Source organism: Juglans regia, chromosome 2 (assembly GCF_001411555.2).
Source record: "Juglans regia cultivar Chandler chromosome 2, Walnut 2.0, whole genome shotgun sequence".
Lineage (NCBI taxonomy): Eukaryota > Viridiplantae > Streptophyta > Magnoliopsida > Fagales > Juglandaceae > Juglans > Juglans regia.
Genome location: NC_049902.1, coordinates 25,335,318 through 25,407,406, shown reverse-complemented (window position 1 = coordinate 25,407,406; position 72,089 = coordinate 25,335,318). Strand labels below are relative to the sequence as shown.

Below are 72,089 nucleotides of genomic sequence, written 5' to 3'. Positions count from 1 at the left end.
ATTGATAATAGGAATGCTTCGAGGGATTCCCAACCTCCTTACAGATTCAAAACCTTGAAAATTTCAGAGATTCTCCTATGTACCTTTTCCTCCCCTTAAGGTCGACGCACACCCTCTATAACAAACTACGCAGAAATGATAAACTGACCTCCAGAACACTGAAAGTAAATGATTGACCTAGAGCGCATCGCTTGGTATATTCAATCCCAAATGCTACATATTACAACATTTACCCAAAACAATAGATAGCAACTTAATAAAACAGTGCGTAGTACCATTTAGTAATAAACGACAGACTCCACTACATGCCTAAACGGTACGTTTTATTGACACTTCCTCAACTGCCCTTCACTAAATCATACGGTGCCATTTCTTCTTAAACCTTTCTTTACTTCACTTCACTTCACTTCGCACGATCGCTATCTCCAGTTCAGTTCGCCTTTGTTCTTCATCTTTCCCTTAGGTTTTACTTCCTCTGTTGGATCCCTAACATAGGGTTTGATTGGAGAGTTTGAGACAGAGAGAGAGGAGAGAGCGTGGTGCAAACCCAAATTTATATGGGGTATCTAGATCCAAATTGTATGTTGATTGCATTGAAGTACTACCTTAAGAAGATGAATTTGTACAAATATGGAATGAAAAGCTTAATATCTTCCTTGGACTAAGGCAATATTAGTTATTTTCCATCAAATCATATATTTATGATCATTTTTACCTTGTTAGTAAATATTAGGTTTCAAGTAGGGGTGTGCAAAATTCTGAAAATTTCGACTCCGTTCGACTTCCGCTCCGACGCCGACTCCGACGGAGTCGGAGTTGTCGAAATTCGGAGTAACTCTGTATAACTATTCGGAGTCTGAGTTGGAGTCCCTTGTAGCTCCGATTCCGACTCCAAAATTTTTTTTTATAAAACCCAGCTGTAAAATGACGTCGTTTTACAGCTAGGTTTTTTTAAAAAAAAATTGAACGACACCATTCCACTTAAAATGGAACGGCGTCGTTTCATATTAAAAAGGCCCTCCAAAACGCTGACTCGCCCAGGTCCCCCCTTCTTCTTCCTTCTTCCTCCTCCTTCTGAATCTTCTGCTTCCTTCTTTCTTTTTCCTTGTCCCTTATCTCTCGCGTCTCACTGAACCAGTGAAGCCGTCTTGCGCCTCACGTCTCGTGTCTTTCTTGCCAGTGTGCCGCCGTTCGTCGTTGCTCCTCCGTGTCGCCGTTCCTCGTTGCTCCTCTCTTCAGCTTCCACCTACGGTGAGAGTAAGGTTATGAGCCCTAAATTTAATTCAAGCACGTCTCTTATGAATTGGAGCCAGCATTTGTGATTCTTGTGTATTGGTTGTATTGAATATAGTCCTAACAAATCACGGCGCTCAAAACCCTTAATTTTACATTGTATTGAACACTTGCGCTCGAGCGAGGTGTCGAGCGCAAGTCGAGCGCACGTTGTATTGAACATTGGCTCGAGCGATATGTCGAGCGGAAGTCGAGCGAACCTCTCTGGAAGAGTTCTGCTCGAGCGCTACGTCGAGCATACATCGAGCGAACCTCTCTGTATGAGTTCTGCTCGAGCACTACATCAAGCGCACGTCGAGCGAACCTCTCTGGATGGGTTCTACTCAAGGGCCACTTCGAGCGCACGTCGAGCGAACCTCTCTGGATGGGTTCTGCTCGAGCGCCACTTCGATCGCACGTCGAGCGAGCCTCTCTGGATGGGTTCTGCTCGAGTGCCACTTCGAGCGCACGTCAAGCGAACCTCTTTGGATGCCTGGATGGGTTCCGCTGAGTTGAGCGCACGTCAACCGAAGCTCGATGTAATAATACATCGATACAATAATACATGTCCTATACAATAATACAATAGCATAGTTTATTTTTAAACTAATTTTTTGCTTCTAATTTAATTTTTTTAACTTCATTGATTGTGATATGGATCCTAGACATAGTGGAGATGATCGTCCACAAGGGGATGTGGCGGATGCCAATGCTACAACTCCTACATCGGTGGGTACTTCCACCCCTAGAGCCACATCTAGGGCAGGTACATCTAGAGCAGCTACATCTTGTGCGAGTAGTCGACTCCCACTCCCAGTTGATATAGAGGATGAGGATATGTTCAATGAAGAGAAGGAGATTCCCATTGAGCAAGATCAACCACCACGGCCTTCTAAAAAGAGGTCGTGGACATGGAAGCATTTTACCAAAATTCCTGGTGATATTGCGAACCCGGTAGCAAGATGTCATTACTGTGGATCACTTTGTGGATGCCATTCGAAGAAGCAAGGTACCAGTGTGTTAATAGCACATCTAAATGGTTGCCAACGATATAAGATAGCGAAGGGATTGCAAGCCACTGATCAGACCAACCTCAGTTACCAAATTTTTATAGCCACGGATAGTAAGAAATTGGTCATCCCTCAATACAGTGAGAAGATGTTGAGGGACATGCTTGCAGAGATGATAATTACTGATGAGATGCCATTTACCACAGTCGAGAAAAGAGGCTTTCGAAAGTTTATAAATTTTGTTGAGCCACGATTTCTCATTCTATCACGGTATACAGTGATGCGAGATTGTATGAAGAGGCATGCGAAAGACGAGGAGATGAGGAAGATGTTTATTACCACTGGCCAGAGAGTATCGTTTACGACTGACACATGGACTTCCATACAGAACGTCTGCTACATGTGTATCACAGCACACTACATTGACAGTGAGTGGATTTTACATAAAAAAAATTATTGGTTTTAAAGAAATTGTGGATCATAAAGGTGCATCCATTGGGGCGAAGATGGATGATTGTTTAAAGGACTAGGGAATTCGAAAAGTGCTGTGTATTACTGTTGACAATGCCAGTGCGAATGAAACAGCAATTGATTGGTTTAAGCGGAACACGACGGTGAGAGATGATGTCATTCGGGCCCACGAGTTTATTCATGTTCGATGCTGTGCTCATATCATTAACCTCATAGTTGTTGATGGATTAAAAGAGGTTGATGATTCCATAACCCGAGTCTGCAACATTTTACGATATGTGAGGGGTTCCCCTCAAAGGCTTGCCAAGTTTAAGGCAATAGCAGAAGATCTGAAGATTGAATGTTCTAGTATGCTGTGCTTGGACGTTCCGACTCAATGGAATTCTACATAGATAATGTTGGATGTGGCACAGAAGTACCAAAAAACATTCGAGCGAATGGAGGTCGAGGATGGGGGTCTGAGGTATGCTTTGTTGGAGCCAGCAGGACAGGGGCTCGGTGCGCCGGACGCACATGATTGGACCAGTGTGAGTTATTTTGTTAAATTTTTAAGAACTTTTTATGAGATAACCATGCGGCTATCTGGATCCAAATATACGACTGCGAACTCATTTTTCAGCGAGCTTTCGAAGCTTCACTTCCAGTTGGAAAGTAGTTGTATTGACTCTGCTGGATTGTTATCTGCTATAGCTACGAGGATGAAGATCAAATATGATAAATATTGGGGGAATATTGAGAAGATAAATAGATTGCTATTTGTGGCTGTGATCCTTGACCCTCGAGTTAAGTCGGCTGTTCTAGAATTTTGGGTAAATTCCGTCCTCGGGGCAGTGAAGACTGCAGAGTTTATTAGATTGCTAAGAAGTGATATTGATGACTTATATAATCACTACAGTACTAGTACTCAGCCTTCATCCGCAGCTGGTAGCTCCTCACATTCGAGGCCGACAGGATCGACAGTTTTCTCAGGTGATACTGACCCATCTGTAGGGGTTAAAAGCCATCATATTATACGGCAGTATCATCAACTCATGTCAACAAGGAATATTATGCATTGTACATCTGAGGTTGAACGATATTTTATAGAAGTTGTCGAAGCACCTAGTAATGTATTTCAGTTATTAACTTGGTGGAAAGTTAATTGCACCAAGTATCCAGTCCTTTCTCGTATAGCCCGAGATGTGCTAGCCATTCCTGTCACTACGGTTGCCTCAGAGTCAGCATTTAGCACTAGAGGTCGCGTGTTGGATGCTTATCGGAGTTCATTGTCACCGTCAACCGTGGAGGCCCTCGTTTGCACATAGAATTGGATAAGTGAAACGCCCATTGGACTAGATACCGTTGGCGTTGATGCCGAGAGCTATAGGCTTGAATCAGGTAAGTTTATATACTTTTAAATGATGACTTAATTATTTTTAATGTTTCTAACTTCTACTTTTTATGATTTTATAGATCTAATTGTGAACCCTAACATAATTATCGATGATTGAGAGTCTGGAAGGGACGCCACTTAAGAGTTGGGATAGAGTTGAGAGAATCCCCTTTCTTGGTAAGAATCAAATTATTCTTTTACCGTGTTCAATTTTTTATTATCAATTTTTTTTCATCTATTGATTGCAATTTTATATCTTCATTTCAGGCATGACCAATGGAACAAAAAGCATTTGAGTGAAATTTGTATTTAATTTTTATGTAGTTATATTTCAAGACTGAGTCATATTGTTATTACGTTATAAATGAGTCTGTTATAACTAATGGCTACATCATACATGTTATTTACTTTTTAAACTATTTATATAGTTATATTTATGTAGTTATATCCGGAGCAAAGATGTGGGATAAGTACTCTTTATTCTATAATTTCTATTAGTACTTATCCATCCTCTCTCAAACGTTTATAATTTATTATCCAACTGAAATTAATCGAATTATACAAATTCGTACCATCATTCTTCTCTATAAAATTTTAAATTTGTGTAATTTTTGACTCATGAGTCATGAGCACTTTTAATGCTAAATTTCAGGCGGACATAAAACAAATTAAAGATATAATCAAAATTCAGTAACAAAATCAGAATGAATATTTAAATTATTGAAAACTCTTGAATAAACCAAATATTTGTAGATGGTTCACTTTAAAAAAATATATATATTGCTCACTATCTGAAACGAAATTGAACAACAAAATTTAAATAATAAAAAAAAATAACAGAAAATAACAACTAGAAATTTATTTCTGAACGGAGTTCAGAAATTTAATTCGGAGTCGGAGCTCCGACATCCATTCGGAACTCCCTCTGACAACTGTTTGGAGTTTCGATCGGATGTCAGAGCTCCGACCTCCGTTCGGAGTTCTAATCGGAGGTCGGAGCTCCGAACTCCAATCGGAATCGAACTCCGACTCAGTTCGGAGTCGGAGTCGGAGGGGCAATTCGGCTCCGACTTTTGTCGGAGTCGGAGCCTACCCTAGTTTCAAGTTTTGGAAGTGATTCTGATTTCAATTTTGGCCAATTTTTTTGTAAGATTCTTGTTTATTTATTTATTTATTTCTCATAGAATAATTTAGATTTTCTATTTTTGGAAAAACTTCATAATTTCAAATTTTGCAACTATTTAAGTTCAGATTGTGGACTTCATAAAATAATTTCGAATTTTAATATTAATCAATAATTTTCAAAGTTTTCACTATATTTTTGGGCAAATCTCTTGTCTTCTCTGTGTTGATCATCTGTTTAAACTAACTTCTATAATTAATCTAAATTATGTCCGGCGTCAGAGAGGGAGACCAAGTCACCAAGGGGTGAGGGAGGTGGGAGAGCCCAAGAGTGAGGGGGCAGCGTGAATCAGAAGACTGAAGTGTGTGTTAGGATTTTTTTAGCTTTTAGGTATAAGGTTATAAATGTAATTTTCGCTTCTTGAACAGGTCATTACAGGTCAAAGCAGGTTGACCTATTAGCAGCCTGTTAAGCAATCATATTTTAATGAGTCAACCCGTTTTAATTCGGACCCATTAACATCAACCTCAAGCCCGTTAATTTCATGTCGTGTCTTGTTGGGTTAACGGATCGTGTCACATATTTTTATTATCTTCATCTCATCATTATATTCATAACTCATTATTATTATTTTGCTATCATGCTTTTACTATCATCATATCATCACCATTGTTATTATTTAGCAACGTAATCATTGAAACCATATGCATTAGCTTCATCATTGTTCTTGTCATTATCATTATGTTTTTCCTTTTACTCTTAGGATACCCTTAGAAATTGTAGCCTTAAAAATCTCTATGAATTAAACTTGCAAGTGACATTTTTAGATTGTTTCTATTTATTATTGATATTATATTAATTTTTTTAATTATTATTAGCGATATGAGTTGTTTTTGTATAATATTATTGTTCTTAGATGTTTTTCTCATTATTTATAAAGATATTTGGACGACATGTTATAAGATGAAGTTATATCGAAGTTGTTATGATATGACAGGTTTATTTTACTCATTATTCTACTATAGAGTCACTACAACAGAATGTATCTTTTGTGATAGAGAAAATTGTCACAAAAAAATGGCAAATCGTCACTAAACATATTTGGTGACGGTTTGAAACCATCACCACAACTGTCACCTAAAGTGCGTCACAGAAAATATTTGGTGACGGTTTACTGTTCAACCATCACAAAAAATACTTTTAGTGACAGTTGGAAGTGTTCCGTTAGGTACAACGTTCGAACGTTCCTTTTTTTGTGACGGTTGAGAACTGTCACAGAAAATCACGTTCGGACGTAAAATCAAACGTTCAGACAATAACCCGACCGATTGGCGTTCGAATGAGAGAATTTGATGTTCATTGAATATCGTTCGAACGTATCATATTTACGTTTGGACGTTAACCCGACCGATTGGCGTTCGAATAAGAGAATTTGACGTTCCTTGATTATCATTCGAAAGTATCATATTTACGTTCGAATGTTAATGCGTCCAAATGTTAATTACAATAAACGTTATAATATTTGTTCGAACGTAAACGCAAATGTTCAAACGTAAAGCGTTTAAAGTTCAGACGTTATTTTAAATGTAAACGAAGGAGCGTTCGAATGCAAGTTCTTTGTTCGAACGTTAATCGCTTTATCGTTCGAACGATTTGTTCGTTTTAGCGTGAGGACGTTCGAACGTAGAGTTTGATGTTCGAACAATCCAATTGTATTTACGTTCGAACGTTTGTTAGAATGTGAACCAACGTTCGAACGATTTTTATTTACTTTTGAACGTACAGATTAGAAATACTAATTTTATAAAATTTAAAAACATAATACAAATTGTATCATATTACATACCATCAATTAACAAGTAACAATGTCTTATAAAAGCACAAAATCAGATTTTAAAACTAGCCAGAAATACTGATAAAATTTATTTCTTCTTTTTCCCTCGCCCATCGCGATTCTGTTGCAGCGACATAACACGTTCCATTTACACCATCATCTCCCATTGCATTTGCTCTTGCACTTCACTGCGTATTCTTTCCTCCTGGTCTATCTGTTGGTTCTGCAAACGCGTCTCTAAATGAGACTGTCGTTCTAAGAGAGACTCTAACTCTTGCTGTCTCGACCTCATATACTCATTCTCACGCCGTGCAGCTTCTAAATCTGCAGTAAGATTCTTAATTTGTGAAGCCGATGAGGTTAAGGAGGATGAACATCTATGCTTGATAGATCGTCCCAAACCTCTTGCCATACTAAACTGCGGCCCGAGCACTTGCGTGAATATGTCTATGTCACTAGGAGAGGATTTCTTAGAAGCCGACTGCATCTCCATTATTTTTCTCTGCAATTTAAAAGGTAATAATCGTAAATAATTAGTAACGTATTGAAAGAAATAGAAATAAGAAATAAACTATTCAAATGTTATATAAATAATTTATTTAACAAAATTAACACTGCTTACATAATTATCTACAGCGACATGATCCATCCACTCACTATGTTCATTAGTGTGAGCAGCAACATAGACATGAATGAGGGAAAAGTTTTCAGGATCATCACGTTTCTAACAAAGCGACATTAGCAATTTTAAAAAGATAATGTTAGTACTTATTAGAAAGAATATTAGGAAAATAAATTAATTCTATAAATTTTTAATTACCATTTTTTCAGCAAGATGGTAGAATGACCTTGAACCGACACGATGGTGGACAGTCAGAGCAGATATATTCTACGCATTTGTAGAACTCAAGTGCTACAAAATATATTAAAAATTTTAATTGTAATATGTATACATATAATATATAGAACGAATATGAATGTAAATAATTAAAAAAATATAAATGTAAAATACCTGATAATCTGAAGATGGGAAAAGATCACAACACTTTCTCCAATCATCTAACTTCATCTGCTGAAAAGGAGACTGCGCAGCCTCTTCCAACATCTCAAACTTCTTGAAGTGGTCATGACATCGTCCTTTATGACGTCGGAATAGTGTAGCCATCAACTCATTCACGATTCTCAAATCCTCGCTACGGCCAAAGTCGAGGTCGAATTCATCTAACAAGGGAATCAGGTCAAAAATATAATATACTAATCTAAGTGAAAAAAATGTACTAAAAAGTAAACTCACCAGCACACGACTTCGAATGTGTTTCTTAATCTCATTCGGAACATCTCGCCATGAGCGCACAAAAAATGGAACATAAGCTTGAACTACTGTGCCAATATAAGAGGAAAGCGCTGCTACACTATCATCCACTCCTCCAGTGGAATTATCAGGAATTGTGATCTTCAGTTTTCTGTGCCTTCTATTTTTTTCAAGAGAGATTCCACGTGTATAGCCACGACCGCGACGTGCAGATGCATCAACTACATAATAATATATATACTATAATTATAATTATATAATTATTGAGACAAAACTATTAACTATATATATAATTATCAACGACAATATTTCTTTACTGGTAGGTGTCGACTAGCTATTGTTCTCTTCTGTGTTAGCTTGATCTTCAGGAACGGATTCCTCGAGTGGGGAGTCCTCAATGGATTCTGGACTTGGACTTGACGGAGGCACATTTCTTCGTTGTCGTTTTGGCGGCATTCTTGAAAATAATTAATTATATCGAAGAAAATTAATTAGAAGAAATTATGAAAATTCAAGATATTTTATAATTACGTATATAAATAAAATATTTAGTACTTTTATTCTTCATCTTCAGATGAATTTTTCATGCTTGTTTCAGAATCTCCATCAATAACATCTTCATCATCATCATCATCATGCATCTCTTCTTCATCGTCCTTATCCACCTCCTGCCCGGATTCTGATTCGTCTTCATCTTCTGACTCGTCTTCTTCTTCTTCCTCCTCACTTACTTGAATTGAATGATTATTTAATACAGACGGGTCAAGATGGACGGGTGGGACATCATCTCTACACAAGGGGAGCAACTCAAGTGCACCGAGGTCAACAAACAAGTTAATACCCTCTCCATCTTCCTAGTATACCTCAACAATCGGAGTGTTATCTTCATCTCCACTATTCTCGTAATCTGCACTCGTTCCTGCTTCATATATATTTCGAGGAACAAATTTTTGTACGACTCGCCAAGTTATCTCTCCACTATCTTCATCAGCACTTTTCATTGGATCAATCAAAATAGACTTGGGTAGCTTGACAAGCCAATACGAATGGATCATCTTTGTACCATTTAGATGCAGTATTGACACTCGTAAAGTAATTATCCCTATGTATCGTAACCCAACCACCGCCTAGATCCCACCAATCACATTAAAAGACATATGTTACAGACCCACTCAGATATTTCAATCCAATAATATCACGTATGACACCATAATAGTCAATATCATATGTTCCATGACTCCCCTCGACCAACACACCACAGTTTTGAATCTTTCTATTACGTTCACGGTCCAAAGTATGGAATCTATAACCTCGAACCGTGCATACAGTGTATCAAAGTGCTCTATTTGAGGAACCACGAGCCAATGTATACAATTCAGAAGAAATTGATCCAGGATCACGAGCACGTTGTTCCAAAATCTAACAATTGAAAATAGTATATATTTATTATTTCATTATCCAAAGTTAAAAATTTCACAATATAACATATATATAATTTTAGTTCATACACGTTCTTCAAACCATCCGGGAAATTCTTTCTCTTGTCTTGCCTCTATATTTTCTACGCCTTCCGTCTTAAGTTTGTCCATGTGGTCACTGTTATAACATGTTGCAAAAGAAGTATATTTTGAGCACAACAATTATAATTAATTTTAAGAAAACTATAATTATTCAAAGCAATGAAATGACATACCTGAGATAATCATCAGTCTCTCAGCAATTATTTAGCACATACCACCGAACTTTACCCAACTCTCCATCAATTAAATCGTAACCTGTTTGTGCACCCAAGGGTCGTACATTCTGGGAAAACACTGATAGCTCACGAGGAGGCGGAGCAGCAAGATCAGCATTTCGCTCTTAACGATTAAATCATGTCTCAACACCACAAAGATATAGAGAGAAAAAAGTTAACCATTCATCGTGTATATAGGCCTCTGCTATTGAACCCTCAGCTTTGGCTTTATTCCCAACAGTGCACTTCAGTCGACCCAAATATCTTTCAACTGGATACATCCAACGAAACTGCACCGGTCCACCCAGAAGTACCTCTCGCGGTAAATGTATTGCTAAATGGACCATGATATCAAAAAATTATGGTGGAAAGATCTGCTCAAATTTACATAGTATAGTAGCAATGTCTTCTTCCAATTTCGACAACACATCTTGATTTACTATCCGAGCGCACAAATCCTTGAAAAGCATACAGAGTTCAGATATGGCGACACGTACATTAGATGTCAGCTTCCCACGAATTCCCACAGGTAATAACTTCTGCAAAAATACGTGACAATCATGACTTTTCAATCCATTGATTTTCCAATCATCAGGACTCACGCATCTACCAATATTTGAAGCATAACCATCTGGCAACTTCACACCTTGCAACCATTTGCAGAAATCCATCCTCTCCTCCCTCGTCATCGTAAAACATGCATGCGGCATGACCACCCTATTGCCTTCCATCCGTAAATGCAGATTATGTTTAATTCTCATTCTCTCAAGATCTTTCCTCATCTTGATCGTGTCTTTCATATTTTTGTTAATACTCATCAATGTACCCAATATATTATCACAAATATTCTTCTCTATGTGCATTGCATCCAAAGTATGTTGCAACTTGCATGACGACCAATACGGCAAGTCAAAAAAAATACTACGCTTTGTCCAATTCAATTATGTTGCGCCTTGTTTTCTCTTGTTCTTTCCCCAACCTTTACCAAAATTATTCACTCTAACCTTTGCAATTGTTCCAGTATCTCTTCTCTAGACAACTCTTTTGGTGCAATCATATCCTCTACCCTCCCATCAAACTTGGCACATTCTCTTCTCCATGCATGATTTGCTGGTAAATAACGTCGATGACCCATGAAACACAACTTCTGAAAATATTTTAGCCTCTCACTAGCAGTTTCTTTATTACACGTTGGACACGCTAACTTTTCTTTCGTACTCTAGCCGGAAGATTCCCATATGCCAAAAAATCATTTATGGTCCACATTACCACAGGATGCATTTGAAAAGATGTCGACTTAGATGCATCATAAGTTCTAACTCCTGTTTCCCATAACTCTTTCAGCTCTTCAATCAACGGCTGCATGAATACGTCAATATCATTCCCAGGTGATCTAGGGCCAGGGATGAGTAAAGTTAACAAAAATTTTGGCGCCTTCATGCACCTCCATGGTGGAAGATTGTACGAAATCAATACTACGGGCCAAGTGCTATAACTTGTACTCATATTCCCAAAAGGGTTGAATCCATTGGTTGTGAGTCACAAGCGCACGTTCCGAGCTTCTATCCTGAACTCTGGATACTAATTATTGAAAGACTGCCACGCAAGTGAATCAGCTGGATGCCTCATATATGCGTCATTCTTAACTCTTTTCTCCTCGTGCTACCTCATATCATGAGCTATTTTCTTATACATATATAGTCTTTGCAACCTAGGTTTCAAGGGAAAATACCGCAACACCTTAACCGACACATTTTTCTTACCTTTCCATCTGGACTCTCCGCATATAGGACATGCTTGTTTCTCCTCATTCTCCTTCCAAAACAATACACAATCATTCTTGCATGCATGTATGGACTTGTACTCAAATCCTAATCTCTTTCTCAACTGTTTCGCTTCATAAAAGTTCTTGGGCAATGCAGACCCTTCGGGAAGCGCCTCGTCAAATAAGTCCAATACCATGTTTATTGCTTTCGTCGACATCCCACACAATGACTTAATGTGAAGCAACCGCACAATAAATGACATTTTGGAATATTTTGTACAACCTGGGTAAAGCTCGCACTTTGCATCTTCCCATAGTGAAGGAAAATTTTCACAATCAGTCTCTCCACCACTTGAGGCATTGTCGTTAACCTCATCCATAAACATCACAGCTCCAATGTCACCCAACATCTCCTCCATCTCATCCTGCTCATAATCATCATCCATGTGCCACAAATAATTGTGATGATCGACCAATACATCTGCTGACCCTTCGTACGGCTCACCATGCAGTACCCATCGCGTATATCCCAGATCCATACCGTTCACAAATATATGATTTTCTACTTCATCCAATCCTATCGCATACAAATTTTTACACTCTCGACATGGACACTTAATGTAACCACGACTATCAGCAAAGGCCCGTGCAAAATCAATGAAGGTTCTTACTCCACGTTCATAGGGTATGTAATCCTTTCCAAGTCTATCGCCTAGACGCATTCAATTGTTGTCTATTTCTAAAAACATCTATATATTAATAACACGTACATTGAAAATTCACATGTATGTCATGCTCCAATTCTCATTGCCTTTTTGATAAAGTAGTTGGTCCTATCCCACTCGAGATTATATTCTCCATATTGCACAAATCTCGTCACTCTACTACTTTCCACGTTAGTAGAAATTTCGGTAGCACCTCCCCATAGTTCTCCAAGTATACATGTTCAAATATTGGGATTGTGACCCTACGAACAGTATACCCTACGAACAGTAGAGGAAGACACCGAAACTTCATATTAAACGAGAAAAGTAGCAAGTAACAAAAATGTGCAATACAGATAATATAATCTCAAACTGTCCACACTGGACGATTCAGGAATCAGTGTACACATAAACGTACACTGATTCCCAAACGGATCTGAGGGTATTTATGCAATGTCACAAGCATCTATCAAAAAATCAAACAAACAATATCTCCATGTTGTTTAAATTAACAATGTCACCTTCAAGTAGTGTTATATTGTTAAACTAAAGAGAGATAGAAGATTATGTAACCCTAAGTTTCGTGTCTTGTACACAACAAGGGAGAATGATTTTGAAGAAATGTTTAAATTTTAGTCTAATTACTTAACCGTCACAAACTGTCTGACCTTGACAACTCTCAAGGCTGAAGAGACTATGATAGTCAAGCAATTAAATTGAAATTCCAACATTTCTTCAAGATCATATTCCCTCATTGTGTACAAGATCATCATTCTTAAAGTATAATTTTAATTGTTATACTTAATTTCAAAGGTTATACTATAATTTTAATTATTATAATTCGTAAATAGTTATTTGAATTGTTATACTTAATTTCAAATATTATTATCACGTTTTAATTATTACTATTCGTAGAGTTGAATTTTAATTATCATACTTATGCTCAAAGGTTATAATATAATTTTAAATATTATAATTCTTAAAGAGTTACTTTTATTTGTTATTACTTAATTTCAAATATTATTATCAATATTTAATTATTACTATTCTTAAAGTTGAATTTTAATTATCATACTTAAATTTCAAAAGCTATAATATAATTTTAATTATTATAATTCTTAAAGAGTTACTTTTATTTGTTATTACTTAATTTCAAATATTATTATCAAAATATTTCAAATCCATATCTATACATATTCACAATAACTCACAAACTATTTACAAACTATACAAATAATAATCACAATATTTCAATTGTAAGCATAAAATAACATGCCACATGTATTAACATATTCTATAACTTGAGTAAGTAATAAACATGTATTAACAAAACTTAAGGACAATATATTTGTAACAATGTAAACATATTCAAACGTCATTCATAAATAATAATTTAAATATTTCAAGTCCATATCACAATATATTCACAATAACTCAATATATTCACAAAATAATATGCCACATGTATTAACATATTCCTAAACTTGAGTAAGCAATAAACATGTATTAACAAAGCCTAATGACAATATATTTCTAATAATGTTTCTTCAAAACTTCATTCACAAATAATAAACACAATATTTCAAATCTATATCACAATATATTTACAATAACTCACAAATTATTTACAAACTATACAAACAATAATCACAATATTTCAAGAGTAAGCATAAAATCACAACAACATATTGATAAAGTTTAGAAATATACTTAGCACTCACAATATCCTCTTACAAATCAAAATCTTCCAACTTTCCAAAACAACCAATTCTTCAAAAAAATACAACACTAATTTATTAGAAATATTCTATAACAAAAACACAATATAAATATCAAAAAATTCAAAAAAATCAAGAAATCAAAATTTTTTCTTACCAAAGCTCAACTCTCTCTCACTCTAACCCTCTCACTCTCTTTCTCCTGCAGGAGCCTCGAGCTGAAATAACTTTCAACTCTCTCTCTCTCTGTTGAGCGCACGGGAGAAGAAGAAATGATGCGCTTCCTCCCGTGCGCGTACTGATTAAGTTCGAAAATTATTAGTTTAAACATTCGAACGTTTAAGTTGTACGTCCAAACGTTATATTTTAAGTTAACGTTCGAACGTAATGAAAAACAAAAATTATTCTCGCCCAGAACGTTCGGAAGTTTTCAATACACGTTCGAACGTACCCTTCTTATGATATAACATAAAATCTAGCGGGAAAGTTCCCGCACTTTCCTCATATATGTTCGAACGTATCATAATGTTTCGTTCGAACGTTCATAGATTTACAGATTAACGTTCGAACATTTAACTTAAACGTCTGAACGTACATTTCATCAAAGTGTTAACATATTGGAGCGGGAAATTTCCCGCACTAATTTTCTGCTCGTTCAGACGTTAACAGATTTGGCGTTCGAACATTCATAATTTTCTAGTGATTTTCATCAAATAACGTTCGAACGTATAGTATAAACGTCCGAACGTCTAAATAATCACACAGATACCTTAATCGAGCGGGAAAATTCCCGCCTCTTAGTTTAACGTTCGAACGTTAACTTGAAACGTTCAAACGTACGATTCCTAATATACTAACTTATAATATAATATATATACTACATTTTATATATTTCTAACTATATACTACATTGTATAGTATGATAGTATAATGCTTTAAATGAGAACGTAATAATATATAATATATAAACTATACCATATATATAAATCAATAATATATATTAAATTGTTACTTATTAAATTCTTTATTATATACTAACTTATAATGTAACTATATACCACATTTTATATATCTATAACTATATACTATATTGTATAGTATGATAGCATAATACTTTAAATGAGAACATAATAATATAGTATATAAACTATACCATATATATAAATCAATAATATATATTAAATTGTTACTTATTAAATTATTTATTATATACTAACTTATAATATAATATATATACCACATTTTATATATCTATAACTATATACTACATTGTATACTATGATAGCATGATACTTTAAATGGAACATAATAATATAGTATATAAACTATACCATATATATAAATCAATAATATATATTAAAGTGTTACTTATTAAATTCGTTATTATATACTAACTTATAATATAATATATATATATATACCATATTTTATATATCCATAACTATATAATACATTGTATAGTATGATAGCATAATACTTTAAATGAGAACATAATAATATAGCATATAAACTATAGAATATATATAAATCAATAATATATATTAAATTGTTACTTATTAAATTCTTTATTATATACTAACTTATAATATAACTATATACCACATTTTATATATCTATAACTATATACTAAATTGTATAGTATGATAGTATAATACTTTAAATGAGAATATAATAATATAGTATATAAACTATACCATATATATAAATCAATAATATATATTAAATTGTTACTTATTAAATTCTTTATTATATACTAACTTATAATATAATATATATACCACATTTTATATATCTATAACTATATAATACATTGTATAGTATGATAGCATAATACTTTAAATGAGAACATAATAATATAGTATATAAACTATACTATATATATAAATCAATAATATATATTAAATTGTTAGTTATTAAATTCTTTATTATATACTAACTTATAATATAATATATACCACATTTTATATATCTATAACTATATACTACATTGTATAGTATGATAGCATAATATTTTAAATGAGAACATAATAATATAGTATATAAACTATACCATATATATAAATCAATAATATATATTAAATTGTTAGTTATTAAATTCTTTATTATATACTAACTTATAATATAATATATATATATATATATATATTACATTGTATATATATATAGACAATCAGAATGTGTATTTTGGACACCTATCTTCATGTCTGAAGATACGTACGGCCCACTTCATAGCCACAAACGCAACAAATGAAGGTACGCAACTACAACGTGATCACCATGCTAGCTAGCTAGTCGGTCCTGTATTTTTTATTTTTCTTAAGACATAATTTATATTATACTTATAATTTGAATAATAATCATATTCTAGCTAAATTAGTATGAATATATTATATATACTTACTCCATGTTATATATTAAACTTCATATTATCTGTATATTAAATATGTTTAATCTTTACTTAAAATTAAGATTATAAACATATGATTTTCTTGTTAAACATATTCAATAAAAATTCAAAAACAATAATCACAATATTTTAAATCCATATCACAGACAATATTCTCACAACAATATTTATACCCATATTAATTAATCATCAATGAACAACATAAACTCACAAACTATTCACAAATAATAATCACAATTATTTCAAGAGTAAGCATAAAATCACAACAACATGTATAAACGTATTGCTAAACTTTAGAAATATAACAAGCACTCACAAATTCAAAAAAACCAATTAATCTAATAGTCAATAATATTATATAACATTCTAATATATAACATAAACATTTATAATATAATATGTTATAGATAATATTTTGGAAATTAAATTGACAAACGTTCGAACATAATAATAATTACGTTCGAACGTTATGTGTATATAAGGCCAAAACCGAACGTCGAAACGACATTTCCAATCCATCGTCTACTCCGTTACATGCCAACACTCCTCCGTCACCGCCGCCGTCAACTCCGTCCCAACCGTCACTAAAAGGTAGGCATTCATCTTTTATTCAAATAACATGTATTTTATTGAGATTTAGATTGAGTTTTGTTTAAAACCGGATAAGTGGTGGCCGGATTTTCAATTCCATTTTCCGGCCACCAGGGCCAGCCATTGGCCGAATAGTCACTGTAGAAATTTTTCTTGAAGTGTATACTTCATTTCTACGGTGACATTTCCGTATTTAGAACATTGTAGACAAATTTTTGAGATTTCAATAATGGCTGAGTTGACTCAGCCATTCTGCATCGTAACGTTCGAACGTTTCACCAAGACGTTCGAATGTACGACGTTTAAATTACAAATCCGTTACGGCTTCTACGTTCGAACGTTCATTGTCTTAGAACGTTGATTGTCTTACATTCGAACGTCATTTTCATTAATTTTACGTCTAAACGTTTAATGTATACGTCCGGACATACTACTTTTTAAATATTATTAAACGACATACGTTCGAAAGTGAGTATTTTACTTTCGCACGTAAATCACATACAGTCGAACATTTAATTATAACGTCCGAACGTAGTGATTTTCTACTTTATTCATGCTTCGACGTTCAGACGTTCATATTTACGTCACACGTAAAACAAATACGTTTGAATTTATAACTTAACGTTCGAACATATATGTTTTACATTAGAACGTAAATTTATTTACATTATTTTACGTGTGAATGTATAAATAAACATCCGAACGTTTTATCTTTAACGTTCGAACGTTTATTTTGATATGTTCGAAAGTTAATGCAAAGCAGCTTAAAATTAACACAAAAAAATGCATTAGTGTAAATAATTTTTTTTCCTTTTCTATTTTCAGGATATGGCTCTTCCACTGCATACTAGGAAACGAGAGAGGGAAGGAGCCACGTCGGACACTGCTCGTATCGGAGCTTGTACTGTTATGGTAAAGCGAGAGGTCTTGATTAATGAGTTTGACGAACTCTGTTGGCAACAGACGAACCTGAGAGATGTTTTCGTCAGTAGAGACTGGGATATATCTGCACATTGAGGGGGAAAGTATACCCCTCAATGGTTCAGGAATTCTATATGGGGATGTGTGACATGCCTCAGGATGCATCCTCTCACACCGTGACTGTACATGGTGTTTCCATTGAGGTATCACCAGATGTCATCGGCGAGCACCTCGGGATTCATTGAGGAGTTGAGACATTTGCACACTCAACACCCCGTGAGGATGTAGGCACTTCTATATCATCTACTGGCCGCCCATTTGAGCCAGCATCAGCCAGAGATGCAGGCTAGTCAGAGGTTGAGGATACTGGCGTCGAGGCTCGGGATGATGACCGAGACGAGGATTTCTACATCCTCACCGGGAGGGACCGCATGCAGATCAAGCGAAAGAACGCCTTCAACCAGAACCATCTGCTGCATTTTTTCCGCATGTTGCACCTTATTGTTGCAATAAATGTCGATCCCGTGGCACATAAAACCACATTTAGTCGACTTCGGGCACAATTTTTTATACGAGTGGCACGTGGAGATCCTATAGATTTGCCACTGCACATCTTTGAGAGGATCCATTACGAGACGAGCATCGTCTCCACGGATAATCTCCCATACGGTGTCCTAATCAGCCGACTATTACTTGCACGGGGAGTGCCGACCCAGCCAAATGAGCGGGTCAAAGATCAGATGAGCCCCCTCGACATGACCATGCATCGACGTAGCATTGGACAGGCGAGGGGACGTCAGCCACCCCCTGTAAAGGATCTAGCTCCTCCGACGCAGTCTGAGCCAGGTCATGTCGGGAGTAGTAGTCAGCATACGCCGAGTACATCTACAGGAGATGTGCGGCCTGCTTGGGTTGATGCGGTCATCTCACAGCTGACTGCGCATATCGATCATAAGATCGATCGATCGCTCAAGGCTATATCGGCGTCTGTTGCCGAACTCACCCATCGTATAACTATCCTCAACGACAAGGTTGATACCTTGACTGAGGAGGTACGAAGTTCGACTTTTGCGGAGAACGTTATTATCTGACTGTTGTTTATTACATTCTATCAAATTTTGTATTTTATTTTTAATATTTGTAAAGAAAAATATTATTAAATATTTCCATCGTTTTTTAATTTCAATTTTTAATCTTCTTTGATGTTATATTTTCCAACTTTAATACTAAATCACTGCATTTCAAATATATATAAACATAAATATATATTTATATATTACAAATTGTGTATATATAAATATATATAATTCAATTTTTTAGACTTGTTCACAAATTCTGCACAATAAAAACCACATAATTTCTAAATTAAAATCATATTTAATTTAAATTTACAATGAACGTTCGAACGTATATTTCCCATACGTTGGAACGTAAAAGAAATCTCATCTATCTTTAGTGACGGTTTCAAGAAACTGTCACAGAAAATGTCTTTTAGTGACGGTTTAGAGACTGTCACAATTTTTCAACCGTCACTAAAAAGCAATTGTATTATAGTGAGTATAGATAGACTGTGCTCTCTTACGTTTAGGTTTATTTGTAAACCTTCCCCATTGCATCTTAAAAATATATGAATTTATTTTACTTTTTTATTATTGCACAAAAAGTAGTGAGGGAAAAGGGCACAAGTGCTTTTACTATCACCTTGCAAGGAATACACTCTACGTCACATAGTAAACCAAGGTGTCAGATCACCCATACCACTCTTCATAGCTTGTCTACCCGTCTCCTCCTCTTATCACCTTCTCATATTGTCTGCTCCAACTCATTCTGCTCTTATTCTTCCTCCTCATTTTCCTCCTCTAATTTTTCCTCTATTGTCTCCTCTTTCGCCTCTACTTTCTCTCCCCTTCTTTCTATTTTTCCTCCTCCATTTTATTATCATTGTTATAATCATCATAATTTCATCATCATTTTCATCCTATCTTCAATGTCACAAACATTACAATCTCATCATGATCTTCCTCATATTTATCATTTGTCACTATCCATCATCATCATCTTATCATTATAGTCATCATCATCATTATCTTGTCATCATCTTTTTGTTTTTTTTTTTTGTTAAATCGCATCATTATTGTGATGCAAATCCAAACTGATATGGGATATCCGGATCTAGTATCTACGTTGTCAGCGTTGAACTATTTTTAAAAAATAAATTCGTTCAAATATGGCAAAACCCGCTAAATCTTTTTTGGATTGCAGCAATATCGGTTGTTTTTCTCCCAAATCATCTATTTACGTTCATTTTTGTCATTTTAAAAAATATTTCATTTAAGTTTTTGAAAGTGATTCTGATTTAAATTTTGGGCAAACTTTTTGGCACGATTATTGTTTAATTATGTATTTAATTTTTTGGAAATAATTCAGATTTTTCCTTTTTGAAAAATTCTCCTAATTTCGAATTTTGGAGCTATTTAAGCATGACTTGTGAGATTAAAAAATAATTTCTAATTTTATCATTAATCAACATTTTTCAGAGTTTTATCTATTTTGCATCTTTTCTCAATCTCAATCCCTAGTTTTTGTTGATTAACTAGCCGTCAAAATAATTCTAGTCCTACCCTACATCACATTGTTATCATTTTTAATCAATATCTTTAAGCATTAGCTTCATCATGGTTATCTCCACTGTTATTATTTTATTTTTTTTCCTTTTACTCATAGGATAACTCATGCATGTTTTCTTCTAACTTCTCTGATTATGACATTTTTAACTGGCAAGCAGTTTCATTTCCTTCTTTTTGTTGTACAAAACACACACACCAACAATGGTAACCAAAGTAAACAAGCAAACAATCGAGCAAAGCACAACACACAATTTACGTGGTTTGGCAACTTGCCTACTTCCACAAAACTGCAAAAATCTTATTAATCAAATGAGATTGCAATCACTCAATCTTAACTCACTCTAGCTAGGACTTTTGCTGTCTCACATAATATGCACTCACTTAATTATTGTTCACTCTGAGAATATGCTGAAAATCGTATACAATAAGTCAAATATTACATATTTATAGTAAACGGCGCTGAAAACCCTAATCTGACAAAAACGAGATCCTTCACTCGAGCAGCGTGTCAAGAGTACCTCAAGCAAACAATTAATCAACAGTGGCTCTAGTGGTGTGTCGAGCACAGCTGGAGCGAACACTAGAATTTGGATCTAGTTTGAGTCCACTGTTGAGCGAGATTCGAGCGAACTCACGGGTTGAGCTTAGCTTGAGCACTAGGTCAAGATATAATCGAGCAACAGTCGAGCAAACTTTCTATCTCTCAATTTTCTGCTCATAAAATCAAGCTCTACATACAACCCAACACTTTTGTCGTCCTCCAAGCCCTACAAGGCATTCCTTTTCATAAAGAAGGACGCAAAGTCACTGGCTAAAGAATCATAATACCCTTTATAAATTAAAATGGAAAAAATTATATATATATATATATAGACATATATATATATTTCTTTTGCATCAAATTAACAAATAAAACTATTATATTATTATTAACCAAACAGACGAGGTCGTGCATAGAAAACAATGTGTAGAAGATAAAATTTAAGAGCAGGGTGCAGCGAGACTGGTATTATATTATTATACCTTTAAATATTTTTTAAAAGAAAAATCACAATATCACTAAAAAAATATTTTCTTAATTATTAAGTAAAAAAAAAAAAATCAAGTGTTGAGACCCAACCCGGCCAACTATCATTAGATCAGGAGCATTTTTCATAATTAGCATCCTTAATGGTTAGAGTATTTAGCTTTTAGAGGACAGAATATGCTCACAGTGAATTAATTAATATTTGGAATTTAGCTATACTGACTTTCAAAAGTTTTTTAAATTTGAAAATTATTGTACATACGTCAAATGTATATTTTATTAATTATTTATTTCTCCATTTCTTTCTATCACATATTTTATCACAATTGGTATATTAATTTGAGTTAGTAATATATTAATTTAATAAGAATATGATTATTAATTAATATATAATATCACGTAGAATAGTAAAATATGATAAAATTAAATATTTTTAAAATTATTAGTTATCCATTAATATAAATGAATAAATAGATAATTTAATGTGAAGATTTGATGTAAATAATTAAAATTAAATTTATTTTATATTATTTTATTATTATATAATAAAAAAATAACTATTTCAATATAAAGATTTGTGTGAAGAGAATAATTAAAAGTTTAATTTTTTTGACATTTATATAAAATGTCTTTTAACTTTGAAATTTTCAGTTTTTGCCGAGTGGCTTTCACGAATCCAAGGTGAGAGCAACAAAAAGCTTTGGCGGTGGGCGTGGATGACAGAAGCTTTATTATAAAGCTAAGCGCGCTCTCTCTCTCTGTCTCTCTCTTCCCTGTCCTTTCATGTTCCTTATCAATAGATCTTCGACAAAGAATCAAAACTCACATTAATATCTCCTAATAAGTTAGGAATCTCCGATCAATATGGCATTAAGCAATAATATCATCGGAGCCATCAACTTCGTTGCCGTGCTCCTTTCAATCCCAGTCATTGGAGCGGGAATCTGGCTCGCCACAGAACCAGACAATTCCTGTGTGAAAATCTTGCAATGGCCTGTCATCATTCTCGGGATATTGATCTTGGTTGTGGCACTAGCAGGCTTTGTTGGAGGGGTCTGGAGAGTCCCATGGCTCCTTATATTCTACCTCGTCGCCATGCTTATTCTGATAATATTGCTTGCCTGTTTGGTGGTTTTCATCTACATGGTCACCATGAGGGGCTCCGGCCACCTTGAACCGAGTCGGGCTTACTTGGAATATCATCTTGAGGATTTTTCAGGATGGCTTCGTCGAAGGGTTAGGAGTTCTTATAAATGGGAAGGCATAAGGAACTGTCTTAGTTCAACACCTATGTGTGCTGAGTTGAACCAGAGTTATAGCATGGCTCAGGATTTCTTTAATGCACATCTTAACCCATTACAGGTAAAACTGAGCTCTCTTCTTATACTAATTACTACTAGAATAAATTATAATCCAAAGAACTTTGTTGAACAATTTGTAGTAAAATTGAAAGAAGCTGAAATCTAATAGAACTTGTCATTGATGTACGTAGTTATAAGTTGTTGCTCAATGAAAAATTAATGTACAATGAATGTGAGCGATCAAATGACTATAAATTTGTATTTTTCTGTTTTGGTTAGGCAATTAAAGGATGCTTCAAGAAATTAATTCCGCAATAATTTGGAGTAAGATGGTGTTTGGATATTGAGATGAGATGAAATGAAATAGTTTTAGATGAAAGTTGAATAAAATATTATTAGAATATTTTTTATAATATTATTATTATTTTGAAATTTGAAAATTTTGAATTGTTTATTGTATTTTATGTGAAAATTTTAATAATGAGATGAGATGTGTTGAAATAGTTTTGATAACTAATATGTGACATTACTCCTTAAAGTTGCCTTCCAATTAAGGCCTCTTACTTACCTAATCAAATTTTTCTTAATTAAGATAATTAACCTCCATCTCAAACTAGCTAGGGTTTCTAAGCAGAGAATATTACTTAACTTCTTGAAAGAGTTAAACAGTTGAGATACGTCAAGTACCATGTGTAAACCATCTTTTTCTTCAAAATAATTCTTCATCTTTATCTTTTCTATTATATTCCCCTTTGCTTTTTTATCTTTACAGTCGGGATGCTGTAAGCCACCGACCCAATGCGGGTACACATTCGTGAATCCAACCTACTGGATAAGTCCCATTGCCATGGCAGCGGACATGGATTGCGTGCAATGGAACAACGACCAGACCCAACTTTGCTACAACTGTGATTCATGCAAAGCCGGATTATTGGCTAATCTAAGGAAAGAGTGGAGGAGAGCAAATATTATATTGCTCATAACTCTAGTGGCTTTGATATGTGTATATTTGATAGGGTGTTGTGCTTTCAGGAATGCCAAAACTGAGGACCTCTTTCGCAGATACAAGCAAGGTTATGTGTGAGATCAGACGAATACAATATGGATGAGTAGCCCTGATAAATTAATTAGCTCGACTACTGGAGCGAATGGCACTTTGGATGTTTTCACGACTTTTTTTTTTTTTTTTCCTTCTTTTCTTGTCATTTAGCTGCATTTCATGTCTTGGGTTTGATGATATGATTAGTGTTGAAAAATGAACAAAGTTGTCAAGAGCTGTGCGTGATTTGCGGAGGGCACCGAAAGCTGATAGTAGATATATAGCTTTGTTGAAGTTAAAAGTACAAACGTGGTTACTGTTGGAAGGGCGAGGCGATCCTTTTTATGGAGGGTTTTCACTTTTCAGGAGTAGTCCTTTTTATTTCTCACTTTTCCCATTTCCAATTACAATTTGCCACAGAAAAAGATAAGAAAACCATGTTATCACCTGAGTGACACAACTAGATAAAGTGATGGATCATGCATGCTTACTAAGTGCGGATTAGTTAATGTTAAAAAGGATATTTTTTTATGAATGTAAAAAAATTCATAAAAAAAATTTGATTTTTAATTAATCTATTTATTTAAATTTTTATATTAGAATAGTTTTTTTTTATATAATAATAAAATAATATAAGATAAATTTAGTTTTGGTTATTTACATCAAATTTCTACATTAGATTATATATTTATTCATTACATAGTAATGAATAACTAATAATTTAAAAAATATTTAAGGTTTTTAATTATTAATTTATATTATTTTATCATGTTTTACTATTCTACTTATTATATATTAATTAATAATCATACTTTTATTAAATTAATATATCACGAACTCAAATTAATATACTAATTGTGATAAAATATGTGATAGAAAGAAAAGAAAGAGATAAATAATTAATAAAATATGTATTTGATGTATATATAATAACCTTTAAATTTAAAAAAAAAAAATTGAAAGTCATTGTAGCTAAATTTTAAATATTTGAAATTTAACTAATCCATTATAAACATATTTTACTCTCTAATAATTAAATACTTAATAAATTTAATTTTTAACTAATCCAATAAAAGTACTCTAAGCACGAGCTAGATCTCCATAAAACATGATCATGAGGCATTATCAAAGAATTAGGACTTCAACCTCAGTAGTACCTTTAGCTTTAAAACCTAGCACTGTTCAAGGTGGGTTGACGGAAAATACAGAAAGGGAAAAAATTCTTGATTTTCCAAGGTTCCATTAATGATTGTCAGATGTTCAAGCTTCAAAGATGTTATTTCATGAAAAAGGTCAAACCGGGCGCGGCTTCACCATCAACCATCGAGACTTTATGCATCAAGAGTAGCGAAATTTTCTCGAGCTTTAGGTTGCTGTTGAACCAACCTAAAGTACTAATTCTATCCATGTCTCAATGTAAATGTCTAAATTACTCTCAACTTTTATTATTGATCAGTCGCTCATATGATATATTATAATGTACACCTAATCCTTCACCATGAGCGTCCGTCTGTTGTTTCAAGTGACCCGTATTTACCATCTTCTAAGTTTTGAGCAACAAATTATATTTTGACTCACCAAATTGAAGAGTTAAACTTTAAGGGTTTGGCTTATGTTCCGTTAAAAATTCATTGGATACATCCTGTTTGAAAAAATGAAAAAAAAAAATTTGACTTTTCCATATATCTTTCAATTTAACAGGATATAAGCCAAACCCATATTTGAATTAAGTATATTCTGCATTAAATTTTATGGTGTTCTAATGAATAACAAGAACGTACTGATCTCAAATCGGAGATGTCTAATTTGTGTTTAGCCCTCAGTTGTATGAAACATGAATGCAGGCAATATCATCTATGGGAAGTGTTGAAATGAACTGAAGATAGGTTATTCAAGTGCACCCCAGATCAGGCCTAATTGTTTGGCCCAAATTTAAACAATTTGATTGGTGAATGAGCCCAAATAAAGGAGGAAAGAGCCATAAAATTAAGTGGTAGCCGCATCTATAGGATCAAGAAAATAAAAACAAACATTTATAGATGAAAGCAATAAAAGTTGTATTCACATTGCACATCTTCTGTTTAATTTAAAACATCATAACTTTTTAATACTATTTTAAGTACATTTTCTTTCAATAAAGGGTATCTCTTCTTTATTATTTCTACTTCAACCCTCCTATGTTTCAGTTTTAAGAACTATAAACTAGTTTAAAAAATTAAAAAGGAAAACTACAAACTCAAACCCAATGCCATTTATTTAACTGTTTTTTTTTTTTCACACTTCAAAAATAAATGGTGGTGTGATGGGCTTTTGGGAAACGAAGAGCTTGACGCTACGTTGGCAAAACCAGTCGAGGACTCGAGAGATTCAATTACATAGGCTTGGGCCCACAACTCAATCCTCCCAATGTTGTATATAAAATGTTGAACCCCCACCCCTCTCTCTTCGAAAAAAATAAAAAATCTAGAAAATTCTACAAATCACACATTCATCTCATTTTCGTTCTATCGTACAAATAAATCAAGCTCAACCCATCAAATGGGCTCCCACTATCATATTTTCATTTTATCATATTTTAATCTAAAGTGGAAGGAATAAAATATCACAGGCACAAATAAATCAAGCTCAACCCATCAAATGGGCTCCCACTAGAAGACAAATAATAAAAGAGAGGAAGAAGAGATAAAGAGAATACAAATAGAAGACAAGGGAAAAGAGAGTGTCAGAAAGAAAAGAAGGAAGGGACTGAAAAGAAGAGAAAATGGAGAAATGAGGGAAAGCAAATTAGGCACGCCTACGAGGACTAGAATAAAAATGTCATCCCTCACCACTCTCAAGGCCAGAAATAAAAATGGATCAAATTGGACTTCAATTGGGACTTTGGCTTCTCCTTCAACTTCTTTAACCTCACGAGAAGGATTATAGTAATGAGTGTTTCATAAAAAAATAGAGCTCTAATCCCCATTGTATAGCAAGGATAAGAGACTATGAGAGAGTGTAAAATAATAATATTATAATGGACTCCCCCTTCCCAAACCCTCGTAGACATAGGCCTAATGCTGAATTATGTAAATTTGTGTGTCTCCCTCTATTTATTGCTCACTGTCTTGGATGTACACACGGACACCGTACAGCCGCACCGGACTACTGTCACAAGCTCCTTTCGACACCGATTGAGGCCTGAATCGTTATAATAGGTTAAGAATAACTCTTTCTTCCATTCTAGCCTAGTGTACTTTTTTAGGCATTAACATGTAGCACTAGTCATAACCTAAAAAAAAACAAGTTTTAGGTGAGCTTGGTGAAGCTTTTTACGAGCATACATGCAACTGTTCATTCAGGAGATATTTCTTGTTGTGTTTATTAAGACTTCGAGCCGAGAAAGTGAAAACTGTGTATTGTATTCCTCGACTTCGTAATGCAAGAAATGCAGATGTGCTTTATATACAAGCATAGACGCAGGAAAAATAAAAGTTAAAAGTCTAAAAATATGTAACTAACTAAACTAACAGAACTACTGAGCTGATAACTGAACTAAAGTAAATGAAGTAAAGCTATCTCTAATAGTGTTAATGGAAAGTCAATTTTTCATAATTGAAGCACTAATATTTTCTCTAACAATTATGGATCTAAGAATTAGGAGGCTTACCACATCAGCACTGAAATGATAGTAGTGTCGCGACCTACTTTCTAGTTGTCTTTCCCCTTATAAATCAATATATATATATATATATATATATATAGGGACCCAAATAATTAAAAAAACTACTAATAAAAAATTAATAAGTTATTCTCAGACTTAAAAGATAAAAACTTTTTCCTCGTTAAAGTTACACTTTTAGCGTCTTAAAAGTCTCAGATGGTTAATTACCTTAAATTGAACTAATCCCCTTAATTGTTTTAAATTGAAGTGGGATGGGACAGTAGACAAAATTCAAGGTATGATTGGAGTTTGTGTGGCTGTGAGTGAGAGTGAGGGGCAGATCATTGCAATTATGAGACTTGAGGAAAAACTTGTTTCCTGATCCTTGGCTAGTCGAAGCTTTTGGAGCTCTACAGGCGATCAAATTGGAACTGAATTTAGGCCTTAGACAGGTTGTCATTGAGGGGATTCCTTGCAGGTGATCAATGCAATAAAGAATGATAAAGAGGCTTGGAGCAGGTATGTTTGTGAATGAGACAAGACAGTGTACGAATTATTTTGTCAAGTGAAAAGTTTCTCATGGTAGGAGAAATAGTAATATCATAACTCACTTATTGGTAAAAGATGCTCTTTCTATTCTAGATGTTAATGTATCAATAGAAGATATGTTGATAAATAATCTCATATTATTTACAGATAAAGTCTTGGACATATTTATAAGAAATGAACAATCATCTTTTATAGAACTGGTTTTATAAGATGAGTTAAGTCTATAAATTTCTTCAAGATATTCCTTCTTGTGTTTCATCTCTGTTATAATGGAATGTTACAAGCAGTGTTTACTTTCAAAATAAAAAATCCGGATATCGATGTTGCTTTGCTTTCTGAATTATGTCCATGCGTAAAACAAGGTGCGAGCGTCTAGACTCCTTCGCTGTCCATGGAACAGAGGAATAGAAACAGAGGAATAGATTCCTAAAAGGTCTCGACCCCAACTGGACCTAATATTTGGGCTAATAACTTCCCCTTTTGTAGGCCCAACATGGCTTAAGACAGGTTAACCCTTTTCGTTGAATCTCATACTTTCATTTCCCAATTATAAACTATCATCCGAATAATTGTTAGTTATCTTCAATAACGCTTGTCGACGTGACATATTCTTAAGTTAATCACTTGAATGTATAAAAAAAGAGATCCGATCGTAAAGAAATTTCATAAAAATAAATTTATAAACTAATAAAATTCACATTATACATTAAATCTATTTTTTAATAAAATTAATTTTACAATCTAACGTATCACATCAAGATACGTCAATTTATAAATTTACTTTTGTGGGATATATTTTTATGACTAAAGTATTTTTCAATTGAAAATCGTTCTAAATATGTCTATTAATAAATGTGATTTAGAAATTTTAAAAAAAAATTAGGATAAGGAACAGTAATCCTCATTAGTAGATCCCACCAACTGCATGCATATAATCGAAAACACATGATATGCACTAGCTAGCCCTTAATAGAGGTTATACTAATTAAACCTGATCGTAGCCCTTGATCAAGGATTGCACAAATGGTTTATCCATTCTTGTGTGCAACTATGGAGATGGTAGTTGTGGATCTCTATTCTATTCGTACCCCCTATCATGAATATGAGAGAGAGAGATTCCTAATTTGGATGTGTATTATATTTTTGTATGTATTTTGTTTTTGTTTTTTTTATTTTGTTACAAATATTTTTCAGTGAGTAAAATTCGTCGGAAATATTTTTTTGTATCAATTAAACTTATTTGCGGCAACAATTATCACCGCAAAAGGTCTATTTCGACGGCAACTATCCACTAGGAATACATTATTTGGACGATAATTAATAATCGCTAGAAAAAAAAATAAGGCAATTTGGCAATTTAGTAACCTTTCGTGATGATATATCGTCGTAATTGATTTTTTTTAACGATTTAATGGTAAATGAAAATACCCATTTCAGTCTTTTTTGAAACATTTGCAATGGACTAAAATTATCAGGAGTAGTAACTTCATTTTTGCCTATCGTTGAAATTGATCAGAAGCGGAGTCCTTATTTCGACGAAAATGCAACAATTTAAAAATCGTTAAAAATGATCAAATACTGTAATTATTATGAGTATTTACGACGATTGTAAATATTGAAAAAAAAAATCTGATTTCTTGTAATGATATTAGGCTCACCCCGACCCAAAACCAGATATTTATATATATAGATGCAATAACTTTGAACAACCTCGGGCGCTGTGAGGCCGACGTTAGAAATCAAACCCCACGCATGCTGTAATATATTTGGGGTAAGATCCGCATGATGCAGTGATGAATGTAGGGTACTATGATCAAAGAGTGGAGGTGAAGGTATATATTAACCAGTACTACGCAAATAAATATTACGAGTTCGATCTGCAACCGACGTAAAATATAGTTGGTAAGATTAGCCATAAATAAATGAAAGTCAAAGGTCGACGTACGTGGATGGCCCATCTTTACGCGTAAAATATTGTTTAAGATTTTGGAAGTAGTCGATCGAGTCCTCCACTAGCTTATTAATTATTTGGTCCACGCATGCAGCATGAACAAAGGCAACGTATACTTTGGTGCACAAACCAAAACACAACTGCGGTACTACGCGGGTTTCTTTGTCCGTACTTAAGTTGGAAGCCATTTTTCTTCTCGGCCCCTTTATACTTGGGGGACCCAGGTTTTTGGACGTCCATGAATGCCTTGACTGACCCTAAAAGTTGGGTCATGGGCAGATGGATTAGTTTTTGTGTCAGAGTCTGAATATTTAAGGGTCCAGTTCTTAAACAAGAAAGCAAAACCAAAACCTCTCATCATCAATCATATACGAGAACAAGTTGACTTCAGGTATATATATATATATATATATATATATATATATATGATTGATGTTAGGTCCACCTTAAATATGAGGCAATGAATCGGCACCAGAATTAACCAATGGTGCAATTTAACGAGTCTATCTTGGATGCTTGACTTGATCCCATGATCTGGTCCTCCTCCTTTATTGGGTTTTGAGTATATTTAACAGATCGCAGATAGAAGTTGAAAGAGTCTACGCTTCAGCGCCCCTTGAGTCAAACCCCGACCGTTTTGATCAGCCAAAGCTATCTTTTAAGAAATCGAATTGAGAAAACTTAATTCAGCAAAGAATGGTCTTTTTCTGTTGAAAGAATGGATGATATTTGTCATAATCTATGATCAGTACATACCTCTAGGCCGTATAAGCGAAGATAAGAAAGAATGATTAAACACACACAAGAGGTGCTTCATCGATTTCTAGTCCTGTCTTTGGTTTCGTCCTTATTGGGTGGATATATTTGCTTTGTTTCATTAATAAATGCCATGAACCTTCGTTTCGAAATGTCCAAAATTTTCCTTCAATTATTATTACTAAAGAAAACAATTTCTAGCCATACATATATATATAAATATATATATATATATATATATATATATATATATATATGTAGATCAGATCAGTACGTAGTGCTTCTTCCTCATGTTGAGGCCTGCTAGTCCTTTAACCGTGGCATATTGGGTGGAAACCTTGCAAGCTTTCCACTCACTAGACTTTTGCAAAAACAGCCTTATGCCCCCACTTAATTTCTTACCTAATTTGTTAAGAAAATATGAGATTAATTGGTATATATGTACAATTTGTTGGCACTTTGTCATGTTCTTTTTTTATTTTTCTACTTATGTAATAGGTTTTGAGGTTCATCTTAAACCATATATTCAAGTAGCAAGATTTTGATATTCGTTTATAAAATTTGTATAATATAATCGACATTAACTGTGAAATGGTTTTTCTTATGAAAATCGCGTTATATATATATATATATATATATATATATATAATGTGCAACATCAATTTTCTTAAGTCCTCAAAAAATAAAAAAATTAAAAATTAATTTCTAGAAATCCTTGTTTAATGGGTACTACTAGCATGCCGCCCAACAGTGACCATTGGGCGTGCCCTGATCTAGGCTAAATCCTACTTTTATATTTTTTTTCTTTTTTCTTTTTTACATTTTTTAAACTAATTTAAACATTTTTAAAAAATAAAAAAGTACTAATATACTAATTAATAGTCATTTTTTTATAAATTATTAAATAAAAATAAATAAATAAATATATAAGCGGTCACAATGAGTAGCAAACCGTTATTTTTCTTGCTTAATTGGTTATTGAAACTATTAATTTACTCATGGCACAAGTACTAGTCATGTGTCCTCTTCTCTCGTGTTTTTAATTAATATTGTTAATTAACATGATCTGCGGACACCATTCGTATCTTGGGGTCACTTGGACTTTCACCATATTGGGACACTTCGGGCTAAGGGCAGTACTTTGTGAAAATATTTATATAATTATATATAGAGCAAATTAGGTCATTTTTGTGGTAATTGGTCGCATGATTAACCAATGAACAAAGCATTGGATCAATCGCTAGCTGAAGGACAAACTTAGGGCCAGCATTAGGATGGTGGACAGCATGCATGCATGGTATGGGCAGGCATGCTAGAGGCACACCATCCATGCTCTGGTCTCTTTGCTTTTCTTATGAGCAGTGCACCAAGAGAAAAGGAGCTAATCAAAAGATCGAGTGGGAAAGTAGATGCATTGTCGAGTGAGATCCACATAGAATAATAGAACCCACTTGCTTTTTTAAGTCGGCTTTGTGGGATCCTACATGGCCATCACACACCACAAACTCAACTTGCACCATTAGGTTAGAGTCTCCTACGTGGACAGGATAAGAACGCGTATGATTTCGGTTCATATCTTATCCAATTAATGATATATACATATAGTTATATAGTTTTTGAATTTTACTTTATAATTATAATGCATTATATGTTGTGAACAGCGATTTTAGAGTACGAGATAAAAGTAGAAAAGATAAATGTAAACTTCAAGAATCATGCAAGATATTAAAGTTTTATGCACGTTTTCCTAGTGATTAATATTCACAAAATGTAAAAATAATATATATTTTTTAAATAAAATTAATTATTCAATAATTTAATGTACAAGAGCAGTAAAATAAATTTTAACATACATCATAATGATAACAAAACGTTACAATAATGAGTAATATGAAAATTAAAAAATTTTGAATATTCTAGCAATAATTGTTTTAGCAAAATATATAAATTGTAGAATTTAACCACATTACTCAATGACTCAGGGAGCACTAAAAAAATTATTTTATCTAAATGATTTTAGTTAATTAAGAATATTATGAGATTTAAATTATATTAAAAACTTGAATTATTTATATGATTTTATTCTCTTAAAAATATTTAGCAAAAATTTTTTTATTTAATGATAAAATATTAGTATTTTATAAATTAAAGTTGAATTTATATTTTAATTATCTATTTTAAGTTAGTTTATTTTTAATGTTTTAACCTTCATTGTTGGTAGAGGTGATAAACGGTCTGGTAGAACCAAACGGACCAACTGTTTCGGTCCGGACCGGACCGGACCGAGACTTAGACCGGTCCATATTTTAGAGGACCGAAAAGTTTCGATCCAGTCCACGGTCCAGGGTTTTTCTGGACCGGACCAAATGAAAAATAAAAAAAATATATTTATATATAATAGTTATACAATTAACAATATAAATTTTTAAATATATTATTAATACTTGTTAATATTCTATAAATTAACAATATTTTATATATATCTTCATCTAACCTATCACTATTAACAATATAAAATTTTAAATATGTTATTAACACTTGTTAATATTCTATGAATTAACTAATATATAATATCAATTAGTTAATTATATAGTAATTATATAAATTAATAATATAATTTTCATCTAATTTATTATCATTGGCCATATAAAATATTTTTTTATTGAATTTGTTACATAATCCACATTAATAAGTCACTTAATTTAATTTAATATTTTAAATAAATTATTTTTTTAATTATTTAAAAAAATAAATAAATTAGGCCGGACCGGTCCACTCCAGTCCCTTTGGGTGTTCTGTCCGGTCCGGTCTGGAAAAATGATGGACCGAAAATATTCGATCCATCGCCAGACCGGACCATTTGCAACCCTAATTGTTGGATCAATTCTAGAAATTCAAGATGAAGGGTTGAGATTTAAAATCTCAAACTCTAACTTTTTCACTCATTTTTCCCTCTTCCCTCTCTCTCTCTCCTCCCTCCCTCCAGCCGCACGCCCCTCTCCCTCTCGATCTCTCTTCTCCTCAGGTCCTCCCAATGCCACCAGAGACCTTCCCCACGCCGATCTTGTCCCCACAAACCTCTCTCTCTCCCCCCCACCCTCAACAGGCCGAAGCCAGTAACTCTCTTTCTTCCTATATACGCACGGGTTTTTTCTTATAGCGCCGCCGTTAGCCACCCCTATGGCACCGCACCACCACCACCAGCCCGCCGATCTGGTCTCCCTCAAACCTCTATCTCTCCCCCCACAACAAGCCAAAGACCGTAGCCCTCTCTTCCTCTACATGCACGGGTTTCTCCCCGTAGCGCCACCGTTAGCCACCCCTACGGCACCGCACCACCACCACCAGCCTCGTGCTTCACCGACGACCCCTCCACTTCCTCCTTTCCTCCAGTCGACGACCCCTGATTTGTGATTTGTGTGAAAACTTGTGTGGTGATTTTATAATTTTATAATGATTTTGCTGTGAGAATGTAGAGAGAGACACGGATGCAGAGAGGGATGTAAGAAGAAGAAAAGAGTAAAACAAATCTACCATTTATTACTGTTCATGTATCATTATTTTTTACTGTTCATATTTATAAAGATTTTAAGTATAAGGAGATATATATATATATATATATATATATATATATATAAATTATATATATATATATATATGAATATCTTTTCTGATCTCCACATGACCTAGTACTACTCCCCCAACCTTGAGATGCTTACATGGGAGACAAAGTACTGTGGGAGGCATTAACTGCCTAGACAACATAAATTTAACACACCTAGAAGATTTTCTGACCTCTTTGGTTGGAAGCCAAGATATTCCTTTATTGCCTTCAAAGAAAATTTCTTCATCATGTGGGATATATATATATATATATATATTATATAGCGAAGCCATGCACTTAACATATATCCTACAACAAGTGATTTAATTAATACATCTAACTTGTAAACATTATTAATGCTCCATTATTCTAATTTTGGTCTGTTGAATGCAAGTACATGCATGCAGCTTATACTAGTAACCACGTACGGTTATCTATTAATTTGTTACTTTGTGTAATATGTTTGGGAGTCAACAATCCGAAGCAACCTTTCATGAAGAATTTCACATAAAGATTTTAAGAGATCATGTTATTATAAATAAAATTAAAATATCAATTTAGTCATAGTCAAAAGTTTTAGACTATCATATACATATATGTTTGTATGTGTGTATGTGTGTGAGTGCGCGAGATTATCATTGAAGATTAATCATTGTAGGTAGATCTTTTTGTTATCTCACTACAAGAAAAACAAACGAGTATTTATGACGGATTATTTACGATAATAATAATTATTTACGATAAAAATAGATTTATTTTAAAAAGAAATAATTATTCTTGCAGAAAAGAATTGACCACAATTAAACAATTTTCTTATAATGTCTTTATAGCATATGAAAATTACGAAATTTTGAAAATTAATTTATACATAGCCCATTTAAAACTTGAACATTAATGTCAAACAAAAAAGACGTGACAGTCTTTATGGTTTATTATTGAATGTCGTGTATTCTCAAAATAGTAATAATTCAGAAGGTCAATTACCACTTTGATAATTTAGATCAGTGCGTATACTATTGAGATCGAAAACGTCTAGTCTAAGAGCTGTGATCAACACAAATTTTTTTTTTTTTTTTTTCATTTTGGAGGGACAAGAAAAAATATTAAAACTCATTTACACTTTGATTTTGGGATAATCATCAATAACATGGAAAAACACATGATCTGGATGAATTTAAAAACCAGGAGAGAGAATCTCAAAACTGCACTTCACAAATGGTTCTCCACATTCGTTTATTTTTATAATCATTCTTATATCATATCATCTCATCTTATCTAATTATTATAATTTTTTCAAACTTTCATACAAAATAAAATAAATAATTAAACTTTTTCAAATCTAAAAATAAAAATAATGTTAAAAATATATATTCACCACATCAGAAAGGGTCTTTTGACGATTTCATCCCAAAAGACAGCCATTTTGTCCTAAAAAATGTTTTGGGACGAAACAAAATCATGTCAAGCTCGTGCCAACAACACTGTGCCAAAAGGTATATTGGGACAAAAATCACCACTTCTTCTCAAAAAATATCTTTTGGGATGAAATTGAAGGAGACCGTTCGAACACGTTCGAACGGAAATTTCTTTTGTCACGGTTGAAATTCGTCCCAGAATATCGTTCAAACGAAAACAATTTTAAGTTCAAACAGTAGTAATATGTTTGAACGATTACAAAATATGTTCGAACAAACATGAATTCATTCGAACGGCATGAACGTAGCTTTGCGTTCGAACGGTAAAGGATTATATCGAACGGTATATTGGTTCGAACGGTATAAGTTATGTTTGAACACTTCGGAGATAAATGACGTTCGAACGTTATGTGATCGTTCGAATTCGACGAAAATAAATTGCGTTCGAACATTATGTTACCGCTCGAACGATACCTATTTTATTTAAAATCAATAATAGAAAACCAAATATATATTCATAATATTTAAAAAAATACATTAAAAACTGTTTAACACTCACAAAAGTTTTATAATAAGTGCGAACTAAATAAATAACTATGAGACGGGCATTGTTCGTACATAAATAAATAATCCCAAAATATGTACGCAAAAAACTATCAGTTGCTTGGAGGCCTGTATTGTTGCATAAGCTACTGCATTTGGAGTTGCATCTGTCTTATGAACTCTTCTTGATGTTTTTCATGTTATTTGAGGCACATCTCTATATCTGCTTGTTTGGTCAGTTGAGCCTCTAACTCATGCTGCCTTATAGTCAATTATTCAATTTTGGAATTCTCATTCTCTAGCGCTATAGAAGTCATGATGCATTCCCAGAAGAAGAGGAAGTGAGAGAAGGCTTTACACAGCGACCCAAACCCCTCAAATATCCTGAATGTTGACCCAGGACTTGTGTAAAAATATCAATATCACTTGTTGAAGAATTTTGATCTGATGCAGATTCAACACGTAGGACAACCATTTTATCCTAGACATATATAAGATAAAGAATTAATATCATCGTAAATACTCTAATATATTTAATGAAAACAGGTTATAATACTTATATAATTTTCACGAGCATCAAGATGAGTCCACTCTCCATTACGATCAGTGTGTGATGCAGTATATAATTTTGTCAGATCATAATTGATATCTGAATCTTGCTACAATAAATGTGTTAAGATATAAAGTCATTATGATTCATCCAAATAATTAACTATATCCAATAAAAAAAATTAGCAATACCAATTTCTTAGAGAGACGATGGAAAGATCTTGAGCCTACATGATGATTAATTTTTAATTTTGATCTATTTGTTTTGTTTATAGAATTTCACTCCTGCAAATAAATTGAAAATATTATGAAACGAAATGACAAATAGGACAAGTAAAATAATTAAATTTAATTATATCTGATATAATGGATCCTCAAATATGTCACAAAGTTTTTGTCACTCAGAAGGTCAGACATCCTGAAAATGATGTTGGCGCACATCTTCATTCTTCTCAAACTTATTATAATGCTCATGACACCTCGCCTTAGATTTGTGGAATGCATTATGCATAAGCTCTTCCACAGTCTTACGCTCCGCTCTCCGACCAAAATTTAATTCGAAATCATCTTTGAAAAAAATAGTGACAAACACATTATCATTTATAATATTCTAAATTTAAGTAAAATATATAAATTTATTCTATTAAATCAATGTTTTAAACATTACTAAACAACGCTTATTGATAAGCTCTTTAACATCTTGGAGGACTTTCTTCCATGAAGTCATTGCCAAAGGTGCGTAAGTTCGTGTAAGAGCATCCACATGCGATGCAAGCCAAGCTGTTGGTTGTCCTTCACCCCCGGTATGTTCGTCAGGAATGTTAACTTTGATCTTACCCACCTTTCGATATTTCATGTCCTTCACCCACATGCGATTCATAAAATTAATGGTGCCTCGACCTTGACGAGATTATACTATAGACTCTATAAAATATAACATTGTAATCAATTTCATTTATATGTCTATTATAGGACCTTAATTAATAAATTTTATGAATATTAGATTTTTACCTTATTCTGTAGAGTTAATCTCTAATGGTGAGTCTGAATGAGAGCTAGGAATAGGTGGAGATGGGTTGCGAACTTCTTTCCTCTTTGGCGGCATAATTTCAAACTACTGATACATTCAATAAGTGAAATATTTGTCATCAAGTGTAATGTTAACACATAATTGGTCAATCATAATCTGTATCAGTTTTATTTGACAATTCGCTCTCATCATCTGTAGATACTTCAGATGATTCAACATTTTCCTCAACTGTCACATCAACAATTTTAACCTCAATATCTTCCCTATTTAATGGAATCATCTCATACTGGCTCAAAATCACAAACAAATTTAAGACTGGTTGACTCTCTTGGTATGCTTCTTGAGTAGGGGGTCAATCTTCTTCTTCATCTTATGCTTCCGCCTGAGGAATAACATCGTATATATTTCTTAGAAAATATTTTTGTACTACTCGCCATTGATTTCCTAATTTCGGGTCATCTATGTAGAGTACTTGAGATGCTTGAGAAGCCAAAATAAAATGATCATCTTCATACCATTTTTTTGATGTATTAATACTAAAAAAATATTCATCATCACGGACTCCAGTACTAGGATAGCTTAAATCTCACCAATCACGCTTAAACAAATACACCTCAAGCTCTCCCAAATATTTCATTCCAATTATATCGACAATAACCTCATAGAAATCAATATTTTCTTCATCATGACTTTTTTCGACTAGGACACCACTATTTTGGGTTTTTCTATAACAATCTCGATCCATTGTATAATACCTACTTTTCTGAGAAATACATGCAGAATATCAAGTAGCGCGTCTCGATGGACCACGCGCCAATGCATACAGTTCATCCGATATATCATTTGAATTATTCGCATGCATTTATACAGCCTACATATTGAGTAAAACATATATAAATCAATATTTAAATCAATATTTTTTCATTTGTTATTGAGTAAAGCATATCTAATGTCATTACTCATTCTTCAAACCATCTCGGAAACTCCTTTTCATGTTTATGGTTTATATCATTTACTCCCAATTCCTTGAGCACGTTAATATGATCACTGAAATTGATGATTACCACAAATCTTTTATATTCTTAGACTTTTTTTAAAGTAAATGAGCAAATTTAAATTAAGAAAACGTTATAACTTACTTCAAGTAGTTCTCTATCTCAGGGCAATTGTTCAGCACATACCACTGAATTTTCTCGAACTCTCTTCCACACAAGTCATAACCACGCACTGCACCAATCAGACAAACTTGTTGGGAAAACACAGAAAACACATGCCGTTGTCTTGCTCGGTCAACGTCAAAGTTTATTTCCGGCCGATCAAACCGAGTGTCAACTCCGTGGAAATATTTGGAACAGAAGGTATGCCACTCATCGTCAATATATGCTTCTGCAATTGATCCTTCTGGACGGGCCTTGTTACCCACTGTACGTTTCAACTTTCCAAAAAATCGTTTAATGGGATAACATTCAGCTATATTGAACTGATCCTGCAAGTCGAGCCTCACGTGACAAATGAACAGTTAGGTGAACCATGACGGTGGGTAAATACTTTCTAGCTTACACAATATTATGGCAATTTCTCGTTCCATTTGATCCAAAGCTTCTACATTCAACGTCCTAGCATATAAGTCTTTAAAAAATGCACCCAACTCAGTCAAAGCCACGAACACATCTCTCGTCAAGTACCCACGGATACCAATCGACAAGATACGTTGTAAGAAGACATGACAATCATGATTTTTTAATCCAGTTATTTTCCAATCATTTGTTCTCACACACCTTGTTAGATTCGAGGCATAATCGTTCGTTAATTTTATCTTCATTAGCCACTCACAAAATGTAACCCTTTCATTTCTTGACAATATATACCACCCAATTGGCATGTAGACAGACGAATCATTTTATTGCAATTGCATGTAGAGCCTCAAATGAAGTTGGATATGGTTCGCCGTGTAAGATCCAATCAATATAACCCCTATCAATACATTTGACAAACAGATACTCTCTCACCCAGTCTATCTTATGAGAACGCAAATTCCTGCATTCTCTGCATGGGCATCTAATACGCCCATCACTATCGCATGTACCCAATGCGAACTGCAAGAATTTCTTAACACCTTCAGCATATACATTATAATTCTAACCCAATCAATCGCCAACTCTTATCCAACTCTTATCCATGCCAACTATATTCCTTACAAACAATCACGTGTGCATTAGATATAGTTCTCCAACCTATGATCTATTATTTGTCACGTCCAACAAAATTTCGGCAGTATCTCCCCTTAGTTTTCCTAATATGCTCGTTTGGTTGTGAGCACTAACGATTAACATGCCGTTTCACCATCATCGAAACTGCATATCCAGAGAACAAGGGATGAATCTATCAAAATCATAATGTTGGACGACAATAGATATAGTTCGATAGTTTGCGAAAAATGATCTTACAATCCTAAACTGTCCACTCTAGACAATTCAAGAGTTATCAATAAAGTATTCATCCAGATTGATAACTCTTGAACAGGTCTAAGGTTTATTTTGATAAACAAACAATGCAAGATATGCTAACATATGTCAAACAATAACAACATATTATTTATACAATAATACAACAAAAACATAATTAGTAGGTATTATTTAAAGATTTAATAGTATTTTAATTTAAATATTAATTTAGAATTAACTATTTAAGTTTTATTAAGTCCTAACTATATTTGTATTTTAATTTAAAGAATTAGCAGTACATATAATTTACAGACTTCATTTTATTAATTTAGAATTAAGTATTTAAGTATTATTAAATCTTAACTATTTTATTTTAATTTAAAGATTTAATAGTATTTTATTTTAAATATTAATTTTATTAATTTAGAATTAAGTATTGAAGTATTATTAAATCTTAACTATTTTATTTTAATTTAAAGATTTAATAGTATTTTCATTTAAATATTAATTTTATTAATTTAGAATTAAGTATTTAAGGGTTATTAAATCTTAACTATTGTATTTTAATTTAAAGATTTAGTAGTACATATAATTTACAACTATCTTTATATATTTGTATTCTAATCGTAAATACATTAATGTATAGTTTACGTTTGAACGGTGCTATACTATGTTCGAACATAACATACACGTTCGAACGGTAATCCTAACCGGTTCGAACGGTACGATCCAAACAAATAGTAGACCGTTCGAACATTATTTTATTCGTTCGAATAGTATACCAGCCAAATAGGTTTGCATACCGTTCGAACACTATTTTAACCGTTTGAACGGAATAATTAATTTTAGTAACATTAGTGAATCAATGTTTTTATTCCATATTGTAGTTCTATTAAATCTTTACGAGAATAGATATTATATTATAATTAAATTAATATAGAAATTTATCACATTTTATTAAATATTTAATTTCTATTAAATATTAATCTAATTAATTTTAAAAATTATGTTAATATTTTTATAAAATTTTGTTGTTCACAATATCTCACTCTATTAAATTACTATTCGTATGTAATTTAGTGATTAGTTATTTATTATATTTTTATCGTTAATGTATTGATCAACTCTTTAATTGTAAATTTCAGGTTGATTAAAATGTCTTCTTCTAGGGTAGGACGTAAACGACTCAATCCAACTGAGACTAGTATCAGTCCAGGCAGGGAGATGACTGTTTTAGTAGAGTGACAAGTGAAGCTTTCTGACTTCTAGAGTCTTGTCTGGGAGGGTCATTCCCTTCCATCAGTCTTTAGTGAACGTGGTTGGGGACCTATCTTAGAGGAGCGGGAGGAGTCATGGGGGACTGTCTCCTATATTGACATTGTTTCTGAGTTCTATAGAGAGCTCGATAGTGCCAGCCCAGATGACGAAGGGGCATACAAGATCTCTGTCCGAGGAGTTTCAGTTGTATTTTCACAGGACGGACTCGCTGAGCATCTCGGTATTCCTAGGCTGCCAGATGCATATCCGAATATGGAGCTTAGAGAGTCTGATCCTTCAGCTAAGGCAGAGACAGTTGAGGAGGAGGCACCAGTTTATACGGATGAGGTCGATACCCTTGCTGATCATGAGGTGAGGGATTTGGTTGTTGATCTAGATGCTCCCCCCTATGACGTGACGAAGAGCATCAAGCAGGCAGATCTATATTTTTTCTTCAAGATCCTGAATTTAATAATTGTCAGTAATATTGATCCTCGGCAGCATAAGGCAGAGGTTGGCATTGACCGGATGAAATTTATGATACGGGTCACTCGTGGTATTCCTATCGACCTGGTGGGGTATATATTCGATAGGATTCGATCAGAGTCTCGGTACATTTCGACGGATATACTCCCATTTGGGATCTTGATCATCCGATTTCTACTATTTGCAGTTGTCGTGCCTGATATTGCCGAGCATAAACGGGAGTCGATGGGACCGATCAACAGCACCACCCTCTCACGCAGCACAGGACACTCGAGACTGCGTTTTCGTGGACATGTTCCAGACCCGATTAATCCTCAAAAAGATGCACAGCCAGGAGATCACGGAGAATCGGCCGCTAGGACATCCAGACAGACCGAGGCATCAGTACACAGCGCTACTAGTGAGGACATGGCCGAGGACATGCATGCAACAATCAACGATCAACGGACAGACATCAGCGTTGATCAATGCAGTGCGTATGGAGGTCCGTTCTGCTGTGTCTAAGTTTTGTACAGAGATTGCTGGTACCATATCTAAGTTACGTACGAAACTTGATGCCATGTCTGCGACTCAGGTCACCATCAGTACTCGACTGACACAGACAGAGGAACGCTTAGCTGCAGTCGAGGAAGTGTGCAAAGATTTGGCGACTTAGTACTTTCTATATTTTATTTATTTATTTATTTTGTTTTTAGAATGGACAATATTTAGTATTTTTAAATTTAGTATTTAATTATGAATTAGTATTAGTTTATATTTTCTAAACTAATTATTGATTGATATTATTCTTATAATTAAATTGATAAATTTTTTATAATTATTAGTTAATATAAATATAATTCTAAAAAACAAAACATATGATCACCGTTCGAACCATGAAAATAACGTTCGAACAGTATTGATTCATCATTTGAACGGTGAATATTGTAAGTTCGAATGGTATATCAATTTCCTGCTATATTAATGTTACTTAACGTGCCAAATTGCACGTTCAAACAATGTTGATTTATCATTTGAACGGTAAAATTGTACGTTCAAACGTAATGCAGTTTCCCGCTATAATAATTATACTTAACGCGCCAAAATGTACATTCGAACAGTGCTGATTAATCATTCGAACAGTTAAAATTGCACGTTCGAACGGTGGAATAATTTCCCGCTATCATAATATTACTTAACGCACCAAAATATACGTTCGAACGGTTAAATTTAACCGTCCGAACGTTAAAACATTACATTCGAACGGTTTCATTATTAGGTACAAAATATTTCATCCCTAATTATACCGTTCAAATGCGTTCAAACGGTTTTGTTCTCTCGTCATTTTTTTTAGACGAAATATGAAATTTGTCTTAAAATCTCACTTTTTGGGACGATTTTCATTTCGTTTTAATAGAAAATCATCCCAAAAATTCTTTTTTGTTGTGGTGATTTTTATAATATTTTATTCAACTTTTAATTTTTATCTTAATTCATATCATCTCATCTGTAAAAATAAATGAGACATTAGATTTGCGATAGCACACTTTTAAAACGGAAAACAAAAGAAAGTAAATTACTTAAAAGAAATTACCATGACTATATATCTTGTTAATTAATTTTCTGATTTTATAATTCTGAGCCTGATAATTTCATTTTATTATATATTATTTTTAATGTGTCCCACGAAAATTGATTACTGGCCCACAAGTACGTACTAGGAGCCTATCTTATTGCTCACACTAATTGGCCTCCTCGACAAGAATGTTTCCCCATGTAAGAATCTAAATACGTGGATCGCAAGTGGTGCTGCGTTGGACGGTTCTCAGTGATCAATATCTCCAACTTTTCGTATTATTACTAAAAGTATACAGAAATTATATAAAATTAAATTTATAAATTAATATAATTTTATTTATTTTTTAATAAAATTAATTTTACAACCTACTTATCACATTAAATCATATCATTATAATTATATCATTTTCATATCATATCATTTTATTTTATCTAATCATTATAACTTTTTAAATTTTTATATAAAATAAAATAAATAATTCAATTTTTTAAAACTTAAAAATAAAAATAATATTAAATATATATATTCTAATAATATTTTATTTTATTTTTAATTTTTATCTTAATTTATTTTATATCATTTATAAAAATAAACGAGACATTAAATATGCGATAGCTCACTTTTAAAACGAAAAATAAAAGAAAGTAAATTATTTAAAAGAAATTATCATGACTATATATCTTGTTAATTATTTTTTTAATTTTATATAATAATATTTGATTTTATAATTTTGAGACTGATAATTTTATTATATATTATTTTTAAGGTGTCCCACGAAAATATGAGGACCTCATGTTAATTTCCCTGATCACTGGCCCACAAGTAGTACTAGGAGCGTCCTATCTTATTGCTCACACTAAGAATCTAATTGCGCACCGGTTATTATTCAACAATTTTAATTTATAAATTTTATTATTATTTATAATTTATTTTATTATTATTTATAATTCATCTTAACTCATCTCAAATACACGTGTTGAGCTGGACAGCACATGCATTAGCTACGGGGATAGTCGAGCCATTCTCGTAGGAACATGATCAATATTCATTCATATTCATGTAAGAAATGAGAATACGTACCCTTTCTCCAAACCAAAATTGTCGCAAGACTGCTTCAATATACAATGAAATCATGATCGTCAGCCGGCCTTCCAAAGCAAATTATATTAACATTGAAGAAGATTAATTTTGAAGGTTTTAATATAAGGGCATGTTTAGAAACTATAAAAATTCTCAAAACAATAAAACTTCTCATGATTCATTCTCAAAACAATATTGTCCAAACATAAAATATTTTTATTTTTTTTATCTAATCACTACTTGATCATTAATCAAACACAAAAATCAATATAACTTTGATAAATTTTGGAAAAAAATATTATATTCAAACAATTTTTAAATTGTATAATATATTTTCAAATTAATTTTTTTCTCATTTTTTAAAACTCAAAAAAATATTTTCACTCAAGTTATTTTGCTATTATTTACGAAAGAGCAATGCTACTTATAATTATCATCATTCTCTCATTATGGAGATTATTAGATGATTAAAGATTATTTATTAAATTTTATTTTAAAATAGAACATCTAATGTCATATTATGAAATGATAAAAAATAGATGATAAACAGATTTTTTTTCTCTAAGAAATTTCGGAGAGAATCCAAGTTTTCAAACATAAGTGAATCGAATTCACATGGTAAAACAAAAAACGAGTCAAAGATGGACGGTGAAACGGACGAAAAAAGCAGTGGCGAATTATTGACTACATTATTTCAGAGTTTGATATTATAAAAAAGAAAACAAAACAAGCGTACACGGCGGGGGACACGGCCTGCTTGGCCCACATGCACAACGCACCCACAAGCCACGGTGAACTGTTCTGCTTCACGTGTGTGCTACTCACATTGCCCAAAAGTTGTTCAAAACTCCGGAATTGCCCCCGCACTTGTAAATTCTTCATAACTTTCACAGCACAACAAACAATATGAATTCGCAGAAAACAGAATTAATTTCCAAGTTCAAACTTCAAAATGGCACGGCAACTTTTCCAATGCTCCGAACCACTTAAAAAAAATAAAATAAAAATGTAGCGTCAGATCAAGCTTTTTGCACACACGTTTTTGGCATGGAATGGTAATGCATGACATCATGAAGCCCCACATAAACAGGGTTAGATATTACTAGTAAAACAAAAATTCTATATGAATTCAATTTTACGTATTTTTTTTTTTATGTCATTGACTATTTATTAATTGATGCCACGTCAAAGTGATTCTTTTTTGTGGAAAACGTTATAATTAATTTATAAAATAATTATTTTTAACAAAATCTGAACATCCCCAAAGCCCATAAATACGTGGCAAAATATTAAAACTAACTTTCATTCATTTTGGACACATCCCAAACCCCTTGAAGCAATCTTGTTTGTCAAGAAAAATATACGCACTTTCATGCAGACTTTTTATGAATGAATAACCCATAATGCGAATAAATGAAAATAAAATATAAAGAAACCAACTAGAAAGATCAAGCGTCATCATCGCACGGCCATGACTAAACCACGCGGGTGGTCCTACACACAGGAAAACCCATTCGCTAAGGAACCGCCTTTCTGACTCATTAAATAATGCAAAATAAATTTATTTACGTGAGGGCGGGCGGGCTGACCTACTTTAAGATTTCGAGAACCAATACGCCTGCCTGTCCCACCCCCAACGAACGGGAGTCGCACACGTGTGCAAACGACACCAAACTTTTGACTCCGTACACAAGAGGGGGCGAACAGCCCGGCCGCCATGGACCCACCAACTTGGGAAGCTCTCCCCCACCACCGCCAACCAGTCGAGAACTTTCTAAATATGGAAAGTACATTGCATATACGTACATTTATACACATACAAGAACCACAAGTTCTATTATTTCATCTTCCATATAAAGACATTCCCTTATGTCCCTCCCAAGGACTTACATTGTCTTTTCACCTCCCCTACCTCCTTTTCTAAATACCAACAAAACCCAAAAGCAATTTACAACTTTTTTCAACGAAACCCCGAAACTTATGTATAATCACTCTAAGAAGCACCTATTTATATTATTCTTCTTAAATCTCTTTTTTTTTTTTTCCTTCACCATCCAACCCTTGGCATTTGTCTTATTTTTCCACATTTCCCAACTTCGTCGCTTCTATTGCTTCTATGTACAGAGAGGGATACTAAATCCAAGACCGGCCTTCCAGCTCCGAGCATTGGACGCTTGACAGCTACATTGTATATATCTGGGGGGCACTAGATTGATTTCGCCAAAGTGTAGGGACTAGTACCCAATGAGCACTCCTCCCATCGGGGAACGGTGTGGAATTCCCTTTCTTCTCTTGGCCGTTCTATAATTAACAGAAGTTGGGGGCGGCGTGGAGGGAGTGAAGCTCTGCACCTTGCTCTTCTCCCTGCCATGGCTACTGCTACTGTACGACTCCTCCGAGTCTGAAGCCATCGCCGCCGATTGCCTCTTCTTCTTTGGGAAATTCCCGGACGTCCCCTCAATCTGTAATCAGGAAATCATAAGAGTTAACCACCGAGACAACAGAGACCCGATTCCATTGCAATTTGCACAAGTAATTGAAATGTGAAACACATCCACCTAGACTTGTTGACCAGGGTTAATTGCATCGGATCACAACTAACCCTGAAAACCCGGTTGAATTTTTTCGCACATGTGCACTGTTTGTTTGGTTGGAAAAAAGTTAAAACACCCATTAGCTTAACCCCTAAGCCAATGGAAGTCAAAAAGTCAACCTGGATCATGGCAGTGACAACAGAAATAATAATGGAAGGGAACCATGAAAACACGACTCAGGCCAAGTTTTCCATCGGTTTCTTAGAGGCCAAACATTTTGCCAAAAAACGAGCGAATTTGAAGAATGGGAGCCATTGTGGAGGTAAAAGTACCTTGCAACCGAGAGAGCAGAAGCGGAAGGAGTCAAGGAGGCTGCGCAAGCAGACCTCGCAGGTGTTGGTGACGCCTTTACCGGGCCTAGGCTGAGGGCGCTGGTTCAAGAAGACGACCCTGGCGCTGTTAATAATGTAGGTCTGGACTCCAGTAATGTCCAGAACTTTCTGAATCTCAGAGACCCTTATCACATCATGGTATGAGGACCTCCTTATCTGCCACCAAAAAGACGAAATCCATCAGAAATTTATGATTGTTGGCTTTTAAAATGTAAAACAAAGAAATCCCATGTCAAGTTTGTGACCCATGAGAATGAAAACCGAGACCTTTTGAGTTTTGTGCATGTGGCTTGTAATTTTATCAGTTTCCATAATGAGAAAATGCAAGAAAATAAACTCAGCCACCACCGGAAAGTAGAGACTCCGTTCAATTGAGCCTCGCATCAATCAGGCACCTGAGTAAAAAAACCATTTTTTTTTATTTGACCCCCATTTTTTCACAGAAAGAGCAAATCTCGCATCGTAGTTTGAAAGAAAGGAAAAAGAATAAAAACAAACCTATTCAAGAAAGGAAAAGGGCTGAGTAATTGGAAAGCTAAATTCCCGAAAAAAGAATTGACACGGGGGAATCCTGCGATTCCCTAAACGGAAAAGATAGAAGTTCGAAAAAGAACACTGAAAGAACAGACTCCAAATAGGAAATCAGTAAATTTGACAACAATGAATGAAACATTGAAACAAAAATAGGATGAAACCCGAGGAAATATACGAACTCAGAGACAACAAATCGCACCTGAATAGCACGGTGGTCCTTGTGGTGGACGAGACAGAGAGAGCAGAGAGCGCCATTCATACAATCCAAACAGTACATATTGCATTCACTCTTGTGAGAGTCCGCGTGTAACTTGCAATGAACAAAGAAGTTCTCCCTGAGCAGAGGCTTCAGCCATGGCGGCCACCTATTGTCGTCGTCCTCGGGACCTCCAGCACCCTATTCAATCAACAAACCCAGAATTAAAACCAGAGCCTGGAAGCTAAGATCATAGTAGAATCTTGAACGTAAGCTAGAACGCATAGGTAACCAACTCCAGAAAAACAGAGCACATTGACCAGACCCAGATGAAAAACACCAAAAGAAAAAAAGAAACTCCAATTCAAAGTTTAATAAAGAAAGAAGATAGTGGCTTGTACCATGATTCTCCTATTCTTGGTCTTGATTTCCCGGACAGTAGTTTCTTGGTTTTCGATCGCCATCTTACAACTTTTCTAGCAAAATGTGTGTAGAAACAGAGAGAAACGGAGCAGAGAGCCTCCTATCTGCCTAAAGAGAGAGGGAGAGAGAGAGAGAGAGAGAGAGAGAGAATGATGTTCTTGACAGAGTCCAGAGGCAGAGATGGAGTTTACAAAGTGAGAAGGTAGAAGGAGGGAGGGAGGGCGTTCTTATCCTCGCAAAGTCCACATACAAAGCAAGTTCCGAACTCCGAACCCAAAGCTAGATCCGAACCCAAACCACAAAACAAAGAGATCCGTTGGGTGCAAGGAACCCACCTCCTTCTTTCCTTTTTATTTCCTTTCATTTTCATTCTCTCTTTGGTCTTACCATCTCTCTCTCTCTCTATTTTTTTATGCTAATTAAATAATTGAAATGCTTTTATGGCCACTCATCCCAAGTGATTTACACAATTTTTTACACTAATAATTGATTTCATTTGTGATTTGGGCACACCATTTCCATTCTTTATTTTTTCTTTTAAATTATTACTATCTTGCAATACTTTAAGGTGTAGTGTCCCTTGCTCTAACCCAAAGTCCAAACCTGTCCCAATTGTTATATCACTATTTTTTTCCTTTTTAGCTCTAATTATATGTTTATTTCATATCATATAAATAAATATAATGCTTTCCCAAAATCTCAGCACCTCCTAGGGAGCTTGCTTTGTCTGTCTCTACATGTTAGCTCCATTAATCCAGCTTTGCATTCATCGACAGCTTCCAATTTTCTTTCTTATTTCTACCAGAGAGATTTGTGAATAAATGATCCTATTTTCAACCGACAAATTTCATAATTTCATGGACTTCAAATGAAAGGAAGCAAAAGAGGCAAATTAATCCTCAAACCTAACCCAATTCGGTATTAACTTGGCAGTCTTGTAGTTGAATGTTATTGGTATTTATAACAATGGAATAACGATTCCTTTAATTAGCTTAAAAATAAAGGAATTGAAACATGCATACGTGGGTTTTGATCATATACTCCATCAAGCCTCTAGTTTTGGTCAAAGATAAATGTTTTAGTAGAGATTTTATAAAAATAATTTTATAAATTAACATGTTTTGACGTGGTAGAAAAAATATCTCACAATTTTTTTTGTTAGGGGGGAGCTTGGATGGAATGATACTCATTTTCCTATTTTTTTCGCATATTCCAAGAAAATTGTTTTCATATAAAAGAGGATTATCTTACTTGTGGGTTGGGGGATGAAGAATGGAATCTCCACCAACGATCACACCCAAAAAATTGACCTTCCACTAAAGTGTTTTCGATTTAAAAGCAAGATTTCGTTTGAATAATCTTGGATATTTTGTAAATAATAATGAAAAAATAATAAAATAATAATAATAGAATATTAAATAATAATAAATAATAAGTAAAAAATAATAATAAAATAATAATTACTAGTAAGTAATACTTCACTATCCAAACTAGTCCTAAACTTCAAAATAGAAGAAGATTTTGATAAAAAGCATAGATATCACAGCATTTTGTTTTTACCCATCGATCATTATTGCCTATGGTGCAGGAAAGATTTTTGCAAGTGGATCAATGATCACATGATGAAAGACCATATGTATGGCTTGTTTGTGCTCTGCCAATTTTCTTGCCAATAAAATGGGGTGGCTACTTTTTGATGCTACATAAATATAGAGAGAGAATTTGCCATATACAAGCTAATGTATAAAAAGAAAAAGAAATCAGTTTAGATTGGTTTGGATATAAAAAATATTTCATCTTATCTCATTATTATAAATTTTTTAAATTTTCACACAAAATATAATAAACAATTCAATTTTTTAAATTTAAAAATAATAATAATATTAAAAAAATAATATTATAATAATATTTTATTCAACTTTCATCTCAACACATTATATATCCAAACAGCACCTAAATAAAAATATTGTTTATATTAGTTGATGTGACATAAATGGACTTGCTAAATAAATTTCTCATGTAAAAATAGTTAAAATGGGATGACCCATGTCGAGATAGTATAGATAAGGGATTGGATTCGGGTAACTATTGATTTTACTACGGACCTGATTAATATATAGTGAGAAGAAGATTGATCGAAATGGGTCGAGGTCGTGGTGTTGACTCTAAATTTGGGTGTATCGACGATATTGACAATCCTCATTTTTTTAGTTTTTAAAGAAAATTTTTATTTTCAAGTGAATATTTAGAGTACATTAAATTATTTATGTAACATAATTTAATTAAAAAAATTAATTTTAAAATTTAAATCTTACAAATTAAATATTACTAATTAGTGACATAAATCCTGTACTCTACAAGTCGATTTGAAAATATAATAACTTAAATTTAAAGCAATAATAAGTCGATGTATGAGCAAGAGGACAAATCTCAAGACAAGCATGAGCAGCCTCATCCATATAATTACAGTTAATAATGATTCATTCATCTCGATCACACCAATCAAAACCTGTTATTTAACTTATTTTTATTTTAAAAGGTTGTGTTTTAGTAGTTAGGGATCGGTTTCTGTTATTTCAAGCTGAGCAATCAAGTTCTTAAGACTTTTTCTATTTGTATCACTATCATACAAACCGTGATGATTAAAGATACCGGTACCTAGCGATCTCATACAATAGTGGAATAGTGACAAAATTAAACAGTATTTGTGTACATACTTGCTTAATTTAATGATCACACGATAACGAAACTACTTATATAATTAGGCAAGCATTTAATTACTATAGGAAAACAAATACAAAAACATGAGAGGTAAATCATGTTGATTGATTAGGATTTTGGTTGCCATATCTAGCAAGATAATATATAAATATATATATATATATATATATATATAAATAAGAAAAATGCTAGTTGAACCGAGATCGATCCTATGGACAAAATGAATGATTGTTTTTTTTTTTTTTTTAATTTTGTTTTATTTAATGATGAAAAATATCTTTAAAAATGTTTAAAGATACATTAAAAAAATAAAAAAAATACATTTACACTTGTTAGTACAATGCGGGGCACTATTCTCGATCCCCTAGCATTATCCTATATATAATATGCCTGCATCCCATTTCGGTAAGGTCTATGAGCAGCCATCTCTAATTTGATATAACCGATATACAACGTTTTTCAAATTTTAAAAACTTGGCTGGCGACTAACTTAACCGAAAAATCATGAAATATCATTATGTATATTATTATAGGCTATATTATTCATCATCTTTTTAATTAACATATTCTCATCATCTTCTTGTATGAAATTAAATATATGGTAGATAAATATATATTAGATCATGATCATGAAGAGATAATAATGGTGACTATATGGAATCACCATTTATCTTAAAAGTTTAAGCTGATGGGAAGAGGTAAATTTTATTATTTTATATCTTAACACTCCTCCACACTTATGGGTCAGAATTCTCCTCAATGAGTAGACTCAACAAGTAGAATATTTAATTAAATGGGGTAGAGTGTAGAGCTAGAGTTTGAACTTAGGACCTCTACTCTGATACCATGTGAAATTATCATTTGTTTAAAAATTTTAAATTGATGAGAAGATGTAGATTTTATTATTTTATATCTTAACAGAATATATAAGGTAATGAATAATATTATCTACTTCATTTACATAATTGTTCTTAGATGAGGTTAATTAGTTTGGTTTAAAAAATCTAGTATATGAAGAAAAATATAGTGGGGGTGGTCCACGACCCTACCTAGCTAGCTTATTGATGAACCAAAAGATAAACCCAAAGAGACAAGGGTGAATAAACAAATTGAACTATATATGGGTTTAAATGCAATAAATAATTAGGAGAAAAAAGGAAGAAGAAGAAGAATATTGAAATCCAAGTCGTGAGTACCATTATTAACCTAGCTAGCCAACATACTCAAATATATTCCTGCACTGTTTAATCGTGACTTAAGAGTCCTAGTATTGATCAATGAGAGTGATATATGATCATATATATATATATCTTTTAGATACGATATTGTTTTGATAATAACATGCGCATTCCTACAGCGAATTATCCTCCAATATCTCTAAGAGCAGTACTGCTAAAAGAAGATAAATTTTCCGATATATATATATATTTATATATTTATAGACACACGCACATACTAGTAAGGTCGCCCAGTTGCAAAAATATGAAAAATACAATCTATAAAAATGAGAAATAAAATCTGTACAAAGTAAAAATAAAATCATAAATTTATACAAATTAAAGTAAACTTAATATAAAGTTAAAAGAAGTCATGACAGAATCATACAAGTCCATGTTTTATCTAGTTATTAATTATAATGACTTATTACATTTAAATTATCAACAAAATATTAATAATGACATATTATATATTTAAATTATCAACAAGTTATAACTTATTTCTTTCTGAAAATTTATAATTATACTACTTCACCTATTGTTTTTTCTCTTAACAGTTAAAATCAAATGCGTACGCTATATATTAGTTATTTCTAGAATGAACATCTAACATGTGAATTTTAATAATCTAAACTATAGTACGCTAAGTGTTAAATAATTTGACCATATAATTATGTGAAGTCCCATCCTTTACACTACAAAATATAAATAAATAAATAAACTATAATACAATTCAAGCTGAAAATTAGCTTCTGATAAATTTGCAAGAAAAAAAAAAAAAAAGAGTGTAGACCATATTTGATAAATTATTTACGTGGGCTGATTTCTGAAGTACTGTTCTTTGTTGCGACATCGTTTATAAATGTATGTGTAAATTATTTATGCGTGTATATATATATATATATATATATATATATATGTATATTAAGGAAGTATTTTGGTGCGGATCTACTTCTCCTCCTAAGTAGATGTACGCCTCTTACAACAAAACTACAAAAACAAATATCAGAGCAGCCATGACGTAATCATGTATGTATACATGCATGCTAATTGCTCGATGGTCTGTGGGACATGCATATTCAGTCGTTATTACGTCAGACTCCCACACAAACAATGCTAGGATCGATCTCACACATAATACTACAAAACTTAATTAATTATTTGCATGCGCGCCATTATCCATGCCTGCCTTTTGGGTTTTTTTTTTTCCTTTGAATTAATTGAAACTTATCATCCGATCGAGATATATCCCATATTTGCCTCACCAGTGATAATTGACATTATCCATTCTATCTCTTCGGTCAATATTATATAATATGGAGCTTGATATATAATTATATATATGTTTGTATATATACATACGTACCTACCTACCTACCTACCTTAGTGTGTGCATATATAAATATTTTAGCCACAAAAAATTTCTACAAAAGTAAACCTATAATGACATGATTTGATGTGATAAATATATCAGATTATAAAGTTATTTTTATTGTAAAATAAATTTCCCGTATTATATGAAGTTTTGTTTGTTTGTAGATTTACTTTTATGAGATTTATTTGCGATTGTAATACTTCTATATATATATATATATATATATATATATAAGTGCAACATCCATAAATAAGTCCCACAAAAATAAATTGATATACTTTCATGTGATATATCATATTTACTTTACATAGTAAAAATAACTTTACAATCTAATGTGCCATATCAAATCATGTTAGCTTAGTTCAAAAGGTAAATAATAAATGTATTTGATTCTGTATTTTCTAATTCAAATGGGATGATTTGTATCATAAAAAAATTTCACACTCCCACATGAATATGATTTCAAAGTGCTAAAGATACAATTAGACACATGACATCTAAAGAAGAGTAATTAATTGATATATATGTATTATTCGAGCAGTTATTTATATTCATCTCAACCCTAAGCATCAGATCATTCAGGTTGGTTGTACTACTCTGCAGCTCTGCCACTCAAATGAACTCCTTGGCGTCGTCTGTGGTAGGTGCTTTCATTTCCCCAACTGAGTTTGTTCTTAATCCTGCCAAATTTAGCTTTAATGGGAAGTCCCCAACCTTATTAGCCGGAAATGGGCAACTGGGAAAAAGGTGGTGATTTTTTGTTTAGTGTGATTTGTATTTTTGTTTGTATTAATGGGGAAAAATCAACCCTAATTTGGGTGTCATGTTGGGAGAGGATCCTAGTATGTATGGCCTCTATTTTTTGTACAATTGATTAAATTAAAGCCAACTCCATGACCATCTTTCTTCCTGGTGGTAAAACTCTGACTTTTGTCTTCAATTTCGTCAAAAGTGGGATCAAATACCTTATTATAAAATCTATGAAAGTGAGTTTTTTTTTCACTTGCAATATACCATTTAAAGTGTTGCAATTTACCTTGCAATTAGCAGATGTAGTGATGGAAATGTTAGGATATAATTTTTTAAAAAAAATCTAGATGAAGTTTTCCTCAACCTATTTAAAAATTTGCCAAATGTTCATTGAAGGAAACTCTGTTCATAATGTTAATTCTATCCAAAGCCGACTAGAAAGGACAAAGGTTTTGCTTCATTCTCTTTTCCAAAGCTAATTTAGAATAATGAAATAGGGACTGATAATCTCTTTTTGAATGCAGAGTGAAGTGGCAAGAACTAGGGAAAGAACAGTAAAATAATACGGTAACAACATCAAATACATTGATCAGTCCGTAGGAGCAGCAAAAGTGAAGGCAGAGGAAAGGCGAAGGAATGAAGAGTTAAAAGCCAAAGAGAAGGTAAATAGAATTAAAACTATAGGGAAAGATCCCCAATTCATAAGTTTTTTTTTTTTTTATAGACAATAGGAAATCTTAAAACATTACCATAATGTTAATTCTAGTTGTCTACTAGAGAATACATTACCATCAAAATGTGGTTAAAAACGAGTCCAAGTCTTTATAAACATATCAATAAAATTGGGGTATCGTCCTCTTCTTAAAAAATAAAAATAAAATAGTCTTTATAGACATATCTTCAAATGTCATTCTTAAACTTTTTGGTGATATTTGTTAATCATATCATATAGAAACTGGTGATACATTCTCAGATCACTTCCTTGAGATTCAAGCCTTTTAATTTGTGCTGGTGCTTCTTGTTGAAGCTGTGCTAGAGGCATGTCAATTATACACTTTGGATAATGATAGAACTAACAACTATATTCCAAAATCATTTTCCTTTGCAGTTTTAGTATAAATCATAAGTTAGAAATCAGATCAGATTATGTAACTTAATTTGTTGAGTCGGAAAAAGCGTCATGGTACAAATCCAAGATAGTGTTAGCATCTAAGAAAAGTAACCTAAAATCTTTTGGGACCTAACACTAAAAATATATAAGCATATTTTAATGATTTTATTTTGGGCATATGTTCTCTTTGCTTCTTAAGTGACTTCAACTTCTGTAGATGATTTTTATTGTTCTAAAATATTGGTAAATATTCTCTAGATAAGAAAAGGGAAAGATCACGCATCTCCTATAACATCTTCTGGCTTCTAGCACAAATCCATCAACTCAGGTATTCAAAATATCATTTAAATTCAATTTTTTGCTCATTATCAGGACATGGTTGACATCTTAGGTGATACCAAAATATTATTAATGTCTATATTTATTACGTTCATTGTCATTATTGATCTATATGTTAGGTGATACCAATACCCTTTTATCTGGATTTCTCAAACTATATGCGTGGGGGGCTTATAAATTATTACATTTGATTGCCAAAGTTATTTTGGCACACCATATCAAAAGCTCTTAGTACATTTCTCTACTCAAACAAAATATGTAAGCTTTCCCCATCACAAATATAGAAATAAAACAGAGTGAGGGAAGAGGAGATTAAGATGCTCAAATGAATGTTGAAAATCAACAACTCACTTAGACACAAATAATAATTTTTTTTAATAAATTTTGCAGGCACATTCTAATCCGACCCAAGAAAAACAGGCACATTCTAATATAATGCAAACAACATTACAACATCATCTACTAAACCAATGGACATGTTTTGGGATTAAGACAAGTTCAAACCAAAGATAAGAGCTCAATTTGTGCACCTTTGAAGCTTTACTAGTTCATATTCTAAATTGTCTTAAGGTTATGCTTGATGCAGTTAACATTTTAACTATGGCTAGACAAATGAAATTGATAAACAAACTTTATTTTTTTAAGTAAATAAGAAATACAAACCTCGTACATACCAAGACAGTAGAACTTCTTAATCTAGTATTCATCTCAAAACTAGAAATTAAAAACTTAAGTTTTACATACCAGATAAAAAAACCTAAATTCAAAATTTAACTTAATCAACCTAAATTTATTGAAAATCACAGAGAGAGATACCGGTGATTGAGAATGAATAAACGTTGGCCTTGATGACAAATCCCGGAGGAGAGGGATTTGTAGGAGGTTAGGGTTAAAGTTCGAAAGCTTTAATGAGGGTTAAACGAAAGAAGAAGAGGCCCTCGACTTAGGGTTAGGGTTCAGAACAAAAAAATAGTGAGCGAGATCTCCGTCAATGGAGAGAGAGAGAGAAAACGAACACGGAGAAGAGAAGAGAATGAAGATGCAGTCGAATGAAAACGTACAGTTTCAGCTCACCACCCCCAAAACGAACCGTTTCATTAAAATTTCTTCCTTCTATCAGATCCCAGTTTCTTTTCACTAAGTCCCCTTCCTACCCGCGTACTTAATCAACCCTATCATTAAATAAACCGTTTTATTTAACATCCAGGTAGATGGCTGGTGCGCGACTTATCCCCTAAATTGACTGCATTCAGATTTTTCCATAATTCAATTCAACTTTATTGAATCACCAATATTTCTCTCTGTTGGATGCGCTTACGACCCGATCTAGTCCCACGAGGCCCAAGAGGCCAGATGAAGGGCATAATTGTAATAAATACTCTAATGAGAAGCACGTGACACTAAAGGCCTAGAATCACGTGCCCACTATCGTCAAATCACGGATAATATAGATAGTTTGTAATTTGACTTTATGAATGATTCGTTTGTCTAAATTGTTACATGAATTAAATCTTGCCACATTGATCAATAGCATACATGTATGCTCGACACACCGACTTATTAATATAATTTTTTTTAATTTATTTTATTAAGAATATAATATAAATAATTTTAGGACAATGAATAATCTCACATTTATCCTTTAGTACTGATCATGCATTTAATTCTCTAAACGTAGGTTATCAAAACATTCATATGTTAATTGACAAAAGCCGGTAATGACATATACCAAAAGATATGAAACCTCCAACAATAATAACTTATAAAAAAATGTTTTCTTAAGCAGCAAGCCACGAAACTTCCTGTTAGTTTCTTAAATATGTATTATAATGCACTGATGATGTATATATATGTATGATATATATATATATATATATATATATATATATGGTCTTATCCCTCTAATTCAATGTGGGGAAAAAAGAAACACATTTTAGTGACACACTAAACTAATACCTTTTTCTTGAAACTTGACATTGAGATGAAGCCGAAGATTTCGTCAATCTCTTTAGGGTCAAGTCATGAAGATTCATTTATTTCTAAAATAACTTCCTATTCTATATATAATGGGTTAATTAATTGAGATGGATAATGACATGGCAGACTTGAAAAGAGAAATAGAATTATTAGAGCTAGCCTAAACACGAAAAAAGATACACTTATAATTTTTTTTACCACTCGTTTTACTATCATTTTATAAAATCACGTTAATTTTATATAGAATTGTAAATGGATTATTTTTCATGTCATAGATCGAGTGTGACAAGTAGCCTTTTTGGCTAAAATAATTGTATAAACACATAGATTAATAATAGATTAGAGAAAAAGATAGAAGAAGAAAGGGTGGAAATTGAAGGAGGATTTGACTAGGGAAGGTGATAGTTGAGTGGAGTCAAAGAAAGATGAGAGTTTTGAAGTGAAAGGCAAAGGTGAGGATCGGAGGGGCTAGCACACCACCGATGACCAAATCAAGCCGGTTGACTCACTCACCCCAAATATTACGGCCTTCTTTTCCCAGGGGGGCGGGTCCCCCCCACCTTCTATTATTGCTCCGCAGCTTCGTGCCTTTTGAGCTTCGGGTGCATTTTGTGGGTCCTCCCACCTCACTGCTTCGCTTTCCCGCCAAGTGGCACACGCCTCTTTTTTTTTTTTTTTAATCTATATGTATTTCTACGTATTTCTCTTTTTTATTACATTCACACCCAATTGGTTTATGCCACGTCACACAGACGTCAAGTTTCGTGGCTGCTGATGCTCGATCCATCAGCATCCTATTCCAATCTACGTACGGTATATGAGTTCTTCCAAATCATGAAAATGTTTATAACTAAACAACGCAAGGTTTCGTGTAGCTTAATAATGGACGTCCTTCTTCGTGTCACGCACCCGTTCGAGTAACCAAGTTGCCACTACGTTTGGATTTTTTTCTTTATTTTCGAATCAAACAAATAGCGAAACGATAAGATAGGAACTCGAACACAGACTCCCAAGAAGAACCACAAGGGCCAAATTAAACCCCTTGAGCCGCCTTTCATTTTTTATAAATAGACAATCTCACTCACCAAGTTAATTACTTCAATTTTTTCAGAAATTTAGGACTCGTTTATTTTAAGAGATGAGATGAAATGAGTTGAGATTAAAGTTAAAAAGTTGAATAAAATATTGTTAGAATATATTTTTTAATATTATTGTTATTTTGAGATTTGAAAAAGTTGAATTGTTTATTTTATTTTATGTGGAGATTTGAGAAAGTTGTAATGATGAGATGAGATGTTTTTGAAACAAACAAGGCCTTAACATAAATACTTCCATCTTCAATTTGTCTTTTTTTTTGTTCTTTTTCTTTGAGGTTTTGGTTATTTTACATTGAATTTGATGGGTCTCTTTTTTGTGTGCATTGAAAATGAGATTAAAGAGAACTAACATTGTTTTATTTTAAGAGTAGATTGTTAAGAAATTTAGTGTATGTTAAATTTTGAGGTGATGGAATGTACTTTAAGAAAAGTATCCACTGTCTATCACAACGTCTATCACAACGTGCTTGAACACTAAATTATGTTTTTCTAGATTATACTTGTTATTTTATTTTTTTCTCTAATTTATAAAGCGTATACACATATCTCTCGTATATTCAAATTTTTCCCAACATGGCTAATCTTCCTAAATCATGTCCATTATAATGAAATTTGAAAATTAATTTATGAACATATGAATTTTTCTTTGTTCTTCTAATTTCAAATCATACAATATATATGTACACACATCCATTTACATGATTTTTGTAAGAAGAAAAAATCTTATTTTTTAGGTGAAAGCAGCGTTGATATGTGCTCGACTTTTGTATTCTTTAGCTTTAAGAAAAGGAGAGTTGGCCAACTAATTTACTAATGGTGCTATAGTGAATCAAACAAGCAAATAGTGAGAGATGGAAGAAGGCAGATAATCCGAACTTGATAGCATCTAGTCATTAGATATTTTTGGATTTTCAAACTGTTTATGCATGATAAAAGAAAATAGAGAAAAATAGAGAAATGGAGGAAAGGGATTATAAAGGTGTTTGGTGGAAATGATGGAGAAACTGAATTAAAAGAAAAAAATAATAATAATATCTTGGGTTGAACTCCAATAGTACTGTAGCTTTCTAAATCTATTTTTATAAAAATGTCAAATCACAAACAAAAGTCATTTTCTATATCTTTTTGTCCATTTGCGATAAAAAAAAAATGAACAGGAATATAGGAAAACCCGCCCACCTTTCATTTTCTCCGCATCCCCTTTTTCCCACTCTACAGAAAGATTGAAACATGATATGATCAATTCTATATTTTCTTTCCACCTCCGAATCTTCCCTCTTTTTTTCCTTCCTGCCAAACGCATTGTAAATCAAGCATTCTTATGGATTGTAAACCAGAACAACATTGCCTACTTACTTAATTTAGGACGTCACCTGATTTGGTTAGCAAGTAAGCTAGCTTTAATATTTAAGCTTGAAGGGGGAAAGAAAAAATGAAAATGGAAACAAGCTTATAATAAAATTGATACAATGGAAAGAAATATGACAATTGACCCTAAACTAAAAGGCTAAAAATATTAATATATGGAAAATGAGCATGTGAATTGAAAACCCAACATTAATGTATAGATTCATTAGAATGTAATCATTATCTGATGAAAAAGAATATACCGGCCACTTAATTTCTCTCAAGGGAAAGAAGAAAATCTCACATCTTCTTCAACTTTCTTTGTGATTACTCATTTTGGCTGGGAAAAACCAACTTAATTTATTTACATCGTCTTCTAGAAAAGTTCCAACAATCGTATTTTGATGACCAAACAATGACTAGTTGCTTAATTCAAGTCTGATTTGAGGTTTGAACATAACTTCTAGAACTCTTGCAGGGCCAAATGATCGAGTTGGAACACAAGGGCAATAGATAGATCAAGATGTAGCATCAACCATCTCTAGGGGAAGTTTTGTACAATATGTGGGACGGGCGCAGTGCCGTGTCACATGTCACTTGTTGTCATTAATGTAAAAAATAATCTCTATTTTTTATATTTAAATACTAAACAATTTTATTAAGTTATATATGACCAACATGTACAAAACATTGTAACAAAAATTAGGTATATGTCATAAAGATAACTGTTTGATAATAGTGTTTATTTCTATCTTTAAACAAATGGATATTACTGTTCACGTCTTCATGCTAATGTACCGTGTGATAGTGCCACGTTGACACGTACAAAACTCAGACATGCATGTATATTCATGAGAATCCCATACCTATATCATTTATATTATGAGGATAAAATATCCTAGGGATAACATAGAAGAAACAAAAGCTTATACTAAAATATCATTTCTTCCTAATTAATAAATTACGGGAGAAAATAGCTAGATTTCATGAGGAGATGGTAGGACCATGCAACAAGTTGCCAAGAAGTGGCATGACTTCATAGCCACGGATGCCAAGCAAGTTGCTAGTCCTAAGTATCTTGTCTCTTTCTTATCATTCAATGTTATAAGCAAAGACGGAGGAAGAAAAATTATTATCTTGGGGGGCCACAATTAATTATTCTGGACGATGCAAGGAATAATTAGTCTTTTGGAGAAAAAATTAATGGACGAAAATTACCAAAAATCCCATATTTTATTTTCTTTTCTTCTATGTTTTGGGAATATAAAGTATTTTCTATGAAAAAATACCACATTTTATTTTCTGGTCTTCGATCCCCCATCCTTGGGACTCAAAATTGCATGGAATTAAGCTAATTAAGATACGTTTGGATAATGAGATAAGATGAGTTGAAATAATTTATAAATAGTAATAAAATTATTAGTTAAAATTCAATCATCTCACTTCTATTTCCAAACCCAAACCGGCCTAATACTCCTCATAGAAAAGTGAAATGAGTTGTTGTTGCGAATCCTTTGGCTGTGATTTGACAAAGTGAAAGGAAGATCTCATTTTTTTTTTCTTTCTTTCTTATCTTTGACTCATTCAGTTGGTCATTAATTGCAAGCTTGAAAATTAGAAGATTTCCACAGTAATTAAAACATGTTTAGATAACCCTCAAGCTTCCCATGAGAAGATGCAGACCTTTATAATTGGAGTCTAGTGGCCATCGTAATATATAATAATCAATGATCTAGTTTTTACTATTGTGGATATGCTTTGTTGTTATGTTCCTTTGCCTTTTCGTTGAAATTATAAAGGGCAAGAAGGACACATCAGAAGAAGGTGGATGAGTTTTGTGACTAGGTGCAACCGACCATGACTCAGCTTTTAGTGAGAGGTTTGCGATCACTTCATGGTCTCAACCAAAACATGATTCATATATGAATTATATATATGATCTACATTTCCAACATTCACAAAAATACAAAATTACATCATGTTCATGTTCCTAATATGTTATGAACACTCTTCCTTATCCATTTTGAGGATAGCTTGGCCAAGATACTTTTTTTTAGTAAAACTATCAATTGTCTTTTTAAACTGATGGAAAAATATAGTTTTTAAAGGTAAAATTTGATTTTCAATGTACAAAAGGAAACCCAACCTGACCATAGATCAAGGAATGCCCAAAGAAAGAGACGGGTCTTCAAATTAAGAGAAAGAAACCTAAATCCTCATTATTGTGTGCAGTGATTCGAGCCATGAATAATGGCTAATAATTGCAGTGGTTTGTGCTTTTTTATCTTTTCTGTGACTTTTGCAGCATAGATTTCTATATAGTATGTGCAATCGATTGATCTTTTTTAACTTGGAAAATCAGGTTCTGGCCTGGCCTTTGCAACCAGAATCTGATAAAGACGTAAAAGAGAGTCCAATTATGTAAAGCTCCCTATAAAGACGTAAAGAAAGTCCAATATGATCTTACCCAATTTTATAAAATACTACTCCCTATTTTCTCTATTTTTTTCAGTAAATGCTCAAGTTGTTTTATAAAAAAAAAATAACCAAAAATTTTATGTGCAATTAATTTTACGTACTCTTTGCACACTTCATTAATGTGAGCGATCGGAAACAGTAATTCAGAAAGTTTCATAGGAGAGAGGAGAGTCAGACGAAAGAGGTAATTTTTAGGCTTGGTTTGCATAGCAAAATCCTGCCAACTCATCTCATCTAGTTTAATCTCATCTCAATATCCAAACACTATAAACACAAATATTTTTTAATTTCAAATCTTTAAATTTTTTATCTAATCATTACAGCTTGCCCAAACTTTCAAACAAAATATAAAAAATAATTCAATTTTTTCAAATCTCAAGATAAAATTAATATTAACAAATTACATTTCTAATAATATTTTAAGTTTATAATTTTTTTATTCAATTTCTTTTGTCTTCTTTCCCAAAACCCCATAAATCATATTAACTCAAATAATTTTACTATTATTCACAAATCATTTCATATCATTTCATCTCATTATCCTATTGAGACATTAGTATTTTTAACATTAATTAATGTTCATTGCTCGTGATGCTGGAAGCTGGTATTTGAATATAGACAGTGGCACTATTAATTTCTTCCCTCTTAGCAAAAATATTTGACAGATTGATAGATAGCAAGTGAGATAGTGTTAAAACTGTTAATACATGAGTCCCCAACACCTACACCATTCTTCAAAGCATGCAAATTCAACAATATAGAACTTGCTTCGGATGGCTCCCCTTCTGCTAATTTCTTTGTGTTACATTGGGTATGTGTGTTTTCTTTCTTCTATGGGGCTGGGTCTTCTGGACTTGACCCTCAAGGAGTTGTTGTCGCTGGCTCTGGTTGAGAAATCATAACCTCGTCAACATTCGGAGTATGTCGGCCCATAAAATCTTTGTCCCCTAAATTCTCAACTGGACTTGGGAACTCGTGGAATAGTGGTCTTCAACATTGGGTATTAGCCCATTGAAATAGGCTTCCCCCAATATTATTAGAATAGGTTCACTCGCCTGCTGTTGCCCAATTCATTAAACTAGAGGCCCACATAAAAAAGCCCAATGAACGGTTATGATACCTCCAACATCTAAATTCTTCTAATCAAAGGCTCTATTAATTTGTAATGTCCCTTAAAAAAAGTTAAAAATTAGTAAGATATAAATTAAAAATTGATGTGCATTAATCTGTTGATTTTAACAAATTTGTGCACTCTATATCCCAAACGTTTTTTTTTTTTCATATTTTTTTTATACATTTGGAGAGGGGGTTCCGAATCCAAGACCTCCATTTTGGAGACTTGAGATTTATGTCAATCAGGCTATAAGATTTTGACTATCCCAAACGTTTTTAAAACCTTATCATGTGCCTAATTTTCTTTTAAGGTACTCATAAACTAAGACTATTTGGCCCCACAAGACAATAATTTTAGCACATTAATCTCATTTTGAAATATTTTTATTTGTTAATAAGTTTTTTATGCCCTTTCTCTTCTTTTTTTTTTTCGAGAACTTTAAGGTTTCTTTTGTTTTCTCAACAATTTTTTCATACATGCACTCTTTTTTTCATTAATAAAATTTTAAATTCTCGTTGATGAATTTTTTTCACATTTCAGTAGCCAAGAGGATTTCTTGGTCTCTTTTTACAACTTTTTCTATCCTTTTTCTTTGGTGCCTATGCAAGTAGATACATGCAATTACAAGGGGGAAAAAAATCTCATTGGTAAATTTCGAATGTCATTTCTCCAATTTTCTTTTTACACATTTCATTTAAAGTCTTCCCCTAGCTAATGTTGGCTGGTTTTGTTAGTAGTTAATATGGCTATTCCCAATCTATTTTTATAACATTGAATCTTGACATTAAACAAAGAAATTTATTTTTATTCTCTCTTTTTTTTCTTTTCAGTTGTACATTGTGATGGAATTGTGGAGCATGGTTAGACTTTTTACTAATTTGATCGACTTTGAATGAGTTCAGTAATGATTTTTTACACGAGGCTTTTGAATATATATATATATATATATATATATATATATATGTGTGTATATTTAATGATGCACGTAGACTTGTATAAAAGGCCACCACATGCCTGGTAGTTGTTAGTGTTGATGTTATTTTAGGTGGAAACTCTAAACATATATGAATTTAGAAAGGATATTGCATATGACTCCATAAATTACGGTAGATAATTTATATCTAGGGGTGGCCCTCGTGTGTGGCCACCAAGTGCAAACACAGGGTGGCCCAGGACGGCCACTCAAAAGGTCACCAAAGTTTGGCTGCATAGGGCCGGGCCACCCATGAGTTGGGTGGTCTTTTTTTTTTTTTTTTTTTGAGTTTATGATGACACGTGTTTTCTTATGGTTGGTTTTTATTCTACTTCAACGTTTTTTTTTTTTTTTTAATCAACAAACAGAGTTTGGACATAAGGATCTTGCTTAAAAAGGCATATATCTAATCTAGGCTAGTTTCAAACTTTTAAAACCATATCAACTAATCTCAAAATATTTAAAACCTCATAAACTTAAACAATAATATTATAGGTTGTTCTACAGCTACCAACCATTGCTCCCACTTGCAGATACCGTTTGACATGGCATGACACAATGGTTTTTTCTAATTTAAAATTAAATAAAAAGGAAATGGAAACAATATTTCCCTCGTTTCTTTCCCTTTTCAGATCTGAAAACCCCCAACTCCCCAAACCCCAATGCCTGCCCCTCATTTCCCTCCATCCGGCACCGGCATCTAGTCCGCGTGGCAAAATAGATCCATTTTCAGCGCCGTCTTCCTCTGTCTGATCTCTAATCCGAGAATTAGATTTTTTTAAATTTACTAATTGCAAACTCTATTTTTGTATCTGATTTAAAACAAAGATGTGTGGCACAGTTGTGGAAGTTAGATGTCATGAAAGATCCTCTCTTTTGAATGAATTGGTTCCTTTTAAGCGTTGGTCTGTGGGAGGTTAGTAGGAGATTCTTGTCTATATGACCGACGAACTGTAATTTTTATACACCTATGATATATATGCTTGAAATATGGTCCACTTGGAGTCTATGGAAAGCAAAAAGAACATTGAATTAAAAGTAATGGAATATTGTGATTAGATGATAATAATGTGTTATATACTTTGTCTTTCGTCTTTCGCTGAAGTGCATAGTTAAGTTCAGAATACATGGAAACCATATATCATATTGTTACAGGTTATGCCCACCAGTTTTTGGACTTTTTCGATTTTTCAAACTACATTATGGTATTTTTCTTTTTCTTTTTTTGCTTGGTCTTTCATATACAATGCATCTCCCTTGTTTTCAAACGTGCTAACAATTTGCAAACCATTCGAATGTTGGATGGACAATGGATGCCGACATAGAACATTCAGATAATGAGTGTGATGAGGTAGGAATTGATTAGCAGATTGAATGTGATGAAACTATTGAAGAATTTACGGTTGGAATGAAATTTTCATCTATAGAAAAAGTTCGATCTTACTATATGAAGTATGACGATGACGATGAGAATGTCAGATGGTTTTGTTTGACATGTGCGCGAGGAGACACTTCAAAGAGTGAGGTTGTCAATGTTAAGAAACCAAGACAAGTAGAGAAGATAGGGTGTATGGTTAGGATTAACGCGATACTAAATGAAGAAAGTGGATATACCATATTTAAAGTGACCTTGGATCACACACGTTTGTAATCCAGAAAAGGCAAGACATTTCAGATGCTTTAAGAAGGTTGATGCTCCTATGGCTAAGATGCTTGAAATAAATGACGAGACAGGAATAAGGTTATCCAAAAATTTCAAGGTTGTGGCTGTTGAGGCGGTGTGTTACGAGAATGTGCAATTCAGGGAGGAGTGTCGAAACTATATTGACAAAGCATGACAACTTCGCCTCGGGATTGAAGGTACTGTAACTCTATGTAACTATCTCCAATATATGCAAAAAAAAAAAAAAAAATCCGGAGTTTTCTTATAAGATAGACGTTGACAATGAGATACGGTTAAAAAATATATTTTCGGTAGATGCCTAGAGTAGAGCTGCACATGAATCATTTGGAGATGTGATTACATTTGATACAACATATCTAACTAATGGGCAATCAATCATATTCGAGTGCGGATTGATATCCAATGAGGACACAAATACATTTGAGTGGTTTTTTTAGTCATGATTGAAGAGTATGAATAACTAACCACCAATGCAATTATCGCAGACTAAGATAAGGCCATGAAAATAACAATTTTGAGGATATGTCTAGGCATCACTTCTGCTTGTGGCATATAATGAAAAAGCTTCCTAAAAAGTTTGGATAACATTATTGATATGGAAAAATCAAGAGTACTTTAGATAGGTGCATTTATGACTCTTTCAGTGAGCATGAATCCGAGGAACATTGGCGCGATATGCTTGATATATATGATCTACATGAGAATACATGGTTGGTATCACTATATAGTGATCAGCATTTTTGGGTGCCGGCCTACGTTAGAGACATATTTTGAGCAGGAATGTCAACTACACATTTGAGTGAATGCATGAATGCATTTTTTTATGACTACGTTAACTAGGGGTGTAACCGGTCCGGTTTTAGACAAAATCTAAGACCGAACCGGTATGTACCGGTTTTGTATTTTTCAAAACCGATTACGCACCGGTTACCCTCCTAAATCGGTACTTTCGGTTTTATCGGTTTCCGGTCCTGTCCGGTCCGGTTTTCCAATTTTTTTAAGACTATTGGTATAGTTATAAGTTATATATTAGTATTAGTTATAAATTATATATTTAATATTAGTATTAGTTATAAAATTTTAGTATTAATTATAAGTATAACTATAGTCTATAGTCTATATTAGACTATTAGTATTATTTATAAACTTATATATTGGATTAACATTTAATGTAATAATTTATAAATTATAATATGAAACTATTTCATATATGAATATATATATATATGAAATTATAAATTAACATTTAATGTATAAATTTATAATTATACATTATATATAAAACTTATATATATATTAATATTTAATATACATATAATATTTTGTATAAAACTTATATATAAAAATATTTTTTTTTATATTTTTTTTATCAACGGGTCCGGTCCGGTCCGATTTTCCGGTTTACCGGTTTGAATTTACACCCCTAACGTTAACTCTAGAACAACTCTGAAATAATTTGTAGACCAGTATGATTCAGCCCTTAGGAGGAAGGTAGAGAATGAACCAATTGCTAACTTTAATTCATGGAACATGGGGATTCCTTGCATCAGCCGCTATCCTCTTCATAAGTAATTTCAAAAAGCATATACAATTGCTAAATTCAAACAAGTACAAGAGGAATTGCGAGAATTTCTATATTTGACTACCTCGTTATTGAGATGTGGGGGTGGTAGATATACGTTCGTAGTTGCCGATGAGGTTAAAGTTAGTGATTACTTGTAAGAACGTGCAACCTTCATTGTCAGAGTTTATCAAGATCCCCTTGATGTTAAATGCAGTTGGAAGTTATTTGAGTTCAGGGGCATATTATGCAGGCACAAAATTCGTATCTTGACTCAGCTAGGCAAGCATACCATACCATCAAAGTACATATTGGGTCGGTAGAGGAAGGATGTTAAGCGAAAATACACCTTCTTGAAAAGTAGTTATGACACTAGTAGCATTGACGATGCTCGAAGGTTCGATAAGATCCAAAATTACTTCTATGAACTATGTTCCAATGCTTCAAAGGTCGAGAGCAGCTGTATTAAATTGATTAGCCAGATAGAACAATTAAAGGTACAGTATCCTGGTATCGCTGATCATGATACTAGCAACATATTTGATACAGCTACTTTTGTGAATGGCACAACAGGTAGAGTTCTTAGTTCGTTGGAAGTTCGGAGTAAGGGAAAACCACCATCTAAAAGAAAAGTGCACCTCGTTGAGAATAGTTTTAAGAAATTTAGTACAAGAAGGCGATTGCACAATAATGAAGTTGAGGTTCCTTTTTATTAATGTTGTATACTAAATTTGCAGTTCAAAAAATATTATAGAGGTGTAAACATAAATTATTATCTTCATTCCAATGCATAGCAAAGTAGTCACGCTCCAGATGAATACATTATGAGCATCACACCGCATGAGGCTCTGCAAACCCAGGTACATTTTTTCTATTCACCATTGCTAGATTTTTTATGTTTATAAACATGGAAAAAAAAATGAACTTTTGCCCCTGGGTTCAACAAAGTCAAGTTTGGACACATGCGCTAGATTTTTTTTCAACTCCTTCGACTACTATGGATTATTTTGGAATTGGACAAATTGCTCCTCTCTCACAGGTAATTCAAACCACATTATGGTGCACAAATTTGTAACACGTTGGTTCATTTAACAATTTTTTTATGCCACTCACAGTACACACCTCATCAAGTATACACTATGGATTATTTTGGTATTGGACAAATTACTCATCGCTCATAGGTAATTCAAAATACATTATTTTGGTATTTTTTTTTTCTTAAGTGCATTGCCACTTTTAATAATTTTTTATGCCTCCCTTAGGACAAAACTAATCAAGTATACACTATGGATGCTCTTCATATTGGGTTGAATGCTCCTATAATGCAGGTAGTCTTTACGTGAAATATCATATTTAGTTTTTGAAGATTTTTTTTTAGATCATAGTAGTGGCTTTTTGTTCATTTAGGCGCAATGGAAAAGATTGCATCTCTCAAACCAAGATAATGATCCGAGAAATTAATCTAAATGATGCAATTTTGGTGATTGGAAGATGCCATGCTTTTGGAAGATAGCTGGTTGATTTAGTATATTTGCTCCATTTTTCTGGTTGTTCCAAATTTTTTAATGAAACTATAGTTTTCTGGGAGGGACCAATTTTCTGGTTGCTCCATATTTTGTAATTAAACTACATTTTTCTTGTTGATTAATGATGGGAGGGACTAATGCAAGATGCAAATTTGCTTCATATATTACATCTTCTTTTCTAGATTGCTACAAACAGATTACTTGAAGAGATCCTTGATGTGGTCCTGGTTCTTGTGTAAATAAATAGGTTGGCTGCCAAATTGTTATTTTCTCGAGGGAACTTGCATAAAACTTCCATTATTTATCTTTTAAGCCAATTTTGGAAGTTGAAGATGAATTGCAAACTGTATTTATTCGTTCATTTAAATTGTACCGAAAAATGGTGGAACAATTATGGAAAGCATACTCCTGACATGATAATCGAGTATATTAAACAAATGAATCAAAAAATGCTCAAAATAGTGCAAATGATCATCCCAGCAAGCTTAACTTTAAAACCTAGCATTTCTTCAAATTCTACTCTACAAGAAATTTACCAAGCATTCCTTACAAGCTAAAGTGCAAAATTGTGTCATATATTACATCTTCATTTCTTAGCATTTCCCAAAATGCATGCCTAAACAAAGTATCCACGATATTGAAATTACTAAAACTACACTAACCCTCTCAAACTTTCTTTTGTGCCTCTCAGTCTCTATTTTTAGTCGATGTCGAGTTGTTTGAATATTCATTGCTTGTTGTATCTTTCAAAATTTTGTTTTTAAATGGTTGATTCTCTTCTCGCCATATGGTGATATATCCAGGTGATACCAATAAACAAAACCGCAAGAATGACCTGTCTGCAAAATAAACCAACACATATTAGCCAACAAAGATTACCAATCACTTCTTAGCAAACAAGAGTTAAATAACATACATCAACGTTTTTGCAATTAAAAAATTGACACCCCTCATTATCCTCCGTATGCGCCGTTCGTCGACATGCTTTAATACCACAAAAACATATTGGGTATTTATTTTGACAAGAGTTTCTTAAACGTAAGATATTGCTAATGCTAATTCGTGCTTCTGATATTGTATCAATATTATTAGCCTATATTTCTAGACTACCAAATGATTGATTGGTGGCCATATATATAGATAGATATATATATATATATATCAAAATGACCAACACAACATATATATATATCATCATCATCATCAATCAGTAAGGCATGCACATGAGAGCTTGCAAAGGAGGAAGTAACCATAATAGTTCTTGGACTAACGAAACTAAATAAAGGTGGATATATATGTACCCAACAAAGTTTTTGAATTCAGAGTCAAGACATAATTCATAAGTAATTTCAATACTTCTGAAAATTAATTGACTATGCCCATACATGAATATAAATTAATGGATATATAAAAATATATATATGCTCTAAATTTATGCACTCTGTCACAATCGTCGATGTTTGTAAAGTTAGAATGATTTGGAAAGGTGAAACTTGATCAGCAATTTGTGCAAATTGCAAGACCATATTCATGAATTCAAAGCTGAAGAAAGCAGCTAGTACAACATGCATGTTCAGAACTCCATGAATTCAAATTGCAAGACTTTAATTCACTCTACTTCTCTATCAGTGGTAGAAATAACATAC

General features: G+C 33.1%; 2 protein-coding genes across 2 annotated transcripts; one reads left to right on the top strand and one right to left on the bottom strand.

The window, feature by feature from the left end:
* Positions 1 to 22,563: 22,563 nt before the first annotated feature.
* Positions 22,564 to 24,594, top strand: LOC109010032 (protein TORNADO 2-like). Its single transcript, XM_018990735.2, has 2 exons — positions 22,564 to 23,251; positions 23,963 to 24,594. The coding sequence occupies exons 1-2, from the start codon at positions 22,754 to 22,756 to the stop codon at positions 24,272 to 24,274; spliced, it is 810 nt and encodes a 269-aa protein (XP_018846280.1). The 5' UTR covers positions 22,564 to 22,753; the 3' UTR covers positions 24,275 to 24,594.
* A 22,279-nt stretch (positions 24,595 to 46,873) lies between these two features.
* LOC109022045 lies at positions 46,874 to 49,391 on the bottom strand. Its single transcript, XM_019004829.2, has 4 exons — positions 49,152 to 49,391; positions 48,754 to 48,951; positions 47,961 to 48,176; positions 46,874 to 47,556 (listed from the first exon to the last, which is right to left on the bottom strand). The coding sequence occupies exons 1-4, from the start codon at positions 49,212 to 49,214 to the stop codon at positions 47,329 to 47,331; spliced, it is 705 nt and encodes a 234-aa protein (XP_018860374.1). The 5' UTR covers positions 49,215 to 49,391; the 3' UTR covers positions 46,874 to 47,328.
* Positions 49,392 to 72,089: the final 22,698 nt, after the last annotated feature.

Excerpts from the sequence above, each read along its gene's own strand:
- LOC109010032 (XM_018990735.2), top strand. The coding sequence starts at position 22,754 with ATGGCATTAAGCAATAATATCATCGGAGCCATCAACTTCGTTGCCGTG. Across the intron at positions 23,252-23,962 it reads CACATCTTAACCCATTACAG|TCGGGATGCTGTAAGCCACC; the intron begins GTAAAACTGAGC and ends TTATCTTTACAG.
- LOC109022045 (XM_019004829.2), bottom strand. The coding sequence starts at position 49,214 with ATGGCGATCGAAAACCAAGAAACTACTGTCCGGGAAATCAAGACCAAG. Across the intron at positions 48,952-49,151 it reads CCAAGAATAGGAGAATCATG|GGTGCTGGAGGTCCCGAGGA; the intron begins GTACAAGCCACT and ends TTGATTGAATAG. Across the intron at positions 47,557-47,960 it reads TCTGCTCTCTCGGTTGCAAG|ATTGAGGGGACGTCCGGGAA; the intron begins GTACTTTTACCT and ends TCCTGATTACAG.